The sequence below is a fragment of the Patagioenas fasciata genome, chromosome 4 (genome assembly GCF_037038585.1).
Source record: "Patagioenas fasciata isolate bPatFas1 chromosome 4, bPatFas1.hap1, whole genome shotgun sequence".
Classification (NCBI taxonomy): domain Eukaryota; kingdom Metazoa; phylum Chordata; class Aves; order Columbiformes; family Columbidae; genus Patagioenas; species Patagioenas fasciata.
In genome coordinates, this window is record NC_092523.1 from 78,704,474 (window position 1) to 78,767,033 (window position 62,560).

Consider the following 62,560-nt stretch of genomic DNA (forward strand, 5'->3'; position numbering starts at 1 on the left):
AAGTATCAGATAATTTAGTCCTGGTGAGGACTTATCTGTGGGATTTTATGGTAACCTCTGTTTTTCTGCTACTTTTGCTACTCTTGCATATTCTGCAGAGGGAATGTGATCATCTGATCTCTACCATCCTGAAGTTCTGTGCGGAATTATCAACACCCATGGAATGCAGTGGGAAAAACTCCCTTTATTTTCAGTGAGGAAGGGATCAGAGCCCTGGAGCATCATTTAGAAAAAAAGGTTTCAGCAGTTATTTTCTCCCTAAAAAACACACAGAAAAGAACTGGAAACTCACCGCATCCGTACGGACTGTAAGCATCACTTGAAAGTCATTACACCAAAGGCATGTAACACAGAACCAACATCACGACTTACAGTAATAACAACATTATTGCCATGTTCCCAATTAGGAACTATTATAAGACCAATTAAAGCTGTCAAAACAGTAAAAAAAAGAGGCAACTAGTGTTTTTTCCCTGGAGGATGGGGTATGGCGAGTCTCATTATAACTCACAATTTGAGGACAGAAGATTGCTTTCAGTTTGAGTTGAAATCTAGGCCCTTAAGGAAAACAGGGCTCCAAGCTACACTCCCCTCTGGCAGACATTGCTTGAGCAAATGTTACCACCACAGTAGAAGTGGTTTTTAATACCCAGGACAGACACTTAAAAAAAAAATTAATACAGCCATATCTATGTAGTACAGCTTTAGCATCCAACACAATCTGATATTTGCAATCCATGCAAATCCATCGCACTGCAGGAGGTAAGACATTGGCATTTAGTTTACCTGGAAAGGATGGCCGTACATCCCTTGAGGAATCTAATTAAGCAGCAGGTTGTTAGCAGAGCGGCGCATCACACTGTGCTGCCATAGCAACCGGGGTCCCAGGGACTTTCGGGGCCATCTGAGGGCACGTTTGCAATGGGCACAAGAACTAAACCTGTGCTGTGTTCTAAACGACCTGCCACCTCTGAATGATTTGATGGTGTTAACCTAGGAAAGAAAACAGTTAACTCCCACATGCTCAGACAATGAGCCAGACTCAGGAATTGATTTATTCTTATTACTGGTTTTTACAACACACTGTTCCCCACAGCATACTTAGGAAGTGCATGGCTTATTTGCAACATGCAACGGTTTAAATTGGTTCCCTGGTAGAGAAACGATAGAGCAGTCAAGACCTGTGTGCTGGGGAAGAGAAAAAGAACAATGGAAATACCTATTGTACTTAGACTGCTATTTGCGGTGCTGTTCAAAGATGTCCAAGTCAGGAGATGCTTTTGACACGCTGCCTGTTAAAGGAGACTGCAAAGTGTCAGTGGGTTGCTGCAGGTTATTGTGAGAGGTTTCTGCAAAGAGCTCAGGGCTTGAGGCTCCATCAATTTCACTACCCATGAAAAAATATTTGTAAGCTGTTTGAAATGATCAAGGGGATTTTTAATTGCTTTGAAAAAAAAAAAAACCAGACAGATAGCAATTGCTGTGAAATAAATGAACTTCCTTAGGAATATGCGGCTGGGACTGGCGGATGACATGGGAAATGGAAGCAGTGGTTTTCTAAGCACCATGAAACCAATGTGTTCACCCCATCAGAGCCGTGGCCCAGAACACTGCAAAGACTGCCTGGGAGGGAAGTGCCAAACCCCAACTCAAGACTGGAGAACCTTCAACAAACATCACTGTACCATTTAGATTAGAGGCAACGTTTCATCCAAAACAACATAATAAAACATGAGAGAAGTAAAACCATCTCGCTTTTACTATACGGAAAAGTATCCAGGCAAGATAATAACTAAAATTATCATGTCTAAAACCATGCAGTAGGCTGTACTTTTGCTAAATGGACTTTATACAAGACAAATTGATTCCAGCTAATCCATCGCCCTCCCGTATAACCCAGCGCTTTAGCAACCTCCAAACAGTAATTATTCAGAAGGACCGCACCATTTCCTCATCATCTGCTGCCACCCATTATTAATGGCTTCATTCCCTCTCAGGTTCTCCTTACAACAGAAAGTTTATGAGCACTACAAGTGAATCTATTTTGTCAACAATTTATTCCAGTTGAGGTACCAGCCCCGACACCCTCATTCTTCACCCAGTTTTCCGTACAGACTGCGCTTGTGTTTGCTGGTTTTATCCTTCGCAGGAAGCTCACAGCCTGAATGCTTCAATGTGGGCTTTTGGAGATGAAAGAAAATGTTATAAACCATCACTATTTTAGAAGTTCATTTTTAATGGCTTACATTTTATTGGCTTCCATTGAACACTATTATTTACAGACACAAGTTAATAAAACACATCACAAACCAATAAATTTTCAACAACTAATATTTATAGGTGCATAGTTCATGCTCAGTTACCTTTTTTATATGTATAATACATACACGTATATATAAAGCTCTCACAATAAGTCATCTCTGCACAGAAAGAATGGTCATAGGAAACAAATAAAAATTGTATCATAAACAATATCAAATTACCGACAGCCTATCAACAAAACATGTACAGAGTTAGAAATAAGCAGTAGACACTTAGGTGTTTTTATTTAATGTTTTCTTTTTTAACTTTGAAACTTGAAGCCACAATATCCACAGCACAACAATGACCCTGCCAACCAGCTTTTATTTCAGCAGGAGGGAAATGCTGAAACAAGGTGGATACAGTCACAGATACTCCAATCATTGCTGATGGAAGACTTCAAAATACACCGTAAAAACTGTAAAAAAATGTTACGACTGGGCACATTGGAACTCAGCACTTGTACAGGATGGGACATCTTTAGTAGTCAGTGGATTTCAGGAGATATAAAGGAAGGAAAGGACTCTCATGCTTCAGGTTCATAGTCTTGATACTCTTCCTGATGAGGAGAGCAGAAATCAGTGCTGCTAATATTTTAAATACATACATCCCACTTCTCCTGCTCGTTCTACTCCTAATGGATCCAATGCCAATCCTCTCATTTTCAGCCTAATTATCTGTGCTCCCCTAAAACTGCCCATGTATCATGGTGTCAGATATTGTAGCAATATTTTAGATAGCAGGTTCATAAAACTCAACAAAATAATTGACTCCCATAATTGCATTAACTTAAGAGTATAATAATGAATTATCGTGTTTTACAAAGCGCGATGCTTTGATAAATGACCAAGCTATTAAAACAATCTATGGAGACACAATTTTTCCCCGTATTCCCTATCAAACGCAAGAAAAAAGTACAAGTGGATTACTCAGAAATGTTTGAAAACACACGTAGTATTTTCCCGTTAAGCTCCCTCGCTGCCAAAAAGCAATGGATTTTCTGGTTCCCAGCTCTCTGCCTCTGGGGGATTTGGCCCAAAGGACCACGCTTGTGCAGCTCGGAGCCCCAGCCCGTGCCAGGCTGATGGAACCCAAACGTGCAGCCCTTCCCGTGTCCTCCTCACCCGCATCCACAGCAAAACCCACCGCGGATTTACCTCCGGAGGCATTTCATAAGCCTCGTTCTCAGGATCCACGGGAACGTCTGCATTGTTCACCATTCCTTCCTGCAGGAAGCCTTCTTCATTCTACATTTAAAACAGAAAACTAAAAGTCACGGGCTGTACTGCTTGCCTTGTCATTTATCCCTAAATGTGTCTTTCCTCCCCACCGGTGGTTGACTTCTTTGCCCTGTCCTTTGGTCGCAGGATGTTGTGAAGAGCCAGAGGACATCAGCTCCAGAAGATCTCCATGTTCCCCAGGGATATCCATGAGAACAACAACTATCATCCCTCTGAACAGCTCAAGTGTTGATATCCCATTTCTCTCCTGCAATGAGCAGGCCAAGAAGTCAACCCGAACCACTACCTCCCCAATCAATGTCTTTGGACAGTATTTTAACCCCACAGAAAATGCTTTGGTCAAGTCAAGAAGCAAACCAAAACAAGGGGTTTTTTTGCTTCTTAAGAAACTGGTCTGGGAAACACAGTTCCGTACAAATTAAGTAAGTTGTGACATTAATTTCTGTTTAGTTACTCAGAGGAATACAGTCACAGGTATGCAAAAGCAGTTGTAAATCAGGTCAAAGGAATTAGGGAGTATCAAGACACAGAAATTGAAGATATATAGATATAGATATAGATATATAGATATAGATAGATATATATAGATATATATAGATAGATATCTATATCTATATCTATATCTATATCTATATATTTATATATAGATATAGATATAGATATATAGAGAATTGAATCACTATTTTATGTTATAGACAAATCAATCTTCTCATAAATCATGGTTTATTTTACAGTTTTAGCCTTTTCACAGCGCATCTCAAAGTGACCAAAAAGGGAGAACTATTGTAATTCAGACTATTGCTTGTGCTTTTTTTTCTCCAGTTTTGGAACCTGACTGTATCGATAAAAGCTTTTTCCCTTTCACGGGTCACACCTCTATACGCTTTCTTATGTCAGCCAGCATATTACCCTATGCACTATTAGTACACGACACATGGCACTACCTGATACCCAGATTCTTCTTTCTTTTTCTGGGTATCTCTTATTGACCATTATAGAAGCACTTCTATTTTGCACAGCAATTTTCCTAAGAGCCTCTTGGCATTAATGAGATTGCAACAGCGTAAGGAATAACTTGCCAAATAAGATTAAGTGTTGCCCTAGAACTATAGATAGTATTTACCATCTGAAATATGCAAATTAAAAGGGAAAAAGAAATTCCAATTGGGCCAATTCCTGTAGCAGTTGTTACTACAGAAGTTCACAGAGAAGAAACACGAGTTTTGCCAGAACAAAGACTGCTGGGGTTCACCCTGAACTGGAAGAAAATTAATAGGAAAATAGACAGACTAGCTCAGTGGAACTATTGTGTCTATGCTGATTTATACCACTTGCCAACCTAGACAGAAATGCACTAAAAACAATTACAGACACTCAGGAAGAATTGACTTTAAAAAAAAACCCCTGCAGGGTGGTAGCATAGACAGAAATACACTATTAAGTCAGTCAGAAACCAGACTAACGAGGTAATTCTTCAAAGTCTGCAATTTACAGGATAGTGATGCTAAATTCAATTTAGGATATAGATAAAATGAGGATAAGAGAAGATAAAGCTGAAAATCACCTCTGCAAATTTAACACAAAATAGAAAATAATATGTCAGTCCCTCGGGTTCTGTCCTTGGTCGCTAAAGAGAAGAGTTCGGCAGGTACCTGCTACCTGTTAACACCTTGCACTGCTCTGTGGCATAGATAACATGGACAAATTTCAGAAAGTCAAGGGACAGCGATTAATAATGTTGTTGATATCTTTATTTAGACGTGTGTCTTCCAGAAGAACTGATAATTTTGGATGTTCAACATGACAGGTAACTTTTCAAGCATGGAATTATCAGGAAAACTGTGCCAAATTACAGTTCTGCCCTGTCTTATCAAAACGCTTGAGCTCCTAACATTATTTGATGTGCAATATTTAATTCCTTATCTTCTAAAAAAACAATTTTAGGAGTATTTATGCCTATTTACTTTCAATGAGAAGTAGCATCAATCTCAATCAGCTTTGATCAACATAGCTAAACACTGTGTGATGTAAGTTTTAAAGCTGTGCGCTCCATCTCAAACATCAGCTCTAAGGACCTACAGCTCCCGTCTACTGTTCTCCCACTTAATGCAAAATATACTTTAAATTCTGTTTCCCCCTATCATTAAGGAACAGCTTTGGCTAACAAGTAGTACATCAAGTAAAACCGTGCCCAAAAGCGGTCTTGAGGTTGCACGAGGATGAAAGCATGCAGCTCGATGTTATCTGGAGCAGGAAAACAGATGGCAAGTGAAACTGCCAGGACCATTAGCAACGATGAAGAAAAAGATTTGCCAGTTGAATTTCAAAGGAAAGCTTCAAAGCTCCTCTCTGTTAGCAACCTTTGCCACGGGTCTGGGCTGTCCATCAGGATTAGAGACAAAATGCCTAAAAAAGGCTCAAGTTATCATCTCCAATTCCTTCAGCAAGTTCAGGATGGAGATTCCTCTACAGCTTCAAATAAAACAATCAGCAGCACCAGTAAAATACGACATCAATCACAACACCAAGGTTTTTTGCAATGAAGTAAATTGTAAGCCACGCCATCAAGGGAATCCTTTGTCTGGGAAAGGCTTATCACCCTTGTCCAGCTGGAAGCGGTGACACAAACACCACCTGGATGTCACTGCAGCTCAGATGAGAACGACGGGACTCAGTCACATTTGTTATATTTAAATGTATAGCATAGGAGATGACGTGATTTTTAACGGTGGGTCTCCCTGCTTCTGCTGTAGCTTTCCTCTGAGGCTGGAGCATCACATGAGTGAACAACCACCCCCAGCAACACAGAGCAATCCAATGTACACCTTCATTATTATTTACCTCCTTTAAAAGAAAGAGATGTTCTCATCATCAATGATTCCATATCCTAACTCATTTTTGCAAGAGGAAAACCAACCAACAGGCCACTTCTTGTCTTAGAATGAAAGACAAACTGCCATTTCTATTTTTAACACGTATCCAAGGTCATTTCCAGAGGGAAAGCCCTTTATTAGAAGATCGGAAAAGCTAAACAAAAGCTTCTCAGAGATGAAGTCAGTTTTTAACTGGGGAGCACAAGCTCTTTCGCACGAAAAACACTTTAAAAGGGGAAAATTACAACTCACGCAATAAACAAGGTATTAAAAGAATGGTCAAGTGAGGATGTCTGCTTGTACCCCGAGGCTTCCCCCAAGAAAAAGCAAATCCCTGTCTATATCTTGGTGTGAAGCATGGTCACTCTGGGTCATTTTGTCAAGCAACTTAGGTCAGTTTAGAAATGAAGGGGACCCAGCGTCCCATCACTGTGATGTGGTACATTTGAATGGCCCCAGACTCAGGGAACAGGTGTGAAATAACTGCTATACAAGAGCCGCAAGAATGTTAAGTGGAACTTCCAATTTTAATTGCTGCAATGGCTCCAAAATGTTGACCCCCGACCTCCTTTACTATGGGAACAAATCCTGCTCAGCAGTGCGTGCGACAGTGTGAAATGACCCACTTTTACAATAAAATAGTAATGTGCCTTCCAATGCCAAATTACTGCCACCAGAAATAAATTATTTTATCTCAAGTCACAGACAAAAGTGACTTCAAAAGGGAGCATTGTAATTGTAATTTAGTGGTTGATCTAAGCATTATAATTTATTATCTGTCTAGTAACACTTTTTTCCTATTATGAATGCTGAAAGAATATCACAGTAATGTATATTCTCATTATTACTGGAGACTAATTCCTTCTGGAGTGATTCCATATTCTGAGATAAATAAACACGGCTGTCAAAGTGTCATCTCTTCAAACATTTATACAGGCAAAGGGAGATCACCCTACAAGTCACAATCTGTATGAACTCAACACCAAGAACAGCCTCCAAGGATGATACCCGAGTTCTGTCTTCATTAAATAAACCTAGAACTTAATGATACGTTAACTTGGCTGACCACATGAACTGAAGCAATGGTACATATCAGCCAGCATGGAAATGAACAGCCTTCTTTGGATTTGGCTCCATTAAGTGAGTAAAGATGATTTTAAACAGCACAGTCCCTGTCAAAGCTGTGAGGTTATTTTACCATACTTTATTTAAAACTGCTTGACTATCATAAGCAGATTTCCTGAACCATTACGTAGTGACTTCAGCTATTTCCAGGGATGTTTTTAAAGAAAGATCTCTATAGGGAGTGAAGAGAGGGCAGCGTTTTCTCCCTCTGGAGCACGAGAGGATAAGCTAATGCCATCCGCATTGACTCATTTGCTTTCAGTCTCCAGCTGCCAGGAGTGCTAATGGTCGCACGGTCACCTTCAAAGGCTGTAATTGATCGACGGGACATGATGTTAGCGCAGTTATTATCAGCGAGCATCTCTCTTTAAAGCGTTCCTTCCATTCCAACCTATTACAACACTTTACCTCACTGGGGAATTTGAAAATGTTTCTTACAAGGAAGAAACCAGCACTTGCTCTGAAAAACTCCTGCAACAATTACATGGACTGCAAAGGTTTCAGGAGCATTTCCTGCAATTGCAATCTATTCAGCAGCAGATCAAACACTACGAAAGACTAGAGAGTCAGCTTGCATTTTAATATCCCTGGAGTTTCCCTTTTCATCTGGGAGCCAGTATACAACTACTCAGAGCTTTCACCTGCATGGGGAAAGATCACTTCTTAGTCTACTGGCACGAAACACAAACATCAAACACCTCTTCATCTTATTCCTCTCCTGTAGAATAAGAAATAATTATTTTTAACTAAGTGGAAAGAATTATTTAATTAAGTTTACTTAGTAAGGTGTAGAAGGTGAGGAGAGTCCTAAAGGACTAGCATCGAAATATATAGTACTTGAGTATCTGTTTTTTCTTCCCCTCCTCCTCTGGCACCATTACTGTTATTTTTCCCCAGATCATTCCAAATAGATATCTGGGAAACACCAACTTTAAAGCTTCCAGTGAAAAAAATTCCACAGCATCCCCAGACAATCTATTCCCATGCTTAATTAATGTTACCATTAGCATCTTTCCTGGTGTCTAACCTCAATCTCCAACACTGACATCTAGTACCAGTATTCCCAGTGGACGCTGTCCCCTTTCTCTCTGTAGCACGGATTTGAAACTGGAAAGACTTATCCTGACTCATTTCAGCCTTCTCTGAACTAAACCAGCTCTTTCTGTTCATGCCACAGAGTTAGGAAAACGTTGAGCATCCCCTACCCTTGTTGTGTTTGTTCACAAGAACTATTAAAGCAGCATAGAAAGTTAGTTTTCAGAATTGTTGGAATGATACTTTCCCTCTTATTATTGACCACAGCGGTGCTCCAAAATTCCAGCTGCCAAACAGGGATGTGCGCTCTGCCCTGGGAACACACGGGGGTCACAGCAAAGCTGGCACCAGAAATGGTCACAATTCACACCAAACCATTGGTCCCACGATCACAAGGAGCACAAGGAAAGAGAAATGGCCTCTGACTTCAGAGAGGGGCTCTAATCACACTCCAGCCACTGCCCCATTCATATTTAAGGGTCCCAGAGGAAAAAATTACGCATACACACAGTACACAAAATACTGTAGTTGACATAAAGCATTGATTCTGTTCACTGCATCCAGAACAGCAGGAAAAACTAATTTCTGTCAGCGAGTTTTGAGTGAAATACTGCTTAGCAGTTGCACTCATTACACCCTCCGCTTTGGGGATAAGTAGAAAAACTAAAACCAAACCACTTTTCTTCAAAATCATGGCATAACAGCCAGGTACATGTGATTTACAGAAGTTCAGATGCAGCTGGGATAGAATCATTTCATGCATGTTGTGCCAACGAGAATAATTATCAAAGCTTATTCCATAGAGATGAAGGTGCTCCATTAAAACAGAGGAGGAATTGAGAGAACACGTGGCAAACTAATTGCAATCCCTACTTTTCTCCTACAAGTCACATTCGCAGTTCCTGAAATGAGCATTGATGTGCTGTCCAGAGCAATACAATATTTTCAGCTTCTAGGTTCTCACTATGATGGAGCTCTTTTGTATTTTCAGTACTGAGGATGATGCAAAAAGCACTGGCAGGATGAGTCCCTGCTTCAAAAAAAAAGATGTGTGGCTATGATGTGACTCCCTGTAGTTTGAAAACAAATGCAAAAACGTATCTGCTACCAGCCATAAAGATTTTTCTTGCACATGCTGCTTGGTGAGCATTTAGATAAGGATAAGAGCCAGATCTTGAGAATCACCCCTGCAGAACTGAACATAAACAACTCGCTTGCATCACTGCCACAGCTGGATGCCCAAGTGTTTGCAAATGCTCAAGCAATATCAGTTAGACACCCAGCTGTTGAATTCATGTGTAAATGCCACTTTAGAAATGAGCCACACTAGAAAATAGTTATGTAGCATACAAAGCTAGAAGAAAATGCAGTTTACCATGAACAAACGAAATGAAATTCAGCAGCACACTATGTCATCATCTTTCAATCGTGATTTCCAAATCATTTTGTCTCACTTATCTAACAATAAATATCTGTGCATTCTCATCATAGGGGTACTTCAATGGCTGTCATTCAAGTATGATAATTTTTGTAGTGGTTTAGCATAAAGCCAGTTGACATGTGTAGTATTTCATAATAAGCATTGTTCAACAAAAAGATTCAATGAGAAACCATACTACTGAAAATAGCAGTGATTTCTGTTAGGCACACGCATCATCCCTGTAAGAGCAGGCAATGAAACAACTGGTTCTTATTCTCTGCTTTAGTTGCCCATCTGACAAGAATTATCCAAGGGCGGCAGTGGCATTGGAGATTGCACCAGTGACTGCTCTAATTTTATTAATCTTTCCTATGCTTGCAATGTTCCAAACATGTATATGTAGAGTGTGGATGCTTAGTGGGCTACATTCACCTCAACAGGAGACGCTTCTGTCAGGATGTGTCTTGGACCACCCAGCATCCTCAAAAAGCTGTTCACTGATTATTAGTTGGTACCACAAATGTGTCTTGGACCACCCAGCATCCTCAAAAAGCTGTTCACTGATTATTAGCTGGTAACACAAATATTCAGAAATGTTTTTCTGAATGGACTCTTGCGGGAAAGGAAATCAACGCGTTCTTTGCAACAATGACAACAGATATATACTGTGTGCAAGCAATCTGATAAGAGAAGCTTGGAATGACATTACTTATGAAAGCCTAAAATCTGATCTACTTGAACTTCATTTTTACACTTTAGAACTATTATAAGCCCTGATTCGGCAAAAGATTTTCAACCATATACTTAAGCAAGTAATTTCATGGAAGTAAAAGCTTTTACATATATTTAATACTAAAATAATGTTGTAGCGAATCGAGAACTAGCTTTAGAAATTCAAAGCATTTCAAACGCCAAAGAACAAACTACTTAATGTGCTAAGGTATGACATCTTTGAAATCTGACACAAACCATTTTTCTCCAGTGACATAGACAAACTCAGCATTTATCCATCTGTAATTTCCCCAATTAAAACAGTGAGAAGAGAGCTCTTCTACTGTACCCTCAATGCAATAGCAGCGTTAAGATTCACACATAAAGGGACAGCATTCAGCAAAATGTGTTCCTAACGCATATTCCAACAATGCTATGGAAATCAAGATTTATGTAAGCCAAAGCCAGCTTTGGAGACAATGTTCCCCAATGACTCTTCACTGCAGAACAGAACCCCTTCAGCACCAAAGTTATTTTTTTATACTGGTGCTGATTACCCTGTGAGAAAGAAAAACGCTCCAGTGCTTTGTGTTGTGTGGGTGATGCTCCCATTTCCCAGCTGAGCTGGGCCAAACGTTTATAGGAGGAGTGAATGTTCAAAATGGGCTTGGATCAGTGCAATGACTCAGTGATCACTGCGCACGTGGGAGGACTTCAAGCATTCCACAGTGCTTCTCATATTCTGGCTGTCACAAACGCGAATGTTAGAGAATTTAAACTCATTTTTATCTTGCCGCCTTAAAATCCGAAAAGGGACCTTTGATCACTCAGCAGCCTGTTAAATATTTAGCAGTTAGGAAGAAAATATTTCTTTTTCCTTTCATGGTTGTTTAACTGGTTTCAAATCTGATACTAATTCCTTTATGTGAATACAATGTAACACCATTTGCCCACTTCTCCAGCAAAATGAAAAATCCTCACGTTAGAATTGATTTATCTTCTAAACTTTAATGAAAAAAGAAGACAGAATTAACACAGAAGATGGGATTGTGAACCCCATGAGCTGGGTAATCTGTATGCACAGAACATATGTACATCTTGGGTGCTTCTATGAAATACATTTCAATTAGCGTGTCCTGTTTGAAAGTTAAGTGCCTTGTGAATAGTGGCTGGAGACACGCTCAACCCATTGAACACAGAATTAACATCGCCCTCTTCGAAGGCACAGGACACCCTGCAGAACTTGAACACGTTAATCCCATTGAAGTGCATGTGATTGTATTTCATTGTAATATTCATCACGCACTATGAGGCTATATGTCTCTTTTTTAGCTGTGAGCTGAAATTGAACACCTGGGAGCATGGAGATGTAACCGGCTCTGTTGGTCAGGCTCTCAGATCCTCCATCCTCCTGCACAAACCCTCTCCCGCGCTTGTTAGCGTGTCTGTTTCATTAATGACTCATCTCCATCGTAAAGCACTGCTTCAGACTCTCCATTAATCACTTTACGCACGCTGGCTTCTGCAGTTTGCTCAGAGTCCCCACTCTATGAATAATTCAGGTTTCAGCCTTACAAACAAAGGGAAGCAGTTTGTGGGTCTGGCCTTCTATTTCAGCAATGACTTTGTAACTTCCTAGAAAATACCTTAGGGCTGTAAGCCCTTTTTCTTCAGCCCAGTGTTGGGTATCTCCTGGATATTTGTTACAGGCAAAATCTCACCTTTGCAATGTGACTGTTGGGTGGCACGGGTGGCCAGGCAGTCACCGCTGGTGCATTCCCACTGTTGCATTTGTAGGGGGCTGTACCACAGTGCAGAAAAAACTGATTTGCTTGTTCAACAGTATGAAAAACCTCAAGCAAATAATGAATACACTGCACTACAAGGGCAGATGAAGAAAAAAGTCTCCCTTGACATATTCTGCAAGAGGCGCTCTATGTTTTTTGAGGACGAGTCACTGAGAAGAGCTGCAGGTTGTAGGAAGAGCGTTGACTTTTGATGGACTATTGCCAATTTCTCCTGAATCCCAGTCACCACTAGATTCACAGCTCCTTCTTTACATCCCTTTCCATTTCAATTAACTGTTTCTTAATTATTCCTACAACAGCTTCATTTTATTCCATTTGACAAATGACTTTTTCTATTAACACTAACTGCAAAGTAACTTGGGCTCATACTCTAAATTAAACGTTGTTTCGCACAAATAAACACCAGGGCAAAGTGCACTGTTAGCAAAAACTAACAACACGTAACTGATGTAAATTTATGTCCACCCATCAATCTGTTCTCTGATAAAACTTCAAACCTGCTGTCAATCATGCAGACAACTCACGAGGCATTATCACAGAGACTAAGAGATGAACCCTCCCTTCTAACTTCATTCACTGACACGTGTACCATTTGATATGGAGATCAGAGCTCAGATAGAGCAGCCCAAGAAACTTGATAGATACGTAAGTGATGTATCAGGGCCATGCCACTCCTTGACATACCATTTTCTCAAAATACATATTTTCTAGCTATCTAGAACTACATATTCAGCAGGTGGATATCTGAGCAGTTGCACTGACTCGAGACCCCACGATCTATCACTTATCTACCATGACAGATCACTTATCTATCGAGACTGTAATTTACCCTATATCACTGCAACTCTAAAAGCAAAATTCGTTAAGGCTACAAATCTTCTTGGAGAGGCTTTTATACAGTCATAACTGAACAGACCTAAGATTTAATTACCAGGAATATAGAACACTAATGCAATCTCAGAGGAAGACCGGTCAATCATACAGTCAGTGTAATCTGAATTCTCCCAATATGTATGGATTAAAGAGCCGAGACAGCCCTGATCAGGCGTAACCACTTGACTGCACTGCGTAAAGGCAGATAATTTTGGTAGGGAGTTGGTTCTGAATAATCCCACTAGTTCTTATGAAAAGCAGAAGCTGCTGATGGTGGTTTGGTTGTACACAAAGCAAAATTAAACTTGTTCTTTCATACAGTGAACATACTAATGGAAAATGATACAAAACCTCAGAGACGTTATTAATATACAAACCAAAGTTCACATTAAGGAATACACAGGCAGAGATCCACTCAAAAAAGGTAAATATTTTCTTTATATTCTAAGCTGATAAGCCTCTCTGATGTTGAAGGAAAAGTAACTTCAAGTAATAGAAGTTTAATGATGCGAGTGATCCTAGGAGAGGAAAAATTCTCATTTTGTTCATCTGTGAGGGTTGATGTTGCAGCTGTTCATCACGTCCTGGCCTTTACTCTGTGAAAAATAACAATAACAATTCCTAGTCTCTTCATAGGAATCACAGTTGGAACATTTATTTGGATATCAGGTTTTGCGCTTGTGTGGCCTAGTAACTGTTCCTTATTTTTATCGTCTTGTGTCGCATCTGTCATAACTGCTTTTCATTAAGACACTTTTAAATGGTTGTATTTTATTTCATTTTAAATCTCGTGAGCAATTTCCACCTCCGGATTATAAAACTGCGCTTTTAAAGTGCTAATGCTTGTCTTGAAAGTTTCAGACGATAACATAGTGTAATAATACACATCAGTTTGGGAGGGATGCAGATTTCATAACAAATGTTCAGGAAAAAACAAATAGGTGTAATTGAGCACTTGCTTCAAAACCTTGCTAAAAACATTTCTTGAACCACAAAGACTTCTCAGATATTTCTGACTTCCATTAATACTCGTTTTGCTTCCTTCGTACAGTCAAGGCAGAAAGGGTGCAGCTTTAGCCGAAAGCTTTATAGCACCACCTGATTTGGTGACTCAGTTGTCAGTTTGCAATGAGAAACAAGCGATGTTTATTGCAGGAATATTTCCCCACGGTGTGACAGGCAAGAGAAGTGGAAATAAATTACCCTCTGTGTATATTAAATAAAAAAAGAATAAAAAACCCCAACAAAGTAACCCGGATATCAGCTGAAAAAAGCTCGTTTGCATCTTTTGGGGGCAGACCTGTGGAAGTGATGAAGTATCTCTCCTGCATGTTCATTCTACATTTAACTGCCCCTGAGACTTGAAATCTCAGTAAGCTATGCAGTAGGTGTTCAGGTGTCCCAGCACGGTACTAAATACTAAAGAAGCTTTCCGGTTCACATAAAACAACTTTTTACCTCTTTCCAAAACATGTCTTTTCTTTAGTTACGGCAATGTGATGCTGCACAATAGCCCGTATTTAACCAACTGCAAATCAGAAGTTGTCTTTCTGCATCGAGGTCTAACGAAGTAATTAACTCTAACTGCTGAGCTTGCCAAAATGCTGAGTGTACTGACCCTGCAGAAACCCCTGGGCTTCCATTGGGAAGTTTCAGTGGATTAGCTGTACATAGCGGAATCACCACACCAACCTGTCTTTACTGACATGTCTACACCAGCATCAGCCCTCGGAATGCAGTTCTTTCAGCAGTATGGCACGCTCTGAAAAACTCCCTTATTTATTTATGAATTTTTAACTGTAAAGGCTGTGTTGACAGCTGGGATGAAGTTTCTCAAAGAGCTATACCCGTATCTCTCTGCCTTCTAAACACAGTATTTCCTTGGACATCTATTACAGCCTCTCATGGTGCACACAGGATCTGTTCAAGCTTTCCATACACTCAGCTCTAGATTGAATTCTGCATTTGCCAGGTTTGGGATAGCATAGATCTGCCAGCACGTCTCTGACATTTCTTTCCTTTCCTAATTGATTATGAGACTGTGTACTTAGTTGTTTTCTCCCAGTGCCACACGACCGCTGAGAAAGAGTCTATTTTGAGGTCTGTAAAGTTCATAAGCAACAAAAATGCCCTTTGGTGCTTGCTCTTTACAGGAACTGGCTCCCAGTGTCCCTCCTGGACAACCTCTGTTTCCCAAACTACTTCTTGAGGTTCATTTCAAGTGTGGAGCAATGAGCTTTGCATGGCAACAAAGCCAAATAATCCCAGAGGTGTGCCCTGGTTTAGAAGTCAGTGCCATGTGTCCTTACAATTTCTGTTTTCTTTGGGAAAAGTCGAGGGAAGGAAAAGCTGAAAGTAAAATGCTCACTGCTAATGCAAAGCAGTGTCTTCCAAGTGCCAAATAAATCTCTGTATGCATGCAGAGACACTTAAGGTAACATGCGGTGACATTACCAGATGTGACAATAACACAGTCTCTGCTTGGAAAAAAATCATTATTGTTATCACCTATTTTTTAAATGAGAGAAGGAAAATGCTCAAATTCAGGTAATGTTCTTCAAAGGGCTACACTGGAAATATGAAGAAGCAAAGGACTCAAAAAAAATCATCATGACATGCCATCTGTTTTCCGTTATCTTCTAACATCTATCAGCATTACCAGTGTTGCTAACATTACTCACCCTCCTCATGATACTGGGTGTTTTTCTCAGCTCCTATAATCAAAATTACACAACTGCATTTTATTTAAAATAAATTGTATATGTTCCTCTCCACCTGACGGCTGAGTAAACCAGTGCAAGCTAGAGGCTCAGAAAAGCGAGTTAAAATTACTTAGGTTCAGACTGGTAAATTTATTACAATCTTAAGCATACTCCAGGGACTATTTTTCAAAGTAGCTCAGCTTCCACAGGGATACCAAAGGGATAACCAGCCTTAAGATCCAGGGTAACATAATGAGTCTCTCAAAACTCTGGTTTTAAGAGAAAAATCCTGTTGCAAGCCCCATTTTTACATTGGCCTAGCTCTTGACAGAGAAATCAATTGAGCTGTCTGCCTTTGGAAGTTTGGCAATGTTCGAACACTGGACCACACGTCAATCACAAGCCTCATTTTCTCCTCATCCACGCACAGTCCGTGTCTGGGAGCAAGGAGTGAAAGCTCTGCCCCTCCTGCCAACTTCACGCCGCTCATCTGCTTCACACGGTTTTTATTTTTATGTCAAGTGAAGAGGGTTTTTGCTATTCCTGAACAGAAAGTGTGTCACGGGCACTGCCTGCTGACAGCACGGTGCAGCTCATGACAAGGACCACAGGTGCTGGGTTGGTACCAGCACACCTTGGGCTGGCAGGAGGAGAAGGGCAGCCCAGTGCTGCTCACAGGTACTTTTTGGCAGATCCAGCCTGGCCAAGCTGCCACCTGAATGATCTGGGTCCTTTTCTGTGTGGCAGCACCTGGGCAATACCTGCAGCACCCCTGCTCGCTCCACATTGCATCCCTGGCACGGGTGCCAGCCAAAACCCCAGCCTTGGCCTTTGATGAGATCCAAAGTCTTTAACCACGTTATCCTGCCCGGCTGTTTGAAATGGAAAGTTGGAGCTGTACTATGTAAAACCACTCCGTTCCCTGCACCCTAAGTTACAGCGTGCTTTGTGTTCAGTTTGGGGCTCCTCATCATAAGAAGGACATAGAGGCACTGGAGCAATTTGAGAGAAGGGAATGGAGCTGGGGAAGGGGCTGGAGCACAAGTGTGATGGGAGCAGCTGAGGGACCTGGGGGGTCCAGCTGGAGAACAGGAGCTGAGGGGAGACCTTATCAGCTCAAGTTGTGCCAGGGGAGGTTGAGGTTGGATCTGGGGAACAATTTCTTCCCCAAAGGGCTGTGGGGCATTGGAACAGGCTGCCCAGGGCAGTGGGGGAGTCACCATCCCTGAAGGGGTTTAAAAGGCATTTAGACGAGGTTCTTAGGGACACAGGTTAGTGCTGGAGTTGAGTTATGGTTGGACTCAATGATCCTGAGGGTCTCTTCCAACTGAAGCTATTCTATGATTCTATCTTCAGAAGTGCAGAATGTTCTGTGACTTATCTCTGACTCATGGCAGGCCTGTATCACCTGTATCACCTATTGCAGCCAGCAAACAGACAGCTTGCCCTTTGTTTGGAAGCTATTTTGATGCCATATGTGTTAAGGAAGAAATATGCACAAGCCCAGATAGCCGGTGCAAGCAGGCTTGAAGGAACATGACATGGCCCTGGATCTCCACAACCCTCACACTCAGCCCAAGCACTGGGGTTTCAACCAATAATACTCATCAGCTAAACATTAATTACAGCACCCCAGTGTCCTATTTCCCCCCAGGAAATGGAAAATTTGAAATATGATCAGGTATATTATGTTTTGCAATATAATTTAAGTGCAGAGTAGAGCAGAATTTCCTAAACATTAGACAATGATATCATTATAGTTTATTCACAACGAGTAACTCTGATAGAGAAGACAAGAATTTGTAACTAGCCTTCAAGGAATTATTTTGGATGGATTATCTGAGGTTGATTAGATATTCAAAACAAGACAGAGACATTATTCTTACATTAAAAAAAAATCACATTTCTTCATTTAAACAGGTGTTCAGTAGGAGCTACATGGGAGTTTGTGTATCACCCAAATAATGCTGTTCAGGATGATTTTTTCACCTTTTTTTTTGCCAAAAAATCAATTGTACAAGTAAGAACACTGTCATTCTTTCTGGAATCCCTGGCACCTCTGTGCATTGCCCTTAAAAAATGACGAGCAGAGCGGGCAATAATACTGGGTTCTCTTCTGCTCCAATGACTAAGTGGTTTATTTTCTCTTCCTGAAGGAAAATCCGCAGCTGAGTGTTCAAAGCGTAGGTGAGTACATCACCTGTCATTTGTGAGCTCCTCCTCGGGACATTTGGTAGGCACGGCACCAAGGCCCGGCTCTAGGGCCAGGCTTTACCAGGCAGCTAAAGCCCAGCTCAGGTTGTTCCCAGCAGAGTCACAGCGGCAGAACTCGCAATCCCAGATTTAGTGGTGCAGTGATTTCTCCATCGGTTTCCAGCAGGAGTCATAACTCGTTAAACTTTCCTCTGAATACCCATCTGACGCGCTGTAGCCGATTTCCATTTCCCTGCTACCCCCATTCTAACTCTCAGCTTGTCTTTTGATTCTTTTTTTCAATTAGAATCCTTAATGTTTTTCATTCTGTTCAAAGAAATAACCAAGAACCATAATAAACCCACTTCCTTGCAGAAGTATGTATCAAAATGTATTTTAATAGAGAACAAGTTAATTGAAATGTAATAGGTGCTGAACTCTCAGCAGAGATACAGAAAAGTTATTAAGCCAACATAGTGAACAACACATCTCCTGAACTTCTGAAACTGAGGCCATCCCTTTTGCTTAGTGAATACAGCTACAACCTTTAGAAAAATCTGATGTGTTTAAATTAGCCCTGCTTCTTCTCAGTCACTCTGTGCTGCTAAAATTACTCCTGTTTGAGAGGTCTAGATAAGAAATTTATCCTAACTAAAAGATTGTTCCTTTCAACTAAAAGCTAACGGGCTGTGGTAACTTCCAACTCCCCACTCCTGAGCTGGGGTAATACCAGGTGTGGGCTCCACCAAGAACCATCTCCCCACAGCCTTCATAATTAATAAAGCTTCTGTCTGATCTGTTCTAAATTGTGCTTATGTGGCTACGCTGTTTTGAACAGAACAGGATCATATCTCAGAGGCTCAAATGAAACCAAGCATCATATTTCGTTTCCCTTCCCCAAAAGGAGCAATAATTTTAGGGCGGCATTGTAGCTGGTGAAACAGTACGTCTTACAAATTTAACAGCAAGAAATAGTTCCCAACAACATAATGCATAATGCAAAACTCTGAGATTTACCATGTTTTTCATAAGCCTTAACATCCTGTACTCATCTATTCACATAGTACTGAATCCCCCTTTTTGGAAAAGGCTCCTACACACGCCATGATAACAATGATGACATTTGCAAGTTTTACCATAAGCCTTTTTTCTTCTCAACTACTTTTGTCATGGTAGGAGTATGTCACTTATTTATGGCATGCGTTTGGGTGGAACGCAGGGATTTAATCACCCGCTTGAGGAATTTTTGGTTTTGGACTTTTTGGCCAAGTCTGCGTTCATTTAGGAGCGGTTCAAAATTAGTAACACTGAGAAGCCCAATTGGAGGCACTTTAGAAACGCCTATTTTGGGGCACTTCTAATTAACGTCAGATTAGACACCCTGAAGTTAGAAGACTAATTATGGGTCACTCAACGATTGCCTTGGACAGCGTCCTAATTATTAATGCTAAAATGACATCACTTATTTTGTTGCTGCTGAGAAAGAACCAAAGTGCTGGTGCTCTTTAAAACACAGCAGGACAACCAGCAATTTACGTTTCCTTTACCTGGAAATAGTCAAAATTGTAGTTATCTGCAAATAAAGCTCCACTGAATTGCTTTCTCCGCTGCCAAGGATAGGCTCCCATTGCACAGAGAGGAGAAGCTGATGGGAGATAATTGCATCATTAAAAAGCTAAAATGCGTACGTTATAGCTCTTTCTCAAGGAAACTCTGTTTCTCCTCTTTCACAGCCTTAGAATAAGGGCATCACATTTGAGAACCACACCATGCAGGTCCCCTAGAGCATCTCCCGACTGCAGCGGTAGGAGATACAGGACAACACTGTGCACAGCTAAAAATCCCAGCCCTGGAGGGAAAGGGAATCACGAGCAACAAAACACAAAAGCTCATCTTGTCTGACAAGACTGCTGCTTTTGTGCGGATTTGCAAAATTAGCAGATTAAGGAGGCACGGTGGAATTAATTGAGTTAGATTTTAATGAGGCAGCTGGTGTTGTACCTCCAAATCTTAATTAAAAAAATTAATTCCAATTTTGAAGAAACACAAGGCCTTGTGAATTTAAACTGAAAGACTGAAAAGAAAGAATACCGATAAAGGAGAGCACTTCAGTTTGAAGGAAGGTTCCTCATTGGTTACTAGAAGGATTTTTTTAAGCAATTCCTTAAAGATCTGTGACAGAAAAGACAGTGTACTAGTCACAAATTTAGAAGCGGTAATGAAGTGGAAGGAACTCTGAATACTGGCAGCAGAACAGGAACACAAAAATCTAGAAACACTCTCAAGCACAAAAATTGAATAATTCATCCCAGAAGCTATAACTCTATTTGCTCCTGATCCTAAAGCTTCACTTTAAAAAACAATACTATTTCTAGCAGGAAATCTTCAAAACATGAGCCAAGTGTAGCTGCTACACAGGTGTGCCCAGAACTGCAGAAAGACCCAAATGACAGTTCAGATCTGCCACCTCTTCACGTCTGTTAACTCTGAAGTCTAATGACAACAGTTTAAACATTAGCACAATGAGCTATCTCAGTCTCACTACACAAGATGCATCCAGCTAATGCCCACACATAGCCACAAAACCTCCAACATGAGCTGTGCTGATGCTCTCCATAGAGACACATGGCCTAGTCTTGACATTTTTTAGTAAAACAAGCAGGTATCCAAATTATTGCAGCAGAGCACTCCTGAGACAGTAGCAGTTGCACACAATTTGTCTTGAACTAAGCAGTACTTTTAATTATGAATTTTTTTTTTTAATAAAGTATAAAATAACCTAAGGCTTATCATGCAGAAAAAGCCAATATGAATTTCTGTCTCAATGGTGAACAGGAAATAAATTTGTAGACAGTGTCTTTACAAGGCCTATTTTAAAAAGTACCTAGGAGAAGCCGCAATACCACTAATCCATCACAAAATATCCCAGAATGTTCGTACAAACACAATTCTTATAACAATTTAAATTGCATTCACCATTCCTTTTATTTACATTCTATTACCATACATATGAAAAGCCACTGCAAATATGCATGCAGTAATGTATTTGCCAGAGTGTTTGCACAGTTTCTTCAGAAAAGTTTCGTGAGCTTGGAAGACTTTCTATGTGAAAAAGCAAACTTCCAGCTCTTCAAGGAGTTCGTCAACAGGACCCCCTGGAAACTGCCCCAGGGGACAAGGGAGCAGAACAGAGCTGGCACATCTTTAAGTACATTTGCCATAGAGAGCTATTCAAAGAGACTGATACCAAGCTCTAAGTTTCCTGCAGTAACAGGAAAACAATATTTAAAAATTTGAAGGCAAACAGTCATCACCCAAATAAAATTTTAATTAGTTTAAATTCAAGAGGACAAGCGATTCATTAGGGTTGGGCTGTGCCTGACTAGACAGATGGTGTCAAGATTTCTTTCAGCGTTCAGAAGCTGTTGACAGCATGGTTTCTAAAACGCTATAGGAGTGCTGGTGAATTTTAACCAGTGTGAATATCAGCTGGTAAAGCCCCAGGGGATGTTCCAGTAATCCACCTAAACACTACCTGTAGGTGTCTAAATCGATACTGGGGCAGTGAATCCACACTTACATACAACTGGTCAGTTTGGGTTCCTCCCTCTGACATCAGCATCACTAATAGGACTAATTAATGTAACTTATAGTCTTCTGCCTCCCAAACAGCAAGAGAAATCCAAGCTTCCTGCCTCGCATTCCCAACACACTGGAAGCATCTGTTCTGAAGATGAAAAGCGACATTTGGCTTTTAAGTTCTTTGAAATAATCCACATGCTCTTCAGAGCGTAAGGACTAACGATTTTTGTCAGTTTGAATGTTTGAGGAGCCCGTTCTAGTGAGCTACATTTCTGTTGCACTTTTTTTCCTGGGTAAAATCCTAAAGTACCTCCCAAAGCACTGTGGGTGCTCACGACAAAATCCCTTGTGATTGGGGAACGTGGTTTTGGTGGATCTGGTCAGGAAAGAGAAGTTTCAACATGGGTCAGCTTCAGGTTAACGTCTTTAAATGCTGACTGGCACTGAACACTTGACTCCATTTCCCACCTCTTTTCTCAAACAAAAATAGACATTTTTGTGCTGCACTTGAGCCAATCCTGTCTAAATAATGTGGCACAGAAGACAGACGTTGGCAAGAAAAACATGCCTAGAATGGTACTGCTAGTTATCTCATGCTACTGCATGTGTGTTCTGGTAGGAAACACTGCAAATATAGCCCGAGTACTAAGAGAATGCTTCAATCACAGGGATGGAAGAATTAGTATACACTAGAAGGTATGACAAAAATAAACAAGGCAACATTCTTCCTCTGAAATTTAAAAGGGTAATTACTGGGATGCAAAATTACAGACATCTCACCTAAATTTTAATAGTTGCAGATCTGTTCTCCTGAGATTCCTCCCTGTTGTAAACCTGTCTAGATCCTTGATTACAACCACTAAGAAGACCGAAGGTTTTCCAAAGAATCCAAACTCTACAGGAGTCAAAACCTCCCCTCTGGTCTCTTTCTGCCTAAACTCCTTTCCAATGATGGACATGAGGGGCAAAGACCAGAACACAGAGTGTTGTACCATTCTGTTCTCATAAAATAACTGCTCCATAACACAAACTTGACCAGCTTTGTGATTGCTCTGTCTTGGTATCAGATCACAAAATAAAAACGAAAAGAAAAAGCAGGATAGTTCTAAACAATCGTTACTCACTACAAGATTAAATTGCCTGCATATAGATTAGAAATATGCTGGTCTTTCATAAGGGAAAAAGTTAAAAGGCAGTATACGATATCACTGGTGAGGGCACATACAATAGACTAAACACATATTAATAAAATAGTACTTCAGGAAAACAAAACACATGAGAGTCTGGTTGATCTGCTCAATAGCACAACTCTCCTTGTGCCTTTTTTAATTGTGAAGCACTTCCATGCAATGCTTGACTAAACTTGATTCTTCATATTCACAGCTGAAGAACCAAACAGTTCCACTCTGACAAGAACATCCTGCTCCCTGGATTTTGTGCTTCTTAATCTTTTTACTAATATCGCAATTATATTAGTGCTGATGAACAAGAAGTAGAACTGTGTATTCAGTAAGAAATCTGGCCATGCACCAAATTATCTCAGATGTTCAGTCTCCACACAATCTTGAAAAACAAAACTGTTTATATGCCATAATTAAGCACTCAAAGACCAGAACAATCCTGAATAGAAAGCAAACATCAAGTCAATGGGACGCAAGCTGAGTAGGTTTGACTGACAACATCATCCCTCCCTGTCTCGCCCCATCCTCCCTTGCTGTACATGCCCTCAAACAGAAACAGGGACATAAAAACTGTCCAATGAAGACAATTCAATTCCCACCTTTGCCCAGCTGCCACCATACCAGCCTTACCCTCTTGTCCCTGATAAATTCTAGATTCTCTAAAATCTTCGAGACATACCAGGCTAATCAAAGAAATAATGGTACAAGCTGGAATTTACTGCAGACAGGCTCAGAACAACCCTTCTCCATGTAGCCAAAGATATATCAAATGGGCTCGAGGGCCAAATTTAACACACCCCAACACCATTCTTGCATGGTAAGAATATGTTTTTTGCTGCTCTGTACTATTTTGATGTTATCTGTTGTTTCTGGAATGGAACACCTGCCCAGATGACTAATGCTGACTCCCACAGTAAATTAGAGAAGACTACACCCAGGATGCTATGCAAGAACAATACAAAGAACAAAGAAGAACAAAATATTTTAATGTCACATTTTACAGCCATAAAAATTACACATCCCATTTGTCTCCATCCTCTAGAGACTTCTTTCTAATCATTATTCAATAATGGCTGGTGGTAAAGCTCTCTTTTTTGTTTGTCAAGGACAATTACTGTAATTTCTTTCTCACGTACCACTTTATCAGATGATGGTTGAGATTAACACAAATTTGAACAGTGTGGCATGTCTGGCTCCAACAGTGAAAGCAAAGCAGAAGTGAATCACAACCCTTTTGAACACAGAGCCTGAAAAACCAGCAAAAACTCAGCATGGAAATACCTCAAGGATTGACTTTGCTTAATGAAACTGTTGTAGCCAATCTACTTAGAGACACGACTGAAAGCATAGTAGTAATCAGAGCAACTACAAAACAACGTACTATCATTGCTAACTGTGTAGCTTGGATCCCACTAGCTCATCTTCCAAATTTCTGTTCGCTAATCGCTCCAAAACAAGTGAGGAAGCTTCATGCAACACCTCATTGTGAGGAAAAGAGTTCCTTTGATACAAAGATAAATGGGAATACTGCACTTCTTTGCCCTCACCTCTCAACCAAGTCTCAAATGGTGGCACATGCAGAATGACATTTTGTCAAAGCACAGCGTGTTCTTTTAACAAAGAGAGCCAGTCATCAACAGAGAGTAGGGCTTTGTAGAAGGCCACAATGTCTGGGAATGAGCCAGCTAAATTCCTTTCTCCTCTCCAGAAAAGAGATTGAAAAATCCCCCCAAAAAATCCCAGAACAACAAACCACAAACTAACAACAATAACAACCCACAAAACAATCCAATGCATCTCAGATATCACAATCTGAAATGACATGACAGTCTTACAATAGGGACATAACAGATGAGATACTGTAACACAGAAGCTCTTCATTATTATACTACATAGAGTAGCTTGGAACACAAGATTTTAACAGCCACATTGTAGTGGTTTTTGCAAGCAAGGGGAGAATTCCTGTCAAAAAAACCCTACAAATTATTTCAAGTTTTATTCCTTCTAAAGAAGCTTTAGTAGATGATAAAATGGAGTGTGTTTGTCTCCCTGAATGCCAGATATGCTCAGCTATATGTAAAGAATAGCCCAAAAGTCAACCCAAGATCTTACTTCCCTTGGACCATCACTATTAATAAAGACGTTTATATCCAAACTACATCTTTAGTTTCTCCTGCATATCCACACCAGATAAAACTAAAGTACCTGTTCATACCTGGGCAAGCTAGCTCATCTTCAAATAACAAACTGAGTATTAGGGTGATAGAAAGCCTAGTTTGAGTTGTACATTGACGATTTGTAAGAAAAGCAGGAAAGCGTTAATACCGTTCCAACCTCCCACCAATCTGCCTGGGAGGTCGGGGGCAGGAGGTGATTACAACTGTGGTGTTCACATAACAAACGCTCCTGAAACAGTAAAAATGGACAAGAGCGGAGCCAACACTTAGGACATTCTTGTACACTTTTCCTTTGGGTGTCAGCATCGTGCCCAGCGGTGGATGCTCTGCAGCATTTTGTCAATGGACACTGCCAGGGTGGATTTAGCACCATCTGTCCTTGTCAAAGCCATTACCTGTTTCTTAGGTAAATTTTAAATCCCAAGGTGTGCAGACAAAACTTCAAGTAACTGAATGTCCTTAAGAGTCTGTAGAACACACGAACTTGGAGATGACAGTTTGAAATAAAATCAGCGAGTATAACTGGTCAAATATGAAGGATAGTTCTCCACGTTCCCATAGCCTGCAGACCACGACGAATGAATGACCAAGCACAATTCTCCTGCAGGAGCCAGCAAAGACTTCATTGAGTGGGTTCCCTTCCCATCTACCACAAAAAATTTGCAGGCAAACCGAGCTAAGGAGCAAAGAAGCCAACAAACGAATGCACTACCCTCACCTTAAGTGTCATCAAGGCATTTATACCACTCCAAATATACCACAAACAAGGTCTAAGTGTTGCTTTTCCAGCCAATTTCACTACTTTTCCCAGCCTCCCCTATTTCTCAGTTTGCAGAACAGCAGGAATTTACAGCAGCCCAACCAGCTGCATTAATATGAAGCACACATCCAAAATGAAGCTTAGGGGAAAAAAATCTGCAGAGAGACCTGAGACTTCAAAACCCCGTCTCATAGATGCATAGGTGGTGCGTGGGAGGTGGAAAGAGGCACTGCTAAATCTGGTACCTTTCCTGTGAATGATGAGCACACCGCTCTTTCCAAAAATAGGTTGTAAAGGAAACATGATGCTGGTGACCGTGAAAAGTGAGTTCACTGCTCTGGTTCAGACGGTCAGCTGGATGTGAACACGTGTCCTCCTCCAAAGCTACTCAAACAGCCATTACTTTACTTTTCTATAAAAAGTAAAACATGTGAAATTTATCAGAAATAATGATGACTGAAAAAAAAAAATTCATTCTCATTTCAAAAGGCTGTTTTATCAATTCCAAGCTAGCAAAAGGAAACAAGTGATACAAATGAAACTCCCAGTATTAACAGAAGTTTCCATCTTCCGCATGTTGGTCTGACAACCCTGTGCTACACGCTGTCACAGAGCCATCGCTAGCCCCCCTGCCCTCACCATTTACATTTCTGCTGTGCAAATATGTGCTCACGATGACCTTTCCCCATGCTGTGGGCAAGGACGAGCATTTAGATGCTAAATCCACTGCTCCGGCACCATCAAACATATCAGACACACTTCAGACAAATTTCTAAGACCGTGATGGGGATGAGAAATAATGGGGAAACCTTTCTTTTGTCTGAGGATCAGTGCAAAACACATTTGTATTTACATCACCTTTCCTGTGACTTTTCTCTTGACCTGGTAGAATAATTTTCTCCAAAGCAGGAAATTAATTCAGCCTCCAGCTCTGTTTGATCTCTGATCTTCCTCTACAAAAATCATTTACATACACTATGTCTATCTGAACTCTGCCAGTTATATCTTGAGGGATTTGTAGGATGAAATATTGCAAGCACAAAATTAGAAGTGATCCAGCCATTAAAACTGACACTACCTGGGATCTCAAAAGGAGCATTTGTTCAGATCAACTACACAAAGCATGGGCTAAGTCAGAAAGAGGTTAACCAAACATCTTAGAGTGCAATTCTGAGAAATGCTGGGTGTTAAGTAATAAACCGGAGTGTTCAATGCCACAGTGTAATGTTGTTATTTTTAATTGCCATAAGTATATTCACTAGGCAAAGCAGAAGTGTTTCAAGTGCACATTATCATCTATAAATTCAACCAAAGACAAATTCTACCAAAACGGGGCTTTGGACTACAATCAATACCATCTGTACTTGGAACTAAACCACACATTCCAACACCTTTAAAATATTAACTGATTATATACTATTAGCTTAATTAATTATAAATACTTCACTTTAAAAGCAATCAGAAGGTGGTGGCCAGTTCTCAATACTAGAACTAATAACAGGTTTTATGGTTTCCTGAAGACACTCATAAAAAATTCAGAAAAGCTCCAGGTCTTCCAAGTGTTCTCTACCCCAGCTCAGTTGCTCTTCTAATTTCCTTCCCCAAGCATATTTTGCATTTCTAGCTGTACAAATAGATTTCTTTAGATGTGTTTGTTCCTTGCAACCATTGGCATCTTCCCCTCTCCAGTCTGAATGAAGGCTCCCCGATAGAAATACTGTCTGGATGGATAAGGACACATTTCTCAGGACCAGTATGCACCCTGACATACTAATTCAATTTTTCACAGCACTCCAGGGCGGTGCACACACATTTACACCAGAGTGCATCCTTTGGGCCATAATATCATCACAGGGAATTAGTGAGAAAAGAAAATCCCTTATCTTCTTTACATATAATAGCATATGAAGAAAGGATTCCATTCACATCCTCAGATGAGGAAGTTAACACCAAACATTTGGAGGGCAATCAATCTGTCCAATACATCGCAGCATTGGGTTCTCTGCCTGCTTCACTCTTGCAAAAATCAGGGTTTTTTACAGGGCAGCTTTAGCAGCTCACACCTCCGGTTTCCTCCCAGGGAATGTTTTACAGCAGACAAGCCACTGGCAAAAAAAGAGATTTGTAATCTAAATTTTTAGATGCAATCAATGTAGCTTTCTCCAGTAACAAATTCCAGTCTCCAGATATATTACAGAAGCTTTTGAAGCACATGCTTTGAGACAAGTACTTAACAAAACAAAAAATTATTACCAATAATCCTCATATAGGCCATAGGGACATACCTAACACAGGTGAGAGCCAGTCAGGTTAATGATACTTTACTGTAGAAAAGATGGGTCATCGCTTCTCTTTAGTTATGTGCCAGCAACTTTGAAGAAGTATCAGATATCCACAGGCTACGAACAAAGTTTTATCTATTAACCAATAGATACTTTAGGAAGTTCTATCAGTGGTCAAAACAGCCACCAAAATGATGTATATCATATGCCACTGCTACCTGCTGATTATCACTAGTCCTCATATAAACTTCCTTTCTACTAGTAGTACTGACAGCACTGCCAGTAATTAGGGAATCCTAATAAAATCATTCTGCCTTCTTGCTTGCTTGCTTTCTACCTCCCTCTCCTTAACCTGCGGGTGTTATGCTTTCTGTTTTTTGACATTGGACCGATGTTCAGAAAATACAGATTAACCCATTTCTCCACAGAGAGGTATTTCCCGCACACTTCAGTCCTGACTCATTTTGAAGTTTAGAAACCCTTCATCACTCCAGCACCTCTGTTTGCCATCGTACCTCTTAAGCATCCCCCTGCAGCGCTGGCAAAACAACACACACTGCAGCGCTTTGCCAAAATGTCACTTCAGCACTGTCGGCTTCCGTCGCTAGCTAAAATAACCCGCCAGCTATGATGTTCGGTTTTTACAACATCAGCAAATGTCTGATATCATGCACAAATCCTCTGAAGATAACGACTTCCAGGTAGGCACTGGATGAACCACATTTGAGCTCCCTAACTTCCAAAGCTCACACACTTCATCTTGGCCAGCAGAAGACATGAACAATGAAACACGAGAACATGTTAAGGAGACCATTATTGTAACCCAACAATGTTTGCAAGCTTGTAAACCCCACACCTTAAGTTGCCCCAAAACGCCACTATTAAGCCTGTCAGCTGCCACGGGTTACATACAACTATTTCCCATCTGAAACAGCCGAATCTTTCACCCAACAGCACGCAAGAACAGGAATAGTCAGCATGAATATGGATCATCTGCAGAAGAACTTAAACACATTCCTCTCTTCAAGCAGCACTTTCCTGAATGTTTAACATGGGATTGGCAACTATTTAGAGAGCAGGAGGAAAAAAAATAGAGATCTGCTGAATACTGCTCAAAATCCCCCAGATGGATGCACAGCGAAGACCGGGACACTGTGAAACAGAACCAGCCCCACGCTGACCTGGGACACTTGCATAATGCAGTGACCACACACACACTGGGGACACACAGACAGCAGCCTGGAATGTGGTGTGTAGGCGTATTAGACTGGTTAGAAATCGGAGTTCAGGGATATGGGAGGTGGAAGAGACACAAGAGGCAGGAAAAAGAGCACAGACTGCAAACAAACATAAATGCAAAAGTCACTCTCCTGGTAGAAGGATGGGGAGGATACTTTGCGTTCTGCTAGCTGTAGATATTACAAATATCACCTCATTATCATGACATATGAACAATTCCTAGTGGAGAATGTGTTCACCCTTCTATCAGCTAGCAAACAATTATTGTTCTTGGAGACCAAGTGAGATTGACATATTCAGTTTAAGAATGAGGGCACTTTATTCCTCCAAAGTCAAAGCTAAATCTGTGGTTAAGCAATTGCTAGAAAACAAAAAGCAACATGATGCCACCCAAAAGCTCCTCAACTTAATGTATTCCTAATTACCTGTGGAGGAATTATGGTCAGAAATAGTGAAGGCAGCAAGTACAGCCAGAACGTCCATCTGCACTAAAATGTTATCCCACAGCATGGAAACCCTTAGGAAACCAGGAAAACTCACAAGACCTTTACATTAAACTCAAATTTGTTCATGAATTAATGAAGAGCAATAACCTCCAGGATATTTAGATAAGTAACCACACAAGTTTTCTTCCTTTGTGACTCAATTCTTCTGCTTGAGTCACAGATGTCAGCGCATGGAAACGCTTTGACACAGAGAACATGGTCTTTCTTTAAACACTGTAATTTTGCCTTCTGAGAAAAGACACCATCAACATGCCCCACAGCAGGAAAGGCATTTTCTCTGCTAACCAGGGAGGCAAAACACAGGATGCTTTACAAAATCCACCCAGCACTTCAACATACACAAGAACTCCAGCACTCCTACCTGGAGTCACCCATCTTTCAGCATCTGTTTTACTGAGTATTGTTATTTTCTGTGCATATTCATCTCTGTCTTACCCAGTCTAGTTTTAAATATTTCAAATAGTGGTGTTCAGAGTGAAATAAAATCAAGCTACTCATATCCAGAAATGCAACCAGAACTTGCACATACCTGTCGAGAAGTGACAGGTAGGATCTTATCATAAAGCAAATGAAAGGTAGAAGAGAAACATGGTATTTCCTCATTGGCTTTGTGACTTCCATGGCCTTCCTATTTATCAACCTGTTTTCTGTGGGCATCATTAGCATGTTTCACCAAATAAAATTGCTTGTAAACCTCGGAGTCAGTTTGGGGCACTCTGTGCTGGTTTTACAGTGTTGTTGTGCAGCATCACCATATGCCAAGCCACATACATGGGCCTTGCCCATGTGGAAACACCAGAGGAAAACAGAACTGCATTAATGAAACTGCATTACTTGGCCTCATTTGTAGTTGTTGAATTTATTTTGGAAATAAATGACAAATCATTGACTCGAAGCCACTTGCATTGCAATGCAGAGCATTCATACAGGATCATAATGCAATTTGACAAGTCTGCTGACATTCACACCTCTGTACAACATCCTGAGCTTTCCCATCCAAAAACTATGTGCACTGTCACAAGGGGGAGAATTGACTGTGCACATAAAGCAGATTGAAAACATTAATATCACCTGCCTGTGGGTGCCTTATGATTTATAATAAATCATAAGTTTCCTGTTTCAAGAACATGGATTAGCTTTACAGAATTGATTTGTTATGGATGTTTTAATAAAATACAACACCATTAATTCTGAGACCAGTAAGAAAAGCCCTACCAAAATAAATCATTCCAGCTACACTACAATCAAAGAGATAGGTCAGTTCACTGACAGTCCCACTTGCTTCATGAATTCAAATAAACAGCTGAAAAATGCTTTCTCTTAAGAGGGGTCTACTGTGCTTTAGACCCTGAGCTACGTGGATCCCTTAACGGGGAATCTCTCTTCTCATTCTTCCACTCTCAGTCCATCTACATACATGAAGAAAAAGAAACTTCACTAATTGCTGCTGAAAATCCTTTCTGGTTTGCAGTAGCCACTCATACATTATGCATAGATCAAGAAATAAAATGGGGAGGGAAAAGGTAAAACCTATCTCAAACTGGGTGCTGTTCACTTGTTATGATTTAAATAGAAAGTGGAAAGTAAGCATTGCCTGACGGATGCTGTGACTACCTGAGCAGGCCTTCTCCTATACATCATCTAAACACTTTGGATCCCTTGAGGAAGATTTACTGTGTACTAATTATCCAACCAGAACTGTCATTGCTTGGCTCCACTGTAGAGGGTTGGATCTCTGGCTGCTTGGCAGGCTTGCTGGGGATCTAGATTACACTAGATTACACTATTTCATCAAAAACTTAGCCATCCTCTACTGTGACCTTGTGTTAGAGCCATAAATAGCAAGAAGTAGTTGAGGAGGGCAATTAGATGTTGTTGCACCCCATGGCCTGCCCTGCAGTGCCTACAGAAAAACACCAACCCCAGAAGTTAATGGGCTGAAGGCTATTTCTGCATTTGCCGCATCACTTACTGAAGTTTCTTAGCTCAGTTCAAGGCTTGATTTTTTCCTTATAATACGCTCTAAGGGAGATGAATAAACCTGCTTATTTCCCCCAAAAAACAGCAGCTTAAGTCTCATGTAACTCACACTTAGTGTCCTGCTTTTCATTGGGGTCTATTGGCCTTTTGGGACATCAAGTGCCTAACAGCATAACAGGTAACGGAAAAGAGGAAAAACTCCCTAACTCCCTTTCTGAAAAATTCAATTGGATATCTCTGAGTTAAGCTTTTCAAGATTAATCAGCCCATCTACAGACCAGAAAGAAGATGGGGAACAGTGATCCTCCAATGAGCCAAGTATTCTGTGGAATATACCTGGTGTAAAGACGACCACAAAACTGGGAGACATGTATATGCTATCAAAATGCACGGTTCCACCTAAACCAAAATTTTGCCATGATTTCACCTATTTCCGGAACCTTATATACAAAAAAGTACATTAAAAAAAATCAATTTTAAAAGTTTCAAACATTTTCCATGTGGCATGTCAGTATTACGGCACAGCAGCAAATAGAATATGCAAACTATATCTCCAAAAGATAAAAGGAGACAAAATGAGAAAATGCCTGTTTGAGCTTTTTCAAGTACCAACCAAAGCGTTTCTATCACATGCAGGTAGCAACAGGGCTACTAAAGCAGTGCTGGGGACTTTGTGTTATGCATTTAAACTTCAGTAAAAGTCAAATGTTGGTCTTAAATTTCTAGTTATTTCCACGTAAGTTTTCTACAAAAGGGTTTCTACACAGATCTCTGCATTTTTAAAATGCAAAATATAAATGTTTCATATTCAGCTTTTTGGTTTCTCTTTTTCAATCTACAGCTGATAACTAACACTTGTTTTTTGGGAACACTTGGGAATCTTAGTTTGCAACAACACAGAGCAGAAATCTCTGAGAGATGAGGTCTCTCTTGCATTTCAAACCAGGTACTTAATAAAGCAGAAAAGAAACTTCCATTCTGCCACTGAAAGACAAATCTTTAGAGGCATTTACAGGATTTGCATCCCTCCTCCTAGCAAGATTGCCCAAATCAACAGATAACAGCTGGCTGGAGTACACTGGGTTGCTTGGTATCTTAATCAAAACGGAGTTGATCTCATTTCATTAAAATTACAAGGTGTTTCATCATGTCTTTAATCTCAGCAGCGCATCGTGTCTCATAGAGCTCCCCTGTAACAAGGAGGAAAAAGGCTCCTGTGCACTGGTATATGGGATATGGGTATATGGTACACTGGTATATGGGATTACAGCAAAGGCTTTTAGTTAAATAGTATTTTACATGGGGAGAGTGGGGGGGAAACAGCCTAATGCCTAAATTGACAGTCTCTCACTTACAGCCTTTTTTCCCTGAAAGCTTGGTAATTAAACCAATGAGCTGTATTACCTGCTCTGTAATCATATTACCTATCTATACATTATCTGCCACTGCAATTTTAGGTTTGTGTTTGCAGTACTATTTACTATAAATGCGTTAAACTAAGAGGCACTCTAGAAAGAAAAAGGATTTAGCACGTATAGATACTAAAAACAATCCATAAAGATCATATCGATCCCAAAGATGGTCAGGGCAAGCCATGCTACTCTATTAAGTTTAATAAGATCTACAGCACAGAGTATCTGTCTAAATACATCTTTGCATGGTACCCAAAGTACCTTGAGGTTTCAGCTTGACTGGGGGTTTTGGTGCTGGAACGGTACAATGTTAATCACCATAAAAATCATAGAACTTACCAACAGATTTATTCTTGAGATGCTAGAGAACTAAATGATGTTAATTTAGTGAGGTTAAGAACTTCAATTAGTTAATTACCTATCTGAAAATAGTAAACTTTATAATGCATATTTTGTTCTAAGTCAATATTATACACTGGATAGTTACTAGCTAGTACCTGTTCGTACTATCTGGATCTATATGCTTATGCTGAGCTGAAAATAGAATATTCAAAGGATTTCACAGCTTTCTTAACTTAGGAAAAACCACGTTCATTTCTACAGTAAGTGTAATTATCATTAATTTTGCCTTTTTTTCCCTTGATTGATTTAGAAGCACATTCACACTGTACACAGAAACAAAACATACACAGAATAAATCTCAACCAAATGTTTTAGCTGTATAACCCAGTGCCTTCAGTTTGTCTCCTCTTAATGGAGAGAAGAAAGCATGAAAAAGCAAAGCAATTTCTTTTCTGCTTCCAGGAAGAGTCCCAGTGACTCCAAATACCAACATTATTATGGGTAGATTTTAAAATTAAGCTCAAATTTACAACTTATTCATAAAGAGTTAAAGCATTTTGAATAGGCTCTGTCCTCAACCCCAACATGCATCCGAAGTAATTTTTGAGCAATGCTGTCAATGCATGAAAGAGCTTTTGTAATCTGAATAATCTTACGCATTGTTTCACACAGGTGAGCAGATCGGTAGCAGCAGATCCCAGGATGGCCACCAGTTTGCGAGGGGCTTGCAAACGTGTTTGGAAACAGATGATTGTACGGATTGTATGGATCACACAGTCCCTGATTCTGGAATTGATGGCAAATCAGCAAACTCCTCCGCTTGCACGGGGGCTGAGTTTATGGCCCTTCACAGGACAATTCAGGTTGGAAGGGACCCCAGGAGGGCGCTGATTGCTACATTCAGTTGAGGATTTGGACTCAGTTACACAGGTCCGTGTGAACTGGAAGAAATCATTTCTCACAAGTTTAGAAGTCAACTAAAATAATAGATTAATAGCTAATACCTTTAATCTTCTGTGGAAAAAACAGCCTGTAATCATGCTACTATTCACTTTTATGGATAAGCTTAATTTGCAATCCCTTGTCAAATCCTATGACTTGCTTACACTGTGCATCTTGCACATGGGAGACACAGCCATTTGCTTTAGGACAATCCCAAATAGATGTCTATAGGAAAAATAATCTGCCAAAGGCATTGCCAGCCATGCTCGAGCTCGAGGAATTGCTGGTTGTGCTCTCCCGGTTTAGACTAGAAATATCATAACCTTAAGAGACATAACCTTACAGATATAAAATACACAAAATTACATTGCCGTTTTGATTGTATGCCTGCTTGGCACCTTATTTCAGAAAAACCCACCCTATTTCCTACAAGGAACGCGTGTCCCACTGGCATTCTGAATGCGCACACCTCATCCCCAGCCAACTGTTGGTTTATCCAGAAAACCCATGAAAAATCAATCTCAGTCTGCACAGGAATGCACAAATACGAGGCTGTAGAATATCTTTATGTGATTGAATTTTGATGTACTCTGCTAGGAGCCATAGATACTGATCAGCTAGATGGCCACACTGCATAGATGACTGAGAATCTCAGTCTAAAAATACCAGTATCAAGAATCAAATGAATGGTTTGGCATATCTGAAGAACAAAGCACCCGCTCAGAATAATGATGCTATTTATAGGGCGCTGGAATAATATGCACGTATGCTATGGATGTTCTTTAATTTCACAGATGTGGTTCTATTCTGTTGCAGACATCATGACTCATATTAAAGCTTTACAATATACAGAAAAGAATGAAACACAAGCCAGCAGATATTTGTTTCACGCTTTAAAATAAGGATCTATATGTATATATTAATATAAAAAATATTAGGTAAATGTTAAAGTAGGTAATTGCCTATTACAGCAATGGTGACCCTTAGGACACTGAGTTTGAACAGCTACAAACTGAATAAAATACTGACAGCATAAAACTACGAAAGAGCTTTAGCAGAGACCAGGTATACAGACTATTGTGGTCACATGATACTGGCGTATCCCTTGGCATTTTATTAGATACTTGATTGTGTAAATCTTCAACATGCCTTTTACAATGGGCCATGGCCACATCAAATGCAACGTTTTACTTATAGCTGAAGAAAAAGAGGACTAAAAAGCCCCTCAGGAAAATGCTTTGAAAGAGAACAAAACCGCTTGCGAGACATTTTCAAGACCAATCTGGCACAGTGGCATGAATGCCCACCACAATGGAATATTCCTTTTCCTCCCAAACCAAAGCACCAATAGGATTTGTCAGACAGACAGGAATACACTTCAACAACAGACAAAGATGACTTTCTGAGGATTTAATTTAATAGCTCTTCTGGGCACTAACTGGAAATAAGATACAACATAGAACTTCTTCACACTAAACGCATATGACATGCATTTTTTTTTTGTGCAAATACTAATATCCTTCATAATCCTATTTTTTTCTAACCATTCTGTGTTCACAGAGAAAACAGCACAAAAGCAGGTTGTTTCTTCTGGGTTAATTTTGTCTCCAAACAACACTATACACATTTCGTAAAGCATCTTTCCCACCAGCTGTCTGGGGACACTTTTCTTCTACTGTAAGTGGGAGAAGATGTTGCACCAGCAACAAAACTCTTGGTATCGTGCAAATACTTGATGCTCACCTCGGTGCTGAAATGAAGGTATCTACAGGGTGTTTCATATGATGAGCTAGAGCAAATTTAATCTGAAGACTTCAGAATAGTTTGGAGACATTTTTGAGTTCATGGAAGATAGCAACTCTCCAGCTAGATCTTGACATCAAATGCAATGTATTAATATCTAAGCAGTCAGTGGACTGCTACATGATTGCTTCTGCTCTTCATCTGCAGAAGATACGATAGTGCTGTTAAACCTGAGATTCTTTGTTTGACCCTGCAGCTCTTGCAGGTTACATTTCAATCCTGAGTTATTTGGAAAAGCAGTTGTCTTCCTGTTCAACTGTGCAGAGATCCTATAACTGCCCCCCAGCCAGAGGCTGCTGAGCTCAGAATCACCACTAGATCACACTTCAAACCATGACCCAAATTTGCAAAGCCTTTTCAGAACAGTAAGTCCCATGCCCAGCCTTACTCAAGGTCCCAGATCATGCAAGTCACTCAAAATACAAGTTATAAACAAAATACATTTTCTTTGCTCTTTGTTTAGTGTAACAGAGAGCATCCTGTGCTCACACCACTGACAAACGCAAAAGACAACACTTATCTGCCCGCACCACTCAGAGAGGCCACTCGTCGCTCACTTCTCCTGGAAAAGACTAAATAAACACACCTGTTTGGCCAGTGGATCCTTCTTGACCAAGCCGGTGGCTGCAGCAATGTTCCCTGCTCCTTCCACTGTCTTCTGGGCCACCGCCGTCACTCCTGTCACCACAGCTCCCCCAACATTGGACACTTGCTCTTTGGTCTTCTCAGCCACTGAGGAGAAGCAGAAGATGGAAAACCACGTTATGGTTCTTCAGAGAATCATATCTACCACTGACAGCTCAACATCATGAAGAGCCATAAGGTCGTTACACGTTGTGTACCCCAAGTGGATCTTAAGAAATGAGGCTGTCCATCTGATAACACTGGAGTAGCAGAAGTAAAAATTAGCTTATTTGTGGCTCAACTTCTTTCACATGAAAGACATTTGACATTTTCATTCATGTCTACCTGTACTTTAAGGAACAAAATTCACTACTTAAGGGCTCTTATTATGCTAAACTCACTGTGTAACATACAAAAATTGCAAGCAATATATCCTAGTTTGGAAGTGTATTTCAATTAGTCCAAACACTTCCATATTACATGGCATGGAAGATTATTTTTTTACATTAGACTCAAAAGCCATTGATGATTTTTTATTCTTTAAAATACACTTGAGCTACTGTTGTTCAACCAGGGGATTTTCAGTACAACTTTTCATCTGGCTCTCTGAGGTTTTTGCCCCTCCTGCTGACGTGTCCATCCATAACAGACTAATCTACAAAAACAATGAATGCTGAAGATGCCAAAACAACCTGGACTAATAGCTCACTTCAAAGCTCCAGGGAAACAGTAACTCATTTAGCCCACATACACCAGCAGCCATCCTACTTTTCTGAATATTACTGGGCTCTTTCTGCTCATTCATCCCAAGGGCTCTTTCTGGCAGCAGCTTGCACTAGAGTGAAACCACTGTAAGGAAAGAGATGGGGTGACTTCATGCCTTAGATGTCTAGATTTTCAGAAAACAAAAAAAAACCAACCAAACAGAAAACCCAACACATTTACTCATCTAAACAAGGGACTGTTCTTCAAAGCCATCCAGCATACAGCTTTGTAATTCTAACTAATCCAGCCCAAATTCTACCTGATCCATGGAATGTATTTGTGGCTCTATTTGTACCCTTTATGGCCACGCTTTCAGAGACATTTTGGGGAAGGTTTTCTATGGAAAAATCAAATTTCTTTAATTCTTTACATAAAGAGCGTCATCTGTCCATATCACAGGGCACACAGCACAGATTGCTGTGATTGACATCAAATAACTATTAGGAAAAGCTAGAAAAGTAAACCGTGTGCCTGATACGTGATTCTTATTAAAGACCCAAATAATAATTATCTGCTGACTGAAACCAGAGGCAATCCATTTAACATTCATTCAAACTGAAGTGAAAAATCAGTAATCAATTGCGTATTATCTCTATTACAGCTAAAACCAGGAGCTTCCATTATAGAGCAGGACAACCGCCTGTACATTGTCTGAAACTCCAAAGAGAAAAACGATCTGTTTTAAGATCTTCCAACATGCTAATAAGATACAAATTAATGAGAAATTTCACTGTAACACTTTTCCAGCATTCTATTGCCATGCTTTATCCAGAAATATATATATATATATATCAAATCAAATGTGGGTTTTGCTGAAAAGCAAATGTTGCCCTCGGGCAGGTTTAATATAGCACTAGCAAGTGCGGGGAGAAATCTATGAAGATGCGCATTTCATTATTACCAGCTACAGATTACTAAGGCTCTGGATTCTACACAGCAAATTCATTTAGGAAGTTTTTCATTAGCTCTTGCAAACGTACATCTTAAAATATGCGTTCTTGTAACCCATTATATCTTCCAAATAACGTTAAGATCTGATTGTGCGTGGGCTATTTCAGAAACAAAGGAACATCCGAGACAAACTTTTTAACGCTTTGATAGTATTTAAAATGGTGAGAAGAAATCTCAGACAGAGCTATGGGAAAAAAAGTATCACCTTGCAAAAATAAGCTTTAAAGCAAGCAATATCCTCCAAGAAATTAAAAATTTAAAGAAGAGTGAAAGATGTGTTAGGCAAGTTTCAGTATTGATTTTATTTTTCCTCTGCTTCATTCCTTTTCTGGGAGAGATGGAAAAAGACAACAAAACCGATGTTATCTCAAGATCTTAAAAAAACCCGAACCTCAAAATAATAGAATGCAGTTGGGTACCTTGTGGATGCTGCAATATAAACCACCTAATTCCTGCCACCACTGTTAAGCCCCCATTTCTCAGGCTATACTGTCATGGCAAGTACAACCACCTACCAAAAGCAGCTGTTCAGTGGCTGCTGTTCCCACCACTGGAGGGTTTTGGGAAAGCTTTGGGCAAAGTCTATTTTCTCCTTCCAGAAACACATTGCGCTGGGAAAGCCTTCGTACATGCAGACACAACAACAAACTAATCAGGCCACTAGCACAACAACGAGATACCTGATAAAAGCAGTAGCAAAAGCAGTATATTTAAGATTACTCCTATTCCAGACGTAGCATAAGGAAGCCGATGCAGGAGTTACCATGAAAGATCTCTTACACTGCTTCAGAAATCACAACCATGAAGATAAATCCAGTAAACCATACGCACAGCACAGATCTGCAAAAGCAACAATACTAACAGGAGAGAATCTTCTTTGCTGTCTCTAAGGAATATCCAAACACCATCAAAGCCCTGATTACCAGACTGACTCTGGAAATAAGCTCCAGCCTGGTGACCCTTTAGCTCTGGAACCCTGGCAACAGGAGATGAAAACACAAAATAGGTTTCCAGGCTCACGTATTTTATTGCTTACATTAAGTAGTAACAGGGGAAAAGCATTAAGTGCACACAAACAAATCAGTTCAGAATGCAGGGGGTTGATACCAACTAATTAAATTAATCCAAATCTGGGTTGTTTAATGATCTTAAGCCATTAAGTCTTTGTGAAGTTGACATCTGTTTTGCATCACAGCACCAAGAAACAGAGTAGATGAGCTTCTGCAGAGCTCTGCCCAGATTCCTTCCATCAGTCTACAGACAGACTGTCCATTCCAGTAAATAATCCCAGGACCGCGGACTATGCCCATGCCAAGGATAACTTTGAAACTGAAGTTCTAATACTGACTAGAGCACTCTGCAAAACTTATTAGCATTGAAGATTTCTTTTCCCTACTTACAACAGACAACTGGGTGACGCAGGGTATTAATGCAAAACCTCTGGAGCAATTCAGAATGAGAACTAGTTGCTTTCAATTTTGAATTACAAAAGTAGATGAAAACCACAGGATTTCTCTGAATTAATGAAATTACTCTTACTGCACTCAATACACTTTTGAATATGTATTTCAGTCAATAAGGTTGCCTTAGGTACTTGAAGAATTAATTACAAAGAAGCCGTAAGTTGGAGGTTCATGAATTCATACAGCTTACTGTAGGATACCCAATGGAATTCAGGCAAATGCAACAAGAACACAACACCGTGAGTGTTAAGAACAACAAGAATGAAAGAATTAAGTAAAACTCTTGACTGTTGTTCACAACTGTTGATACTGTTTCTTGATTCAGCCTTGGGAAACAGACACATGGTCGAAGCAAAGGGTTTTTTGGTTCATCTGTTGAACAAAAGAGTGGTTTACTTTGATTACCAGAAGATGGACTGTCAGTATTTCATCTTTGATACCATACATTCCTGGACACTTATCCCTGGGAGATAAACACAATGGATGAATTATGCACTCTCAGGTGAAAGCCAGTAGATATTATTATAATTAGGCAGATCAGATACACAAGCTAACACACCATAAAAACCAATGAGCAAAGCTGCTTCCTCTGCAGCAGTTCTAAGGGCGACCTGACAAATAACATACTGTATTCCTGTGAATCACAGCCTGGTTTCCTCATTTTGCTGTGTCTTGATGCCATTAAACCCAGTGCAATCAGATCCTACTTTGCTTAAAGCAAGAAGCATCTCAGTCTGGTATTTCTGGGTTCAGAAAGCAACTGACCCAAAAGCCCATGTAGTTGTTGGGTACTTTGAGGTGTGTCAGTGCCCAGTCCCTTCACCAGCAAAGGGTTTTAAACCTCAAATGACACAAAAATAGCAAAACTAGGAAGGTCTTGGAACGCAGACAGTAAGAAAGAACTGTGCAAGTGTGAACGTGTTTATTTTGAGCTCTGATTCTAGTTTGCATTGACTGTCTCCAGCCTCTTGAATCATTTTTATTCACATAACTAAATGTGTTATTGCACCTCAAGTTTTGCATGATATTAACACCTTAGTGCATCAGACGACTACCAAAACCAGCAAACTCTTAATCCTGTGAAAAGACACAAGTCAGTCTTTCCAAGTGCCCCAACAGGCAGTTTTGTCATATCAGCTTTATTAGCATCGATTTAAATGGGTTTGATTTCCAAGACAACTTCATCAGCATATCTCAGTGTCTTCGTATTATCTCTCATAGCATCACAGCAGTGAACCCAAGCCTGTTTTTACTGCTGGCCAGAACAACTCCTCATAGACTTCCCATTTTTTGTTTTTAATTTTTATTTTTTAAAATACATGCCCAAGCAATTCCTCTGTCTTTACAACAGCAAACCATTATTGTTTCGTTTTAGAAACCGTGCCCTCTGGATTTTTGCATCAGGTCTCCTCACCACTGCCTTTCAGCCTGCATGGCTTCTCTTTTCCAATTTTGTTCAACAGCCAAGCTCCTTTTGAACAGATTAACAGGCTGGCAAGAAGCAAACTGGCACACCACTCATTATTCCCAACCTTTGGGTGCTTCACTTTATGTTACCCATTTCCTAAAGTGAGTGAGAAGCAACCACTGCTTCACCTAAAATTCCCAGTAATCTTTCTGAATTTTCTATTCACAGGCATAGCACATAACAGATGTGCTCTGTTCATGTTTGGCTTTATAGTCTGTTTTGTATCTTTCAGAACAAAATCTTGCCAAACCTGTTAAAAATTCTATTCATCTACTTAAAATTTCCTGTCTCATTACACATATTGCAATCAGATAAAGATGTGTGCTCAAAGGATTCAAGATCAGTTGTTTCTCTCAGGAGGTGGGAAAGACCTTTCCCAATAGTTCACCTACTAGAGTCCCAGTGCTTCAGCAAGTTTCATACACATGCAAATGCCCTTGACTTCTATTCTCTCATGAATCCCAGCTCAGTGAACATCACCTCTATTGACTTACTTGCTAGTGCTGTCAGTTCCTGTTTCCACATCTCTGATATTCTTTATATATATATATATGCATCTCAGATCTCATTCCACTGCAATCTTCTACTGGCTACATTAATGATCTCTCTAAATATTTCTCTTAATTGAGGTCTAACAAGCTGAGATCTCAAACCTCACAACAAGAGCATGGATGTTTAGCCTCAGGCTAAGACTTGAAGGACTTTCAACCATGTTCAGTTTTATTACTAAAAATACTCTGGGCTGACTTCTCAACCATTTATTTGGGTTGAGATATCAACTGTTGCCATTTGTTTACCCTTTGTATTGGTTTACCTGAGCATAGGTGGCCGCAAACAGAACAAAAGACTTTTCTACTCCTTTATTTGTATTCTAATTTCTCCGGGTAAAGACTTTACACTTATTGACCATGCCCTTTCTTCATATCTCCAGAAGTCACACATTCTGCAGCAGACATTCACAAATCCTATTCAATTAACAGCGGTCAGCCTTGGCATTCCTGTGCTTTGCAGAGATCAAAGACTTCTGTTCACCTTGCTACTTACTAGTCTCTCCAAATTATTGGTTACTGGTTTCAGTTCATGCCTACAGTGAACCCTGCAAATCAATTTAAAATGCAAATTTACCCCTTTTCAGTGTAGGAATGCTAACGTGAATACACGTCTGGAATTAACTTCAAAGCTTCAAAGTGCTGTTGTCACTGAGAGATTAGGCAGTGCTAAAAAAAAAAAAATCAAAACCATCATAACTGTAATAAATTCAAATCAGTTTATTGAAACTCTGAAATTCATTTCTTTCCTATAAATCATTTCCCTTCTCTCTTCCCACCCAAGCAGCTCCAGTGGGACACAATGATGAGTCACAGAAGCCTTTGGGAACAGAAGGGGTGATGGGCACATCCAGGCTGCAGGGACAAGAACACCTGCTCTGAAACTGTTCTATCTGTGTTTTGTTGGAAACAGACCTCAGGCTAGTACAACGAACCACCAAGAGCACAGATGATACTGAGATATTAAGTTCACACAGTATTCTCTGCAGCCACAGATGTGTCCATTTAAAGCCCTCTCCATCAGTCCCACCAACTTACAAGCAAATTTTCCCCATCAGGCCACAGCATACCTTGTGTCTCAAAGGCTCTTCCATGGTTTGAAAAACCAAAGCTCTAGCAGGGGCACCAGTCCTGGAAGCAGGTATTGATGACTTGGATGCACCCATTTCTTCTGAAGTCTCTCCCCATTATTGGGAGGGTCAAGGAAAGTATCACCTGTGCTCCTGAACCTTTTAGCTGTTTTCCCAGGGCCCTAAAATCACTTTTAATTGACCTTGCACTTCTAGTTGCAACTTCATTAGTACCCACCTGAAAGATCAGGAATCAGTAACAGCCTGAAGGTTGAACTAACCTCATCAATCACCTGGGGACATCCCCATGGGAGCCCCAAAGAGGCAAAAAACTTCCCCAAAAAGAGGATCCAACCTGCAAATGGGTGTCTCCATTCTGTTCAGGACAAGGTCACCAGTGACCACAGCTCACTGTTGTTTTTTCTCAGCACTGGTCTTAATGCAGGTCTTGCTGCAAGAGCTTGGTTGATGTGCCCTCAAAGGTGTTGCTCATACAGAATGCTGTTCTTCTGCCTCATCATGTGCTTTGTCCACCACACCTAGAGCCTCATAGCTATTATGTAAATCTAGCTGAGAGGGTTCCTCTTAACAGCTCCATCCAGCAACCTTCTTCCAACCCTCCCTATCCCTCAACACTACCTTCCTCCTGCCACAGCACAGGTCCTGGACCTACCTCTGTATCAGCCATACTGAGCTGCCTTGTGTGCACCAGAGCCGGCAGAGCACAGCTCCAGGGGCCACCTCCTCCCCGGGCTCTCAGATGCTCCGCAACCTGCCCACCAGGTCACAGCTCCCGCAGGTGCAATTGCTACCGTGCTCCAGCTCCACAAACATCCCGCAGGCTCCGCCGGGAGCTCTGTCTGCAGGACCACAGCGATTCCCCAGACACCGAGGAGGAACCAGCACCACCGGGAGCTCTGTCTGCAGGACCGTCGCGATTCCCCAGACACCGACAAAGAAGCACCACCCTCGGGCGGCTGTGGGACCGCCGCGGTTCCCCGGACACCGACAAAGAACCACCACCCTCGGGCGGCTGCAGGACCGCCGCGGTTCTCCGGACACGGACCATCAACCAGCTCCGGCGGTCGCAGCCGCGTTAAATCACCCGCGCCCCGGCTGCGGTCCCCGCCCCTTCCCGGCTCGTCCAATCAGTGGGCTCGGAGGCGCGGGGGAACGCCCTCTGCCGGCGCGCAGTGCTGTGAAGCAATGGTTACGTCATAATCCAGCTCTGTGACGTCACACGGGCTGCAGTCAGTGTCTCCTCAAAGTCTACATTGTTTTCCTGCCCTGTTTGTAGCAGTAATCCCCGTCTGTTCCTGCTGCCCAGCTGTGTGCAACTCCAACCACAGAGCGGAGTCCTCCTGCTGCCCACCCAGCTCCTCCCCACCGTGCCCCCCAATTTGCCCCCCATGGCACTCCTCTTATCCACGCCCCACCTTTCTGCCTCCTCAGAACACAGCGAGACAAACCCCAGCACCCAAGCCAGGTGTGCAGTTTCCATACGTGAAAGTTCTTCGTCGAAAAAAAATGAACACTTCACTTTTTGATACCAACTAGTTTATAATGTTCCAACACTGAATATTTCACCTTTGACAACAGGCAAAAACCAGAAAGACCCTTGATTTATCTATTTCTACAAAAGCAAGTTATCTCCTGTTTAGGAATCTGATTTCATGAGTCTCCTGGCTCGTACTAATACAGCCTGACTTTGATTCGGAACATCCCTCAAAAATCCTTCTCACATACAAACAACTATATTAAATGTATATATTTGATTGCAAAACAGTGCATGCATTTCAGCAAAATGGATGTTGCTTCCTGCCTCTCCATTTTTTAATGTTTTTCTATCATGCACAAATTAGGGTGCTCTCAGAAAAATACATGGGATTTTTAACAGTTAAATGCTTGGTTAATCAAATGTAGGGAAGCAGTTGAAATTAAGAGAACTGTCTTACCTGTTGTGACACCATGAACAACGCCTTCCTTGGTCCTGGAACCTGAACAAAGAACAATATTAGATTGAAGATACATGTTCTAAAGTGCCGGTAAAGAGTAGATGGGTGACAAAGAGGGATGAATATACAGATTACATGCAGTTGCATACAGCATTTTCTAAGATTATTAAAATTAATTAATGAGAAATTCAGTCTAAGGGAAAGGGCAAAACCATCAATAAAGAGCAACGGCATGAGCATATATTGACTGTGGAAAGGTGAATAATACAGGTAACACTTCTGCAGTTTATTTTTTGTACATGCTGACTTCATTGCCATTTTCTTAATAGAAGTGTTAATGAAGGCTCCCACTTTGAAAACTCACACGGATGATTCTGCATGGAAACCATGTTATGGTCAATGTCCTGAGGAGGCTTCTACAGCCCTTTGCAGAAGAGCAGAGCCAAGGTTTCCAGAAGATCTTTACAACTTAATTTACAACTCTTCTCCAGATCTCAGCTTTTACAATAATACAATTAAACACCAAAATATAAGTTCATACATCAATATGTCCTGCTTGCTAGTAGTGCCAATGTATGGGATCTAAGCCATGTACTTACGGCGCTGATTGATTACAGCATTGAAAAGGCTCTGTTACCCTTGAGCATGAGCAGAATAATAATCCATGGTAAGTAAGAGGGGAAACATAACGTTGCATCATGTAAAATGGCATGTTCCCTTAATTAGCTAATAAAGAGGTTGAGCAGCTAAGAAGTCTTTTCCTCCCTTTATTCCAGTTTTCTCTTTTGAAAAAGCTTGTTTTTTCTCGCTGAAAATATTTACCACTGAAAGAATGGTCCATTTTATTAAATCCAAGGTGTTAATGTCTAAGGACTGGTTTTAGGACTTTGGTTCTCGATCCTGTGGCACCATGAGACCTGAAGAAGCAAAGCCCTTTGAACACATACCGGAATCCAGGCAGATGATGGTTCTAAAAAGAAACTAAACACCATTACAAGCTTACAGGGTGTCTATCTGAACACTTAATATTAAGCATATGCTTTTAAATGCATTGTTAGACCTGGCCAATATCTCATTCATCTGGTTGAAGTTATTGTCTGCAAGCCAAGCCATTAAATACATGGAAACCTGTGATAGCAAGTACTGAGTTCCCTGGGACTGGTAGGAGCTGGATGGTGGGACAGAAAGAACTGCCTGAGGACTCTGCAATGGATCCATCTCCAGAGGGACACACGCAAGTTGGCTCTCACTGCACGTACCCTGATGTAACACTGCAACTAACACAGAAACGCTCGTCTCTTTCTGTTAGTGGAAGACAGGCTTTTCTTTAATGAAACCTCATCTCGCAGAGCCATACAGAGCAGAAATACACATAGCCAAATCCATTAACTGGCAAACAACCAGCTAGGCGCTGGTCCAGACCTCACAGCATATGTTAGAGCTCAATCCTATTTGCCCCACTACTGCACACTTGCATGGAAGGAGCTGTTTCTGCAGTCACAGCTACAACAGGATCTATAAGTACATCAGGACCAGCCAGAACAAGCGTATAAATAACAACAGTTGAATTCAGTAGGACGACTCCTGGCTGGCAATGAAGGAAAGCTGGTCATCCATATTGTTTCTGAGAGAAACTAGCTATCTTTCATTCTGGCATTCCCAACATATCAATAATCTTGTTCATTGTACCCTGCATAAGAAGGGGGACAGAGGAATCAGAGTGGGGATAATACAAAGACCAAGGAACCTGACACTGGCCTATACTGCTTAGGTGATTCAGGAGCAACAGTAGTACTTGGTAATGCTACTTTGCTATAATACACGTTTTTGCAAAGAGAAGGAGAAGAGTGCACTCATTTCTGGGATTTTTGAGACACGAACAGACTGTTCCAAGCAGGCCCTCCCTGAGATTCAGGTTGCTTAGTCAGAGCTGGTTAAAGACAGGGAGACATAAGCCCAAACTGGGCAAAGGCAAAATCATCATCTAAGAAAAACACTTGCTCTCAAGTGCCGAAGCCCATTATTCATCAGACAGACCTCGAGTCCCTTGACTACTCCTCTGGCTTTTCTACTGCCAAAGGAAAATAAGAAACCTTATAAAAAGAGAGTGCAGCAGAGGAATTCGGATGGTCTTGCCAAATAGGTCACAACTGCACTCTCTGCTCAAAAGGCCACGTGCCAGCTAAGCACAGGGAGTAGTAAACAACTCATGCACAGGCTGCGCTGCTCCTGATAAGCTATTCCTTTGTTCTGCTAGGGTATAACACATTGGAAATTATCGGACTGGAAACTCCTGTTCCTGAGCACGCACTTGAGTCAACTGAGCAAAAACTTCAGCTCCCTGGTAGCACTCATGGAGCTCAGCAGCACTCAGTGCATCACTGAGAGCACGCAGGAGCATCCTTTGGACCCTCAGTCCCTGGCTTCAGAGCAAGTGGGGGTAAGTATTGCCACTCTTTTCCTCACTGCTTCACACCAACAGCTCTCAAAGGATATTTGGAGAGACGGTTTTAAATTTATGGTGTACATGAAGCAGCACAGGATGGCTGCATCTCAGTCTTCCTTTCTAATAAATGACCGAGCCATTGTTTGACATCAAGGAAGGTGTTGATGCTGTGCTTGGACAAGTCAAGACAGAGACAGTGATTTTGGCTGGCTAATGAATAAGTGTATCAGCAGAGGAATTTAGGGAAAGAAAACTGGACACCTGGAAGCATAAAAACACACTGCAGACTGCATTAAACAGTATCTTGGGTATCAAAAAGCAGGGCAAAGACAGTGGATTGAGGGAAGAAAGAACAGACATCAGCACAGAGAGGCAAAAAGATTCCCAGTTAATCCTCCAATACGCCACTCTCCCTCAGAGCTCTAAGTTTCCCCCTGTGCCAAAGAGAACTTTTAACAGGTAGGAACATGCTACAGTCTCTCACATAATAAATAACAGTGGCCTGGGCAGAAAGGGCCAGATGTTTTCCAGGTTTACTTAAATTCCACTGGTTTCAGTGGGAGACCGTGTCACATAGGGGATCTGGACCAAAGACTTCACCGCTTATTAATTCTCCAGAAGCAATGGAAGGCTGAATGTCATGGAGCTGACTGTTGCAACTGAAAACGATGAGCAGGTCCCTCTCAGCCCAATGATGTTATGTTCTTTTCGCAAGATGTCAGGCAGCTTTCACAGCATAATCCACCTGCAAAACTCCTATCTGATAACCCAGCTACAGATATATGGAGAGAGAAACCTTCAGGAGCTCTAACGCAGTGTGCTGCTCCCCTCCTCTGCTCAGCAAGGGGTTTCATCACCTTTTGCATTGCAACTGCTATGAGCCCACAGAACGAAAAGATTCTCACAGCAGCCTTTGCTAAGGCTGCTCAGAAGAGCTGACCTGCCAGAGCTCCTGGGGACAACTTCAACCAAAGGCCTTTTTACCTGCATGACTGAAACTGTGCGTGTAGCTCTTTCCTCCTGAAAAGGGAGGCATCTGCTGAAGGATCCTTCACCATCCCTATGGCCATCTGCGCAGGTCCCTATCATGTCTCAGGGCTCCACTGTCCTCAGTATTTTATTCTTAGAATAAATAGCAAGCCTGCCCTACAAAGTCCAACCTCAGCAAAAGCGTCTCTGAAGACAATAGAAAATGTGTTGCCTTTGGGAGCAGGACTAGGTTCAAATATTATTATATTACAGTCTGGAGAACAGGTCAGGCACAAAGATTAAATCAGCACACAGCACAGGTTTCTAATACGAAGAAATCAATGACCCCAGAAGCGTGGTCAGGAACTATAAGAAAACAGAGAAAGCCCTACCCTGAAAAATAACTCCAATATCATCCACAATGTACAGCGAAAAACATCTATTTTGACATATTGAAAATGAGCAGACGCTCATTTTAAAATAGACTCATCTTACAATTAGCTTTCAAAATGACTGCCATCTCTGTTGGCAAGAGCTCTGAGCTTTGCTGTGGCTCAGCAGGAGAAAAGTGTGTTCCAAATGAGTAGTCCAAACTATCTGGAGCAGCAATAATTTGTTACAGACTAGCACTAACCTGCAAGGGCAGAGGGAATCCTGAAAAGACATCGGAATTGCAGAGACCTCAGTGCTCCCATTTAAGAGAAATGCCTCTGATTTTCAGCTCTGGGTAATTTCTCTTTGATTCCTGTGCACATCTCCCTCCGTACACACAGCATCCCTTACAGAAATGATCTGCTCAAAATCAGCAAAAACGAAATGACCTACAGAATAGACCATCTTCTCCCCTCCATTCTTTTATAGACCAGTTTTATTTGATAAATAGGACAAATAGATCCATAATTGCTTTTTTTCAATGACCAGTTATTCATATGGTTGTGGCAGATCATTTTCCTGTGAGTTTTTCATTGCAGCATTTGCAAGATAGTCCCCTAAAACGTGATACTTGCTAAGTGAAGATGATAATCATGCAACTGAAGTGCCGATCTGGGGTTTGAAAATGATTTTATCCCTGGCTCTGTGCAAGACTCTTGTGTGGCCTAAATAAGTAACTTAACAACCACTTTGCTGCCTTGGGTTCTACCTGCCCTACCTCATTAACTGTAGTGGCTCTTCATGGATAATATCTGCTATGGAAATGCAACAGTAAGTACAGAACACAAAGTTAATTTCAAAAGATGAGGAGAGGTGACACTTTGCCATGTAGAATGTTACTGGTGATGTGCCAAGGAGTCAGCATGGTTTCTGCTCAGTTCCTGAATTAACCTCTCATGTTTCTTCTTTTAAAATCCCACTTAAAACTCACATGTTCTAAGGGATGCTCTGAAGTTACCTTCCACTTCAGCTTTTCTATATATTCTTATTTTTAAATTTATTTTTAGTGTATCAAGCACCCCTTCAACCTTAGCCCAGCAAACTCCTCGAACAGCGTGCTAGCTAGTGACCTGTATGAGAAGGCACCTCCTACTTCACGGCCTTGTTGAGCGTGGCATTACCAACGTGGCTCCCCCAAGCAGCAACGCCAGCCCAATGCAGCGACAGAACAACCAGCATTTGCCTTCAAAGAACTGAAGCTCAGGAGGCCACGACTCTTGTTTGTTGTGCAATGGTCTCCTATGAGTGATCACATATTGTTTTTCCAGAAGATGAGCTCTGGTGAGGACCCAGCTGTGAATGTCGGCGTCCAGCACCCCGCAGTACCTACCCACATACAGGACCCCCTCTTTCGTCTTCCCCGCCGCCTCTGCAACACCCTGCTTGGTTTTTTCTGCCGCTGCTACGACTCCCTCCTTTGCCTTGGAAAGTCCTTTCATGAACACATCCATGGCTGAAGAATTTCTTCACACAGCTCTAGGGAAAAAAAAAAGTGCACTTTCAGTAAGATTTTTTTCAGCTTTTTATCCTAGAAAGGGACGGAAATTTTATTCAAACTGAATAGGATCACAATTACTTTAAAAAGATGTTATTTATATCCCCATGTTATGTAGCTTTCATTCTTGTCTCTATTAGCGATACAGAAACATCGCTGTATGTGAGGATGCACTCAGTATTTCAGATAGAAAGAAGAGTGAAATAACCAGAAAGAAAATGAGTACAATTACATGAATCACCTTTACATTTTCTCACAGTCGTGTGTATATAGTATAATAAGTCAAACAGCACTGCCAGAGCAGTTGCCTCAATCCCAGCAGAGCTTGGGGATCCTGTTTCCACAGAATCCTATAGAGAGGCTGCTGTAACACAGCTCTGGTTGGAAGATGGATTCATTGATATAAGAAGTCCCTTCCTTACCTACCAAGGCGTTTTCCCCAAAGGACAGTTCTGTCCCTGTGCCTATTGCAAGGTTTAGCCCTGTGATTTGATGATACTCCACCTCTCATTCAGAGGAAAAAGCCAAAATGAAATAAAACCTCGCAACTTTAAAGAAACCGCTAAATCACGCCTTCAAAATGGCAAATGTTCACTTGTTGTTATAAAAAACTGCCATTACAACCCAGAAGGACTGGAGCAAATAGAAAATTCTGCTTTCCCAGTGTTTTGTGCACAGTCCATGTCCCTCTTCTGGAAACTGAGTCTGCCTAAACGGATTCTTTGCATGTAGCAGGGCTGAGAAAAGACTTCACTAAAAAGCAAAAGCAAGAATGCAGGGTTTTTGCAGCACTGCACTGAAGCCAGCAGGTGAGTTCTGTGGCAGCTGTACAACCCAGCGCTACACCCAAACCACTAAAATAGTGATCAGAACCAAGAAGTCATGGTCCCTTCAATGAATCTGTTATCCTTTCTCTTCCCCTACCCACACAGAAAGAACGGCTGCCTGTTATTTTCTATGCCGGAGGCTGGGTGGGAGGAATGGATGTCTAGGAAGGCATCCGGGCTGCTGCAGCTTTCGACTAACTCGTGACGAGCGTGCGAAGAAAGGCAGCGTTTGTGCTCCAGCCAAACTGCCTACGACACCTGGAACCCTGGCGCTATGGGGCATGTCCCTTGTGCACACAGAGCCGGGGGGGGCAGCCCCAGCCCGGGGGGCCAGTCCCCGGGGGACCGCCGGTTCTGCCACGGGGGTGCCCAGGCCAGTCCCCGCCCAGCGGGCAGGTGAGGGGGCACCTGGAGACCGCGGATGTGTATCAAATAGTACACAGGCACCTGCAGAGGGAGAGAGAGGGCAGGGCGTCGTGACTATGTATGTATCTATACGTATAGAGAGAGGCAGCTACCGAGGAAGGCAGGGCGACGCGACCGCACGGCACCCACCGGCTCCGGCTCACACGCCGTCGGCACACGGCGGCCAAAGCACCCGGCTTCTCCTCCCTCCCCCGTACCCCCAGGAGGACGCTCAACAGGAAATATATAGATGTCTATATACATATATAGAGAGAGATATAAAATTTTAGATATTTTATGTATGTGCAGATGCATGCACACGCACCCCTACGGCCACACAGGCACAGCAAGCCCAGCCCTGGGCAGCACCGAAGCGGCCGGGGCCGTTCACCCCGTTCCCCCCGCCAGCGCCCCGGGAGCCGCCGCCGCCCCAAGCGAAGCCCCCGCGCCCCCCGCCGCTCCGCTTACCGCCGGGCTCCTCCGCCACCGCCGACCGGCCCGTTCCGAGCAGACGTGGGGCGGTGGGGACGGGGATGGGGAGGCGGCAGGAGAGGCGCGGGGGGGCCGGGGGGAGCTGCCCGTTCTCAGCACATCCCCGAGGGGGGACAGTGAGTCTGCGGTACCACCCCCGACGGCAGCCCCGCAGGCGGCGAGTGTGAGGGAGAGGAGGGGGCGAGGGGCGGAGAGAGGATGCGTCGCGGAGGGAGGGAAGGAGGGAGGGATGGATAGAAGGAGGGAGGGAGGGAAGAAGCAGCGGAGGGAGGCTTCACGTTCCCCCGTTTTCTCCCGCCCACCCCCGGCTGGAGTCTGCACCCCCCCGCCCAGCCACCTTTTTAGCGTCCTCGGTGGGAGGCGGGATAAAGTGGGAGCGCTTGTTCCATCGGCGCAGACCAGGAGAGGAAGAAGAGGGAAAGGGAGACCAGGTGGCTGGGTCCTTGATCCCCCGGGACATCCACCGCTCGCTCAGAAACCTGGATCATCACATCTTGGTGTAGGGGAGCTGACAGTGGTGACTGCAGCAGTCCTCTGCTTCACCTCACCCTTCCGTTCACCAAAGCTACCCAAGCATCTACCTGCTTTTTCTTCTTCTTCCAAATCTCCAGCCCTCATTGACTAGAGTTCAATGTGATCAGTCTCACAAGGTTCATGATCCCAGTTAATTTTTAAGTTCGGGAGGTGACGCACTTGCAGCTGTAATTTGCATCTTAACTCTATTGAACACACACACACACACACAAAATTTATCCCAAATCAGGAAGATTATGAGAAGTCCTGCCTCACTCCTGCCAGATGTGCTCGACCTCACACTTCTGCTCGCATCCTCCACCTTACAACCATGGCCACTGCTACTCAAATCTTCATGTGATGCATAGAAGTCACTATTTCCCCAGAAAGGGCAAGCTTTCAAACTTCTCTATTTTGGTAGCAGAATTTAGGCATGAAAAGCCAAGAGCAGTAGGAGACAAGGCATTAGAACAGATGGACCTTCAGCTTCAGTGCATCAGTTTGCGTGCTGTATAAAATCCTGCAAGACCTACAGAAACAGTTTGGTTTTTATCGCACTCCAGAAGGAGAAACAGAACGGGGTATAGATGAGATACAAGGTTGTGAGCTGCAAGGAGCATCTTTCATCCATCACTGGGTGCAGACAGCTGATGCAGCCCTGGTTTTGTTTTCATTCTGGACACGTAGTGCGGAGTATTCCTTTTGTCAGGTTTCTTCATAAGCCTTAATATTTCTGTACTGTTTGGTAAGCATCCTTTTGGTTCATTCCACTACTAGTTTAATCAACCAAGCATTTGGCAATATTTGTTATTTCCTTGTGCAAGGCAGTGTGGACTGAGAATACAGATCATCCCCTCATCATTTTGCCCTCAAGAAAACCCTTAAGAAAGTAATAATAATAAGAAAAAAATAAAAATAAGAGCCCAGGAATTAAATTAGATAAGGTGCCTCATCTCATTCATCCTGCACAGCACATTCATACTTAGTGGTGCAAGAACTCAATGTGGTATTTCTATTTCCTCCCATTTTGGGGAGAGGAAAATAGGCATAGTTTCAAATCAAAGTGAATAAAAAACAGATTACTTCCACATGTTGTTAACTGGCCCAACAATTTATATACCTTAGTATATACACTGGCTCGTTGAAAGCCACTCCCTCCATCATTCTCTACTACCCAGGCCAGTAAACATAGGACCCAAACTAGAACTAAAGTGAGTATTTGACTCCTTATGTAAGTATTATTTCCAGATTTAAAGAAGCCTTTTGTTCTCTAGCATGTAAGTGACTATGAGCACACAATGTTGCTTTTTATTACACTGATATGAATCTGGATAGACTTATTTAGTTATGTTACCAACAACAGAGAATCTAGTGTGATAAATACCCTTGTATATTTATGGCTCTGTTTCTGAAAATCTCACAAAGAAGAACTCAGATGTTTGCATCTCCTGGCTTTTGCAAGGCTTTGGGGTTTTTTTTTGCCTTGTGTTTATCAAAGGGTAGCATTATGTTCTGCTGTTAAACAAAGTAACAGCTTGTCAGTTAATAAAATCATGCAGCTAGAAATAGAGAGGTAAAGGCAAGACGGATCAGCTGCCACACCAGAAACAAGGCTTAAAATTTCAGCTGTAGTATTCAAAATAGGCAGCTGTTAAATTCTACATCGCAGGGTAAGAAGCACAGAAAAATAATAGAGCAAGAACTTTGACACAAGAAATACTTCATTTTGAAAATGGATGGGAAAAAAGTGGAAAACGGAAAGGAATATGGTAGGGAATTATTGTTGACTACAACAGCCATTTGGGTTTATTTAGGTTGACTCCTCAGTACTATTAGTATCGCAGTAAGTTCTCCCCTGAAGCCTTTCCTGTCTGAAGAAAGGGTCATAGCAAGAAGATTGCCCACTGGTCACATTTAACCCAAATCTTTATTTAATGACACTGTTTATTTTGCATGAGCATCTAGAGCAAAAATCAATTGAGTAGTAATAAAAACTCCTTCAATCCACCCTGTTGGTTTAGTTGCTACTGATCAAGTAAATCTGCTTTATCACTGTGAAAAGGACAATCATTGACTGAACAATATTGCAGAGCAAAACTTGTCAGACCATTCCCAGGTAAACATTGATTATTCCACTGCACGGTCTTTCTACTGATTGCAGATAATCCGAAAATGGTCTTAATTTGGCAAATCCACTGGCTGCGTGAAACAGTGCAATTTTTATGCAAATATATTTCAGTCTTTGGATTTCTTACAGAACAGTTACACACTATGTGTGTTGCTTTAGAGGTAACTGGGAGTTCAGAGCATGTTCATAGACTCTGGTGTCACAACATTTACATCGTGTGGTGGCTGTGCCGCCTCGGTCACCAAAACCTCACCACACAGTCATCAGCTGCCAGCCCTTCTACAAGTCCAATTCAACCCCCATTCACCATGACATTAAACCACAGATTGACTCGGGGGAACCAATAACAGAATAAATGGCTGTGTAAGCACGTTATTATCTATTCTGATTTCTTTGGCTCCGTTGCTTATTACATGGAGTCACTTACTGGAATCCTTAGTGCAATCGCCACCCCACAGGCCTGTACCTTCTTGTCTATGTTTTTATTGCCACAAAACATTTAGGCATTTGTCTTGGTTTAGAATTCTTAGTTTCAAGGCAACACTTGGGCTGTTAAGATTTATCTACATGCAGCACTAAGCCCAGCACAGAGTGACTGCAGGATTCTTTCCCAGCTCTTCTCAGGCTTGGGCAATGTAGACAACCAACAGGGGAAAAAAAGGTTATTTTCCCTCATATTCATGCACAAAATAAATGTACTTGTAAATTCCATTTATTTTAAATTACCATTCCAGTTACAGCCTCAAGCTCAGGTCTTGAAAAAACAAACCTATCTTAGAAACATTTACTTCTTGTTAGGCTCTCCAATTTGTTTCAATTCACAAGCAGTTTGAAGCATTCACTTTTACAGTGATGTCCAGAAGGCAGGAGAAAAAGACTCGAAAGATCCCTTAGGTAAGGGACAAGTTAGTTGGGTAGGGACCAAAGGGAGGACAAACATGGTGGCAGCAGTCACGCTCAAGTCTAATTTGTGTAGGCAACTCAATGAGGGGGTTGTGCAAAATGGAATTGCAAGTGTTCAGTGGGCTGAGGTTTCTAGAGAATGACTTCTCATGCGTGAAGATTGATGGGGGAGAGGGCACAAAACGTTTTCAAACAACCATTAATGATCAGATGGCACAGCCACCTGAAGAAGGGAAGCAAGAACTGGCATCATCAGATCATTTTAAAAGCCCCGAGCCAGCAAGGTCAGTGTCACAGCCATCACCTACCTCTAGTAGCATCCAGGTTGGTAAGTCCCAGCTGTGGGATCACTCGTTTCCCAGGCTGTTCATGCCATCGGCCATTCTAATACTCAGATTGAGAGATACTCAGATTTTAATGCCTGGATGACTGAAGCCAGTCATCCAAAGCAGCTAAACAAGTGGCCAGATTTTCAGCATTGTTGTTGGTAACAGCTACAAATCAGTTACCCACCAAAATAGGGCTGCTGATTTAGTTTATCTAAATAGGCTTTTTCTTTTAGACAGTTAAGGCTTTGCAATGTCCTAGAAGTGCGTTGATAGCCAATGCTGTGGCTCAGACTCCTCAGTAGCTACTCCCCTGCTATGTGCTCTATGTAAAAAATCCAAATGATCTTACCTGAGACAAATGAATGTCCTTTTTTAAAACAAGTAGACTGTTCCCTATATCTCCAGGAAAAGCATCCTGGAAGGCTGATCTGTTGTCATATTGGGCATCTGTATTTTTCTCTAGGCCAAAATGCAGATTTCCTTTTGTGTTTTTGAACACAGGTACAGAATTTGTGCAGAATTAGTGTTTCTGGAGTTTATCTGGTCCTCATGGTCCTAATCTACAGAAGATATTAAAAATATTTTTGAACTTAAATTTGTCTTCCCTATCAGTATATTTTTGCATTCACTTCTTATTAGCACTGAACTGCTGATGAATGCCTCATTGTGTTGGATGTTTTACACCCATGATCGGACAATACTCTTTGCTCAAAAGGGTTTATTATCTTGGATTTATGACAAGATACAAACAGGGAAATAAAGCACGGATGAAGGATGTGAGAAGGAGCAGTGAGAATGAAACAGGTGACCCATTCACAGTACCTGATTATCACAGATCGCTGCCTGCCTGGGTACCAAGTGCCCTGTGAAATGAGAGTTTAGCATCCCTGCAGCTTTTTTAGTGGTGAACTTAAAATATGGGGTGTATGGGCTTTCACTGTAATAATCTGAGCTTTTTGCAGCCTAGGTGTGGACCATGCCCAGCCTCTGGCTAACACACCACAAGATGCTGCCTTTGTTGCTGCAATTTCAAGCTTCTCTGAAAGAGATTGGTCTGATTTGCTGAGCAACTAAGAGATTCCTGGTTATGCCACAGCTCGAAAAATCTGTGTCAAGATGCATTGAATTTGATTCATTCTTTTGTGCACCACACACAAAACCCCACTCAATATCTGCTTCTTTTCCATGCCATCAGGTCCAGTGCTGTTCTGGTGAGGAGCAGCAGAGCCTAACTGCTCTTGTCCGTAATCAGGGCCCTCTCACAAGGAACAATTTACATGGTTTGGCTACAACCTGCATTAAACTTTTGTATATAAACTGTTTATAAAGGGCTGATGTGCTTTCAATGTTTCAATCAATTTTGAATAATTATTATTTACTGCTAAAGCCTAAATAAAACCTGGTCGAATTAGGGGTCCCTAACCACCTCCCAGCCAACATCATGATGCACCTTCAGTCAGGCATTCTCATATTCTTTTATATACCCTATAATGCCTACCTGGGTGGCTTTAGGAAGGCTGCACCCTTCTGCTTTATCTATGCATATTTTGTTGCACAGCAACAGCCACTATCCCAAAGTACAGCTATCTTTTCCGCCCCTCTGTCTCGCAAATTTATCAGTTAGGACTGATGGAAACTCAGCAGATGTAGCTGGCGGTGGCAAATGAACAGTGAAGCAGAACATGTAGAAATTGAAACGGGGCTCCCAGGGAACATTTTGTTATTGCGAAGAGCGAGCACAGCTCTCCCACCATTGCCAGTGAGCTTAGTCCTCAAAGTGCCACACAACGGTAAAACGTGCTGCTCAGTTCAAGCAGCTTGAAGAGCCAGGAATAAGCCCACGTTGTTTCATTACACTGTACCTCACAGATTTGTCAAGCCTGCATTTCCCAGCAGACCACACCACCCGTTTGATGGAACCACGGATCTCTCTGGGAAGCCAGGCACAGCCTGGTCTGCCATGTTCCAGTGCACTTCTTTTGGATTTTCACCAGCAATGCACGTCATTGACAGTGGGTGCTTTTACAAGAAACCAATCGACTGAACCCCTGACTCCAGCAGCTGGAAACACCCCCAGTGAACAGCCCCAGTCACTGGTGAAGCTTGTTCTGGGCTCAACACACATTGATGTGTTTTCTCCTCTGGTACCTCCAGTCTGTATTCACAGTACAGACCCTGCTCAGCATTGTGTTACCATGTTAAAGACTATTTTTAGTCCAGTTGCAATGATACTTACACAGTTCAAGTGTGTTAAAAATGACAGTTAATAATGACACACACGCAAACTCTCAGAACCCACCTCTCTCTGGCATTGTGCTCGTCCTCGTGCTGCCCCTCTGGGTCTGACAGCTCCAGGATGTGCCCAGCACAGTCAGCATCTCCTCTCTGGGAGGAATGGGATGTCGATTCTTCCTTCTCACCTCAGAATCTGTGATCGGGGTCATTTTTATGCTTGGCAACAGCACCTACACTCTGTTCTTTCTTGTTTGGTCTGTGATACCATATTATAACCACACCTACGTGTTTAACATATGTAAATACTAATTCTTTGTTCTCTTCCCTTACCACTAGGATAGGTTTTACCCAGCTGCCAAGGTTGCTTTCCTTTGATAACCAATACTTGACCAGGGCTGAGCCGTTCATCTTCATGGGTCCTCTGATCCAACTCTTTTCCTGGGCTTTAAAGCTGCTGCTCTGATTCCATGCCTGTGGTCCTTTATGTTGCATTTTATTTGAGGGTCATAGATAATTCATTCTACACACAATAACTGCTTGCTATTGTTATGTGTTGAGTACAGATCATGAAATCGTACAAAGGTAAGCAAACACTACAACAAGGTCAATAGCAGTTAGTTACCTGGTCATTAGCTAATCACCATTACGACCAAATAAGCTAAAACAAAGCTTCAGGGAAAGCAAAACAAATTTGGAAATTCCAGAATCACTTTTTGGTACAGAGAAAGGAAGAGAAGCTCGTTCACCTTCCTCTGAATTGAAAAAAAGAGCTAGAGCAGGTTGAAATAACCAGTCCTCAAAGGATCAGTGCTCCGGCGTCCCCAGGAACAGAAAGACACTTGCACAAGCAGTAGGAGCAGCAGGAGAAATAAATTCTGCAGACATTGAAAGAGCAGGATGGGATTTCTCTCTCTATTAAAATGGCATTGGAAGAGCTTAAAATCATGTAGAAAAATTCAAGTGCCTTTCTCAGCAGTAATATTCACTGCAGTGCAATATATGAAGCCCAGGTCAAGAAGCAGCTGGTTAAATTAGCAGCTGCTGTGCTGTTTCTAGGTCTCTAAAACATCCTGGTGCTTCTGGCCCATCAATGTGACTTTCAGTGAAAGCCCAGGGCTTTCTGTAATAGATGTCTCCTTTTGCCTCTGCCGTGGTAACGAAAAACACTCTTTATTAATGTGGGGATTTTCTAAAAACAAAAAACCCCCAAACATTTTGATGAAATAAGACTTTATCATTATTTCATTTAGGAAAAAAAATAAAAGGAGCAATAAACCTCTTCCGTAGATTTACTGGCATGCTCCTGGGGCTTCAATCTGAAATGTGAACAAAAAGAAGCCAGGGTGAGAAATAAGAAATACACTTGGTACAAGGTTTTCCAGATCTTCCATTTGCCATAGTTGCTGGTGGCCATTACTGCTTGCTGGTATCTCCTTTGACCCTCTCTTAACCTCTAGTTTTCCTCTTATCGATACAACTAAGGAAGAGAGACCTTGCAAATCCAAGCACTCATGTCACACTCACTGTGTCATGGCTCCTACACATATATTTAGATTTAGTACTCACTCTGAAAGCTCGTTATTTTCTAAATTAGGATCCCTCAGGCTCCAGTCCAACTCTGAACTCCCAGCTGCAGCAACCATTGCATAAAACATTAGTGAACCCTCCTTTGCGTTTTTGTTCCAAGGGAAAAATTAATCACTACAACAAATCTACAATTGCTCAAATTGGAGATTACACACAGAGGCTCCTGTTGCCCTCCTTTTGTTTTTCTCCTGGGGCATGTCAAGACTGCCAACTCATTTTCTAGGAATAGAATTAATCACACAGGCCAGAGAAAAGTCTCTCGAATCTCTTTTTCCGAATGATGGGGAAAGGTTCTCTGTAAATAGCAGAGGGCTCACTCCTCGACCCTAGAACAACATCCTTCTGTTGCAAGATCAGAGGACTTCAAGAAGCCTTCAGTATAGATAAGCTTCACATATTATCGAGTTTCCAGGAAATCAAAGCGTGGCCCCATACAGCAGCAATCCAAACAGCAGCAAAACGTGAGGTTTTAAATCTGGGTGGAAACAGTAGTTTTGAACACTTGTGTCAAAGGCTACAATGAAGAGTAAATTTCAGCTGCTTTGGAATATCTTTTCTGACAAATCCATGTTTTTAGGCATTCCCCGTGGCAATATACCATTTTCCGACTTGAAAATTAAACCACAGTCTCACTGAACACATCTGGGGGCAATTTGCCCTGCCTTCAAATGCTGAATCTTAAGGAACATAGATCCGCAATTATCTTTATAAATAGAAGAAAAGGGAGAACAACACGATAAAGCAATTTCTGTGAAGGAAAACTGACCAGGTTAAATCAAAATCAGTGTTGGAAATTGGCTGCAGGCAGCCGTTGCAAATCAGATTAATCTCTCATATAGGCGTTCAGCATCCTCAGCTCTTCTATCAAGTCTGTTCACCTTCCTATGGATCCAGCCAGACAAAACCCCTCCCTGGCACAGGGTTGCTCTGCTCTAGGGAGAGCAACTCTTACAGCTCCCTCTGCAATGTGCAGCTCACTGGTTCTGTTCTGGGGAAGTCACCTCTGAGCCACTTCTGAGTACAATTGAGATGCTACCATAGCCTGACTCAATTTACATCAAGCCACAGAGAAGTCGGTTGGAAAACACCAGGCAAATCAAGTTTCTTTCCCTACTGAACTAGAACATCATCATCAAACCAAAGCTCACTACAGAAACTAGAGACTGACACATTTATCTACTCCCGGGCAATTCTACATCCACCCTATGAATAGCAACAAGCTCTCGTCAGGTATCGAAGCAAAACTGCACAAATTCCAAGCACAACAGCAAAAATTAGGAGACAGAATTATGGATAAACTTAGTTAGAAATTTATGTATATTGAAATGTCCACAGCTGTATTATCACCTTCTTTTTTATGTTTCTATCCCACGAAGCCTTTTCAAATGTCCCCGGCAGAGTCTGGCACCAGCCATTCTGTGTATTAAACGATGGCAGTGAAATTGACCCATAGGTGCCTCTGATGAGCAAAATGCAGAAAAACAAACCATAATGAGCAGAACTCCTGTGGTCTTTGGAAATCTCATGCACACTTTTTATAGCAGATTTTTATCTTGATTGTATACACTAAGACTCACTCTTTGCATATCTTGCATAACGTTCCTTCTACTTAAAAAAAGAAGCAAATGGCTTCTCACCATCCCTTAAGGAGTTGTGGCTCTCACTCCAGACCGAGCTGCTCGGGGAGGTGGGAAGAAGTCTATTTTCCCATGAAATACTTATCTACAAGAAAAGCGATAAAAGAGTGTGGTTGTAGAAAGCCAAGTCTGTATATTTGCCATGGAAACGGCAGTTATAAGCAACACAGTGATGGGAGGAATATCAACTACTACTTCAATCTGATTTTGCCAGCATGCAGACACAGAAAACTGTAGGTTGCTCCTTATGCAGCTTGATAGACTTACCAGTTTTATTATCTTGGTAATTTTAGGTCTTTTCTGCCTGTTACTTTTGAAATGTCCGATGTATCCTTTACTATATCCAGGAAATATAAGGAACAAAATGAAAAGGAGAAAGCAAGGGTGGAAAGGGCTCTCACCTCCCTCTGGACTCTCACCTGGTTTTTGTGAGGTCAGCTCTTGCCATGATGCATGTTTAATTTGCCCCTACATCAGCTTTTAACATCATTTGAAATGCCTTTAATATCTTGGCCCAGAAGGCTGCATTTCCCATAGATCACAACCCATCTCTGCCAGGCCCATGCAGGTGTCTCTTGTACCCTAGAAAATCTGAAATTGCACAAGACACCTATGGCCAATGCTATAGAAATAGTTCATACACGTAATTGTATGAACTACAGAAATAGGATGCAGTATAAATGGCCAGTGACTTATAGGTAAATGATAACATTCAAAGGCTTGTGGTGCAATGAGCACAGTGTGAACCTCTTCCTTATCATCTCCCCAGTTTTGGCAGCACTGTGCTTAAACATTCAAACAAAAAGAGAAGATACAGCAAACTTCCAGCT

The 62,560-nt window shown here is 41.6% G+C and overlaps 1 protein-coding gene across 1 annotated transcript; it reads right to left on the reverse strand.

Moving 5' to 3' along the window:
* Positions 1-2,227: 2,227 nt before the first annotated feature.
* Positions 2,228-52,612, reverse strand: SNCA (synuclein alpha). Its single transcript, XM_065836976.2, has 6 exons — positions 52,375-52,612; positions 50,510-50,655; positions 45,333-45,374; positions 37,075-37,220; positions 3,459-3,548; positions 2,228-2,860 (listed from the first exon to the last, which is right to left on the reverse strand). Exons 2-6 carry the CDS (start codon positions 50,628-50,630, stop codon positions 2,828-2,830), a joined length of 432 nt encoding a protein of 143 aa, XP_065693048.1. The 5' UTR covers positions 50,631-50,655; positions 52,375-52,612; the 3' UTR covers positions 2,228-2,827.
* Between the last annotated feature and the right edge of the window lie 9,948 nt (positions 52,613-62,560).

Excerpts from the sequence above, each read along its gene's own strand:
- SNCA (XM_065836976.2), bottom strand. The coding sequence starts at position 50,630 with ATGGATGTGTTCATGAAAGGACTTTCCAAGGCAAAGGAGGGAGTCGTA. Across the intron at positions 37,221-45,332 it reads TGTTCATGGTGTCACAACAG|TGGCTGAGAAGACCAAAGAG; the intron begins GTAAGACAGTTC and ends GCTTCTCCTCAG. Across the intron at positions 3,549-37,074 it reads AGGATCCACTGGCCAAACAG|AATGAAGAAGGCTTCCTGCA; the intron begins GTGTGTTTATTT and ends TTTTAAATGTAG.